At 44.9% G+C, this 72,089-nt stretch overlaps 2 protein-coding genes and 1 pseudogene across 3 annotated transcripts; 2 read left to right on the forward strand and 1 right to left on the reverse strand.

The window, feature by feature from the left end:
• Window positions 1-3,767: 3,767 nt before the first annotated feature.
• On the reverse strand, window positions 3,768-6,368 carry LOC9270770 (transcription factor BHLH089-like). 2 transcript variants are annotated; one of them, XM_015760146.3, is made up of 7 exons: window positions 5,568-6,368; window positions 5,280-5,489; window positions 5,118-5,183; window positions 4,954-5,022; window positions 4,783-4,854; window positions 4,455-4,685; window positions 3,768-4,338 (listed from the first exon to the last, which is right to left on the reverse strand). In XM_015760146.3, exons 1-7 carry the CDS (start codon window positions 6,159-6,161, stop codon window positions 4,270-4,272), a joined length of 1,311 nt encoding a protein of 436 aa, XP_015615632.1. In that variant the 5' UTR covers window positions 6,162-6,368; the 3' UTR covers window positions 3,768-4,269. The 2 variants fall into 2 exon arrangements, with proteins under 2 accessions (XP_015615632.1, XP_015615633.1); XM_015760147.3 differs by having other exon boundaries at window positions 4,455-4,682; window positions 5,568-6,346.
• Window positions 6,369-27,785: 21,417 nt separating this feature from the next.
• Window positions 27,786-37,137, forward strand: LOC112936900 (uncharacterized; annotated as a pseudogene).
• Window positions 37,138-40,660: 3,523 nt separating this feature from the next.
• On the forward strand, window positions 40,661-42,354 carry LOC4350427 (uncharacterized). The gene has a single exon (XM_015761292.2). The coding sequence runs from the start codon at window positions 40,786-40,788 to the stop codon at window positions 42,139-42,141; it is 1,356 nt and encodes a 451-aa protein (XP_015616778.1). The 5' UTR covers window positions 40,661-40,785; the 3' UTR covers window positions 42,142-42,354.
• Window positions 42,355-72,089: the final 29,735 nt, after the last annotated feature.

The raw sequence follows: 72,089 nt of genomic DNA on the forward strand, positions 1-72,089 counted from the left end.
AGACAAATGATGTTTAAGATAGAATGCACTGTTTTCTTTTGGTCTTGTTTACTTGGGCTGATTTTTATTCTGCAAAGATTCTATTTCTTTCTAATTATGTTACCATTGATCCTACCTATAACAAATAATAAAAAAAAACTCATGATTGATATAAAGAACATATGATGTTTGTATTTGATGCAAGGAAACGGCTATTGCAGTGAAGAATGGAAAACACGCAGCTTTTCTGAAGGGAGACGCTCATGGATCTGGGATTCGATGGGTGGAATCGATCGGCAATAACATGTGTTTACCTATGTCTTATGATTTTCGATTATTAAGTAATCTGTCCCATAATATAAGAGATTTTGCCTATATAACTATAAGGGCAAAAAAAAAAAAAACTTTTATGTTATGGGACGGAGGTAGTAAGATAGGAAAATGAAATCTAACGATTATTGTAAAACGTACCGCAAGATGAATATCTAATTTCTGAATCTTTATACGAACTAATGCAAAATTGGATATTGCAATATCCAAGCGGCAGAAACGCACCGCCTAGATCAGTCAATATTCGGAAAGCTTGCAACAGATAGAGCAAAGGAGAAAATTAAGATCACAATACATGCTGACAAGGGAGATGAGGAGGAAAACGACTTAATTGGACATCGAGCAGTACAATGCACCATGCTCCTGGATTTCGATGGCGACGTTTGGCTGGCGAATCTGGCGTCCCCTGGACCCAAATTGTAGTAAAATCCGTGCTGATAGCATATCTGCAGAATTCAGATAAGTCAGTAAAATAATATACCGAGGCACTGAAGACACCGACTGCATGCATGGCGCTGTCATTGAAAACAAAAGAAACAAAATTCATCGGCGTATTGTATATATTACGGAGGAGGAAGAAGACAAGCCTATGTATATGATTATGTGTACTGCGTAGAGTACTATGGCCGACCTAACAGCATCTGTACACTATGCTGACATGAACATGGCATTGAATGGATCATTTGGAATCAAGCAATGCATACGCTGAGTCGCGACACGCAGAGTTGCTGCAGCAATTCAGTTCAAACTTGCGAGAGAAAAAGTGTTGTTTTGTATGTAAAACTTTCTTGTAACATTTGCTTTTTTCTTCAATCATAATAATATTCGGATGACCCTCTTCGGTTGCTTGAATAGAAGTGTTGCTTTACCATTGTCAGGGAATACAACTTCTTTACATTTTGTCTGTCCGATTCAGAATCAACGAATAATCTGCTGTTAGAATTCTGGAAAAATTCCTGACAATGGCATGTCGAGTAATTAATACTCCTATGGAATTTATACAAAAGCTAGCTCATGAGGTGAGGGACCCCTCCCCTTTTAAGTTGGTGCCACTCCCCCTAAACTTTCAATGTGGGACTATTCCCAACAATCTCCCCCGTCACACATTAGTGCCCCTTAGCCCTAACCGGGCTACACACACGAGCACATACAGGCCTCACACCCGCGGTCCACTAACCGGCCCAACACATAGGCACATACGGGCCTCACACCCGCGGTCCACTGGGCTTCGGGCTTACACCACACGAGTGTGCACGGCACTTAGAGAGATTGTGGGCCCAGCTCTGATACCACTTGTTGGCCAAAAACCGGGAGACGTTGGCCCAACCGGGAGAAAGCCTTTCTACACCCCAAAAGCTAGCTCATGAGGTGAGGGACCCCTCCCCTTTTAAGTTGGTGCCACTCCTCTAAACTTTCAATGTGGGACTATTCCCAACAAACATGAATTCAGATATCAAAATTTGATGAATGGATGGTGATATTAGTCTCCGTGGGTCAAAGTCATTTCAGATGATTCCATATCTGGTCTGAGCCACCATCATAAGATCCAACTTACATCACGAAAAGCTCCAATTGTGCCTCTATTAGAGTTTGTTGCGCATGTCTCGGTCCCAGGAGTGCCCACTGCGTGAATGTGACAATGATGCCCCATAAAGGGATTGGGATCCATCTACTTGATTAAAATGGCATCACCATGAAAACTAGCTTTCATGTATCCTCCAAACCAATAAGTGAAAAATCCATTCAGCACCAAAGATGTACATTTTTATTTGCAAGGTACTTATCCATTTTTTTTAGTAACAAAGAAATACATAATAATTGAGAGTGGAGCTACAAAATTGAGAGGGTTCCTATGAACCCGGTCAAAAATATTGTTAGCTTAGTTCATATGTGCACCACTCAATTGAAACTTGGACACCCAGATCAATATAAATTTGGTCCAAAACTTAGTAAAGCAAGCGACTAGTACCTCTCCATTTTGTTCTACATCCTCCCCCGAATTTATCAAGCCCTTTCAAAGTGTTTTCATGGTTCGACTATTGTGAATCTTGGAGAGAAATGTGGTCCATCAATTTTTGATACATGCACATAGGGCATATACATGCACACACCGACTTCCTCAACACACAATCAACAACTGAAAAGCCAATGATATGTTTGTGGACCTCACAAAAATAAATATTAAAGCAAACTAGCGTGTGCATAAATGCACGAGAGTGTCACGAATGGGTTAACTCTATCACCGCACCGAATGTGCTTCCACAGGAGAAACCTTGTCAATTAAGAGGTCTAAATGTGTGTTTAGGCATGGCCTTTCATTGCAGTGTTTTTTCCTTGATCAAAATGGACCCTTGTAGGCGTCATGATAATTGGGTAGCACTTGTGTCTCCATCACTAGGGAGGGTGCAATCTTGTAAGTTGTCCTCCCAATGGAACAGTATTGACAATGACTAGATACCTGCCATGCCATCTAGCGGTAGAGTGGCCACTTTGAGACAAAGTAAAAAAGCCTCTGATATTGTTTTATTTTTGTATATATATACACCTGGCTGTGCAAAGTACCAGAATTAAGTTTATTTTCTGGTGGGAGGCCAGGAAGGACCATAGTAGATGCCAAAAGTTTATCACAGGTTTTGTATATGACTAAAGGAGAGGTAGAAGAAGAGGCAGTAGTACTCTGCAACAGATGCTTCTATGCTGGATGGAATCTTGTCCACTCTGTAACCCAATACCTACCTTCCCTTTTGTTTTTGGGGTTTCTCTTCTCTTCCTTGTCTGGTTAAAGAGGTGTCTACAGGACAGCAAACCTTATTTTTATATGGGGTTTAGTATTTTTTTTTTCAGTTCCTTTGGTTAACTGAACCTGACCAATGTTAGAGCATTAGAAAATAGTCCGTGGAATAAAAGGCCAATAATAAACGGTATCTTTTATAAAAAGGATAAAAACAATTGTAAATTACATTTCTATCAGCCTGATTGGTTGACTGAAAGAGGCAATACACATGTACATTAAATTATTGGACAAAAATGTGATTTTCTTTTGTTGTTCTATATTGTAAGGTTTTTTTTTAGGTAGACCAAACCTAAGAAAGAATTTTGCTGACAAGACAGGAGCCCAAGACATTTGCCAATATGAAACTCCCGCAAATCATGTCAGTTCGGCTCAAATCATGCGCCCAAAGGACCTTTCTGCCGTGCCAGCAGTTTTGGTGCTTTGCAGAATAAAGGGCACACACAACAATTCTATCCTAAAGATTAGTTGTCTAGGGCTCACTAGATGAGATTAAGAATGCAATCATACAAACAAGCAAGACACTAAAAGAGGTTAAGATTCTGCCTAGAGTTGTTGACTCCAGCTCACACGGCTTAAAAGACTCCGTGATGATGATAATGGCGATGATAACGCAGAGAACAAAACAATTCCACCTACCGGCACAAAGCCTACAGTAGCAACCAAATGCAAGAAACTTCTCTCATAATTATATTCAAATCCCAAGTTGAAGTCTAGAAACAATTACATTCCACTGCAACATTACATATTGCATCCTTTGTGAGATGGATGAAAATTCCTAAGAGCAAATGAAGAAAACTAAATCTTTTTCTTTTTTCGTCTTCGCCTTTGCCTTCGCCTCCGCCTCCGCCTCGGCCTCGCCGTGGTACAAATCTTTGAGCTGAGGCAATGGGCAAGTAGGGCATTTTATCCCTTCTCCTTCTTCCATTTTCTTCCCCCACATTGAAGGTGGGGGGGTTGTATGTACAATCATGGAGGGATGATCCAATGATTGGGTTGGAGGTAGCTCAAACCCAACCCCCTCGTGTTAAGTGTTCCAAGCACCCGACATGCCTCCCCGGGTGACCGTCTCCTGGCTTTGATTGGTGAAACTGATTTGTCCCCGAATCAATTCAGAGACCATGGCCATGATTGGGGGCTCTCATCTGTTTATCTATCTATCTAATCTATCATGTATTGCCCCTGAACCCCATCTGAACCACGCTCTGCAGGTCATCCTCCCACATGCAGCTCCCTGCCTGAAAAAAATTCAGCCACAACAATTCTTGCGTTTTACGATCAGTGGGTCGGAGAAAAATGACGGCGATTTCACTGTATGATCATTTCTGTGGCTTGAGTTGTAGTACAATTTTACCTGAGAATGAGCACTGTGAAACCCATCAAGTGAGGGAACTGGGATGACATGGTGGTTTGCAAATGTTGGCGCCGTTTCTAAGTGTTTGGTGCTTGTCACCACGCTCTGCATTGCTGTCCCTTGCGACGACGCGTAGCAGATCCCCGGGCTTGCGCCCTCCGGTGAGTAGGATAGCGGTGGCGGTGGCGGTGGCAGCGACAACGGCGCGGGCATGATGGGATCACTAGCCTGCTGAAAATTCAGAGACTTGTAAGTAAAATTTCAGAATTATATGGTGGTCTAAGGTCAACTAACTAAATGACAGAGCGAATTCAGGTTGGATTGTTACATCTTTTGGGATGAAGTTGTCGACGTCGAAATCCAGCTGCGGGTTGACGGTGGAAAGCTTCATTGATAGGAACTGTTGGGACAGTAAACAATCTTGCTCAAATTAACAAATTTGAAAGGAATTAATCAGAAATTATTGTAAATTAAGTCGGTGATGATCATGACAACGCACCTCCACTTGCCGTTGCAACGACTGGACGTAGTTTATGATCTCGTCAAGCATCACTGCCTTGCCTGTCACCTGAATTTCACAAACTCGAAAAATTAATAATTCCTCTGTGAAAAATGTTTTACCAGCGTGAAATTTAAATTTATTTTTTGGCTGAATTTTGCCACCTTGTTGCAGCCAGGAACGAGGTCTTGAAGCAGCTTCATGCGCTCGCTGATCTTTTCTCTCCTCACCTGGAGGTGAAAAACGGCGGCAATGGCGTCAGCAAACGCGAGAATTGAAGAGAAAAAGAAATTATGATTGGCGGCATCGATGCCGGCGGCTTTTACCCGCTCGGCGAGGCTGTGGCTGTCGGTGGCCTGGCCGCGGCGAGCGCGCACGTGGATGTAGTCCTTGGGTGGCTCGCCGGCGGCGTCGAGGACCTTTCCCTTGCCATTGCCGCCGTGTCCCGCGTCGCCGGCGACCGGCTTCGTGTCCTCGTCTCCGGCGGCGTCCGCGGACAGCTTGCATTTCTTCGCCTTCGTCCCCGGCTCCGGCGACTGTGGAAAATTCACCATTGTTTCAGGGCTGGTTCGGCGTCGCGATTGCAGAGGCGGAGCAGAGAGCAGACGAAGTACCTTGGCAATGGTCGTCGCTGCGTCCTTGCCTCTAGCCTTGGCGCACGGCGCCTTCCGCTTCCGACAAGGAGCGTCGCTGCTCGACCCGTCGCTCGCCGGTAGCTGGTGGACGCCACCGGCCGCCGCCGTCTCCGCGAGGAGGGACTGGCTGCTCGCCGCGCGTGAGAGCTTCCCGCCGCCGTGTCCGGCAGCCGCCAGGCACGACATCCGCGCGGCGCGCTCGGCGATCATGGCGTCCGCCGCGGCGAGCAGGGAAGGCACAGGCGGCGCCGGCGCGGGCTTGCACGGCGAGCCCACCGGCGTGCTGTAGCACGACGCGTACCGCGACGACGACGGCGGCGACGGCACCCCGCCGCCCCCGAGCCCGCCGCCGCACACGCCGCCGAGCCTGCTCGCCAGCTCGTCCATCAGCGCGGCCTTGTGCACCCCGCCCCCGACCCCCACCCCCACCGGCGATGGCACGAGCTCGCCGAGCGCCGGGTCGCTGTCCCACCCTCCCCCGTGCAGCGCGGCCGCGGCGTCGAACGGCAGCGGCCACGCCGCCATCGCGTGGAAGCTTCCGCCACCACCACCGAGGAACCCGTCGTGCGCCATTGCCGCGGGAACACGCCTCGAGCTCCGCGACGCGACGCGAGCGTTCGTGCGTTCGTGCGCGCGCGCGTGCCGGCGCGAGGACGGCAAAGGCGGGAAGTGCGCGTCGCGGCGCGGAACAAAGTGGGGCGCGCGCCTCTCTTCTCGGTGCGGGGATGTCTGTCTATAGAGAGAGAGGGAAGGGGGGAATAGGCAGACAGACAGGGTAGAAGAAATATAGGGGGGAGGGACAAGTGGAGAAAAAGAAAAATAAAGGCAGATGCTGTGTAATTTTGTGTGTATTCTATGGGTTTGTGACCCTTTCAAACTTTTTGAATTTTTTTTTTATGGAGGGAAGAGGAGGGATCTTTCTCAAATAGGAAATTAGAGGGAGGCTTTTTTCTGGTTATAGGGTATATTGTAGGGGTGGTGATGGTCTACTGAAAGGAAGGGATGGCAAATTCGAATGGGTTTGTAATGGGATCCGGCCGAAACGACCGAATCACCGAAAACAGCAAATAGAAAAAAAAGATTTATCCAATTTAGTCTAATTTTTGCAGAGTCCTATTTTTTTTATTTTAACATAATTCTAACATTTTGAACCGGCATAGGCCGAAAACCATGACATTTGATATGCTTCCGGTACATTTTCAAGCCGTGATAAAAACATTGTATCCGCATTTGCCATTTTCCTGAGAAAATTTGAATTATAAATTTATGTATACTTCATTTTCAAAAAATTATGGGCTTATTTGGCTCCATTATATAAGATTAAATTGATTATTAACATTTATTATTTAAATTAATGTTCGCTAAAAATATGTATCTTGGGAAAAGTCCGAATTACCCCCTAAACTATTGTGGTTCCCCCACCCCCTCTAAAATTCAAAACCAGACATTTTCACCAACTTTTTATACCGGACGAATTATCCTGTGATAGTCTTTGAAGCAGTTTTGGTCCTACATCGCGCACATGTTATAGTCCAGTCAGCATAAGAAAATATAAAAAAGAGTAGGGTCCACATGTGGTGACCGAGAGAAGAGGCAAAACTGATAAGTGGGCCCTCACTATATTTTATTTTTTTTATGATGACTGGAGTGTCACGTGTGTGCCACGCATGACGAAAACCTTTTCAGAGTCGGCAGGAGGGGTAATTCGTTTAGTATGAAAAGTTGATGAAGAAGAATTTATAGCTTTCGAATCGAGGGGGGTAATTTGTACTGCCATAAATAGTTTTTTTTGGGGGGCGGGGGGCGGAGAGGGGGACAATATGGACTTTTTGCTGTCTATCTCATTTGTTCTAAATTTTGGAATACGGTAGTCTTATTGTTTGCAACATAGATTGGAAAATATTGGCTTGCCAAAAATTAAATTTCTTAAAGCTGTCTGGACAAATGAGATCATTATAACCTAACCATTTTTGGTGTTATGCATTTTTCTCTAATCCCACGAAGAAAGTATACAGAATTATATGTTTGCTTATTGACATGAATTTATTCTAGTGATCTTTCGTGAAATTACGAATAAAAGTAAGGTAAACCAGATTTGACAAAACCAGGGATGACTAACCAGTCATCAGTGTAGCAAAAATTGAGCATTTCAATATGTAACTTTCCAATCTACTCCAGTCGTTTCTGCTTATACATCTGATAAACCTTTTCTTCAGTAATGCAACTACGAGTGGGGATACACCATTAATTAGAGGTGATTACGATCCTCTGTCGGTTTAAAGTGTTCCATTTTGAATTAAATGAATGCATGATTTGCTAGGAGACATGAGCAAATTGATCATGTTGAATATGAACATGCATAGTTTGTTAGGTGAATGTGATATTTGTCAAGCTGATAGTGCAATATATGCTGGATAGAAAGTGATTGATTTCAATTTGAAAGTGTGGTTTTCATCAACTGAAAGTGACTATAAACTTTGATCTGTGACATTTGTCCATACATATGTCGATGTGGTTTTTCCTGGTTTCAATCAATTCATAAATCACCAAACTGTCTTTTTCTTCATTTCAATAAAACCGGTTTCGTTGGTTTGAAAATGAATATTCCTAATCAGCAAGGGCGAAACGACCATCTGAAAATGTTTTTTTTTAAAAAAAAACAAAGACTACCATTTTGTTCAAGTAAACTGTTTCCCAAACTCAAATAAATTGAGGCAGTCAAATAGTTAATAAGGTTCTCAATTTCTCAAATCTTATTGTTTGATCCTTTGCCATGAACCCAAAGCAAACAATTGCAAAGGCCAGAGCATGCAGCTAAATTGTCCATTCCAAATGGTAGCTCCGAGCTCCCCATTAAGCTGAGCAAGCAAGCCCAACCGAAGGCAACAGCAAAAGAAATCCCCATTAGGTGACTCGGATCTGAACAACCATGCACGCTGCACACACAAACACACAACACCCCAACCTTCCCACACTGATGACTAACCAATCTGCTAATTGCGAAGTGCTAACCATCGATTGTTCCAGGTCTGCTGGTCCAATGGCCCAATGATGGAAGTTCTGGAAGATATTGCGGTGTTATCCATGGCAGATTTGCCCCATTTTGCGTTGCTTTAAAAAGATTGGCTTGATTAGATGGCGATATGTCAGTAGCGACTGGTGTGATCTTCTCTTCGGCCGAGCAAGATTTGCTTGGGCAAATAATATCTGTCAGCAGAGCGGCGCCGTCAGAAATTTATGTCTGTCAGTCGAAATTGTCCAATGATCAGGGTAGGATATGGCAACAATTTGTGTAACTCATTTTGTTAGACACAAATGAATAACATTCCCGCTGTCTCTGCTGAACCATTCATTTTTTTTCCCATTCGTAGGAACAGGCCAGTGCTAAGACAGTTTTATTCTTAAATTGTGACAATTCGGTCATTTTTAACATTTTCATGTTAAATTTGTCATTAAAAAATAAAAAATAGATAATCGAATTTTACGTCTCCTGCTTCTGCCATTGTTTTGTTATTAAAATAAAAAGACATAAATCAATGAAACAAATCCGCAACTCTCTCTTATCATTAACTAGCATTAAACTATGTATTAGTTTTTTTCATAATGGATTATGAAACACCTCTTTTTTTTTATTGTTGCATTGTGAGGCACATCTGGAGTTCATTCTACTTTACCTTTGGCATCCGTCAACCCAGCAGCATAGCTCTTATGTTTGGTAGTTGGTCAAATAGGTTTAATCCAAGAATCCAAAAGTTGATTTTTGTGGGTATAGCTGCAATTTGTTGGACGGTTTGGCTGAGTGGGAATAATGTGGTTTTTATTGCTTACAATTTTAACTCGTTTTTGCAAGTAATTTTCAGCGTAGCACATTGGGCAAGGCTCTTGTCACTGTTGTGAAGTTGATGGCAAGATGGTGAAGGCTTATTACAAGCTCCTCGAATCAAGAGTGCTGAAGTTTTATGCTGCATATGGCTGGAATTTTAAGAGAAGGATTCACGCTTAGTTCTGTTTCTTTCCTTTTGAGTGAGCATTTGTTTGATTTGATATTGAACTCCCCATATTCTGGGTGAGTCTATGTACTTCTTTCCATACCTTTTGGTTATCACTACTAGAAAAAGCATTTTTCCCAACGTAGGGGTATTATTTTCACAGTCGGACATGACCTTTGAAGCCAAACGACTGCCTACAAAAATATAAATCGGGGTGAAGTTAGCTGTTCGCAGACGGACCACTTAAGCGGCGCGGCGGACCACTTAAGCGACGCCTGCGAAAATCAATTTTCGCAGGCGCATGTTAGGTGGTCCGCTTGCAAAAATAGTACCTACCTCCTTATCCTCTCCTCCCCCATCCTTATCCTATCCTCACCTCTCCTCTCCACCACTCATTTCCCTCCCCACCTCTCTCTCTCTCTCTCTCTCACTTAGAAAAAATCTCCTCTCCACCCCCACCTCCGCCGCGGCTGGCTCCATCCTCGGCTCCCCACCCCCGCCGCTGGCGACGACGACGACCGCGACGCCGCCTCCACGCGCCGGCGACAACGACGACCGCGACGCCGGCTCCCCTCCTCTCCCAACGTCCGCGCGCCACCGGCCGGCTCCCTCCTCTCCAACGTCCATGTGCTGCCGGCTCCCTCTTCGGCGACGACGACGACCGCGACGCCGGCTCTACGTGCCGACGGCTCCCCTCGGCCACGACGACGACCTTCGCGCCGCCGGCTCCCCTCCTCTCCCCACGTCCGCCGCGGCCGACTCCCTCCTCGGCTCCCCACCTCCGCCGCCGGCGACGACGACGACTGCGATGCCGCCTCCGTGCGCCGGCGACGATGACAACCGCGACGCCAGCTCCCCTCCTCTCCCCACGTCCGCGCGCCGCCGGCCGGCTCCCTCCTCTCCAACGTCCGCGCGCCGCCGGCTTCCCACCTCCGCCGCCGGCCGGCTCCCTCCTCGGCGACGACGACGACCGCGCGCCGCCGGCTCCCCTCCTCCCCACGTCCGCGCGCCGGCAGCTCCCTCCTCTCCCACGTCCACGACGAGCGACGACGACGACGACGGCGCTGACGAACACGACGGGCGACAACGACCACGACGGCGCCGACGCAGCAGCTCGGCTCCTCCCTGGCCGGCGGCTTCCATGGTGAGGCCGGCAGCAGCGCCCGTGTTTTGTTTTTATTTTTTTTAGGCCCGCCTGCGAAAATGGTCTATTTTCACAGTCGATGGGTTAGCGGCGGTCCTCCTCCCTGCCTGCGAAAATGGTTTTGGGCCGCCTGCGAAAATCCTTTTTCTAGTAGTGTATGTGTACATAACTGTGGATGTAGTGGCCGGGTTTTTTGTGAATCACATAGTTTTTTAGCCAATAATTTGAATGGAACTATACCATCCACAGTGAAAAATGAGATCTTAGTCATCGATTGCAAGATTGTAGCACTATTACGTATAGTATCATGTTTCATCTGTGGTAGCATCGTAGATCAAAAGTGCAGGTAATAGAAAGCTATGAAGATATCATATGGAAGTTGTATTATAAAACTGAAGAACTCCATGATGAGGCATTTAAAAAAAATAGTTCAGGGTAGCTGTACCGTACATCTTCCTGTTTTGAAAAGAGTATAGTATAATGATTATACTCCTATGTAAGATGTACATAGATCACTGCTAACATACAAATCAGTGTGCCCTTTAACACATATCAAGAGATAATTAAATGTCCAAATGCCAACATTCAATAGCCAAATTAAAACCCGTTTACAGAACAAATACAGAGATTGCTACGGGCTTTGAAAGACATATAGTTTGGATCCGATAACGATCCACTGAGGCATGTGTCATTCTACAGTTTAACTCAGGTTGGAGGTTACTTTCAACGGATGAAAATTATTTTGGATAGAGGAAGACAAAGGCTGAGAGGCCACTAAAAAAAGAGAAAAGGGTGAGAGGAGAACGCGAGTCCTCTCTGGGGGAAGAGTTCATTACGGAGCTACTCCCTCTGACCCATAAAAATTATATTTCTAACTAATTTAGGACAAAACAGTAGGATTAGAAAATAACCACAATGACATTATTTAATGAACCCATTGCATACACACATTCCATATATACAAATGATTAAAAGGAAATTTGAGAGAATTAACCCATATAATTAGCATACTTAAATTACAAGCTGAGAGAACTTAAGGAAACTTATCTAGATGAATCAATTTGCTGGGCCCCACATGGCTAGAAATATAATTTTTATGGGACAAAGTCTTAGAGATAGAAATGTAATTTTTTTTGGGACGGAGGTAGTACGATCCTATGAACTCAGAGAAGTCAAGCGTTCATTAAGTTCATTTTATATGTTAATTTGTTCACCAAAAAAATGTTCAATTCACACGAATATATATCATTAAAGGAATCATCATTTTTCAATAGGACTTAAAAATGGTCAGGATAAGTGGGATACCTGATCCCGAAAGGTTTTATCTATTCAATAATAACTTGTATAATAGCTAAAAAATATATCGAGGCAAAGAAAAAAAAAGACGAGAAAACGTTTCAAATCGATCAGTACTTCTGATGTTTGATTAATCGCTAGTTTCATTTTATCCGATTGTAGTTTGGGATATGGCCTCCAAATAAATTAATGTCGGCGATGTCAAATGCCATAAATCAATAAATATATTTGTGATTTGGCTATTGCTAAGTTCCAGGTGACTGAAACTTTTAGCAATTTCACGAAGTAAGCAAAACTCAACTGGGTTTTTCTGGTTTTTGGTGATGGAACTTGCTCACCCGGTTTTAAATCCTAAACATAACACATGTGCTCGCATTTATGGCTAATGAGACGTCCGTGGTGATTTGTCAATCTCAAATTAAATATATCAACCTAATTTTTTTTGAAGGTTCACATAGGGGGAAGGGTGTGAGTTTCTGCATTTGTAGGGCTGAATATTCACGTGTTGTGATTGCATTGTTAGCATTTGTACTATGTTTTAAAATGAATATTTAAATAATTTCAATCGCATTCAGCCTAACACCCAATTCAAGGAGGAGGGGAGGGACTCACTAGTGATGGCGACTTAAATTTCTAGAGATGTAGGCTGGAAGTGTGCGGGATCAGCGGTGGGGGTGAGGTAGGCCATGGGGTTAGACGCCATAACTCGGAATATGAGCCCTAGTACAAAACTCAAATGAGACTTATACTTATTACCAGAAAATGCTTTATACTATTACCTATGTTCTAAAATAGAAATTTGTTACTGTATATCTGAATAAGAGTATGTCTAAATACATAACCAAAATTTGTTATATATTGAGACTGATGGAGTAGTAAATATCAATTTAAATAAAAGAGTAAATTGCATCGATGCCGGTGGCAGGAAAAATAGTTGCGTCTTAATTAATATAGTAATTCAGTTTTCTTTATTAACCGGAAAATATAATCATTTGCGCCAAGAACGCGCGTTAACAGTGTCGTTAACTCGTTATAAACTAACTCTTTGAGGTTTTGATGATTATCACCAAATATTTGTTGAAGTGGAAGAAAACAAATCGCTTATAGCCAAATCACTAGAGTAAAGTAGGAAAACTTTTAAAAAATATAACCGGAGATCATTTTTTTAAAGGACTCAGACAGTACGAAGTTCATATTGATAGAGTAGAAAAATATTACAAGATTACAATCCTGAGAGGTCATAGCCAAGAAAATGAAGAAAAAATAACCACGGCCCACACACTAACAACACCAACACACGTAATCGAGAGAAGGCCAGCAAGCACAATCGAGAGAAGGCCAACAAAAAATTACCTTGTTGCTAAGTTGGCATTTTAGATGAAACTTTTGCTGGCTAGAAAGCACAATTCTTGTACCTATATGCATAGTATTAAGTAGTTCTTTAATTAAAAAATATTACTGTTATAAATGTTTATTGGTGATAAACACCCCTCTCAATATCTGTAATAAAACGAAGTGTTTCACCATACAGTAATTTAAATTAATGCCAATATTTTTTGAGATTAATAAATGAAAAAATGGCACACAACACCATGTATAATAAAAGAGTTGAAACTTGAAAGAGCAGTGCAGATTAATCACACCACTATCCATCCATTATTAGTTGATATATAATATGCCCATTAACCCAAGTCACACCAGCATGCTCCCAGTGGTTTTTAGAATACTACCTGGAGGGTATAAAGTAACTAGTTAACCACCACCCCATATGATTAACTAGCACTGGTATACGTACACTGTACGTACTCCTCTCCTCTGCTACTAAAGTAATATTTAGACTTCTCTGCTAATCCCAAAAGATGAATCAAAAGTAACCTCAAAGTTGTTTTGCAGAGATGATAGTATCAACTTCGAGCCTAGCCCAACCTTTAATAAAGTACTCGATAATTAACAGGGTACGTGTACGTGCATAGTCACCTAACACACCAGTGTTTTAATTAAGCATTTCGTGGTTCTCTCTCTCTCTCTATCTGTGTAGAGGTGATTATCTTAATCAATCATCGTGTCCTGTCACCTTTGGCTTTTGCAGTTGACAGCCACATGATCGTGGAGGTCGGCGCGGGTTAAGGACCAGTTCGTGGCGTGGACGTAATGCCGCTACCATAATTTGCGAGCCGTCTCAGAGAGAGAGAGAAGAGAAGAGAGAAGTTGTATGGTTAATTCGGTGTCCATGACCAGCCAACCGATGGCAGCTAAGAAACATGTCCTTAAATTAATTTGCTGGTGGAACTGAAATTATGTTACTATGGGCGTTTGATTTGCGCTTTGTAAGTTCATGCTTCCTCGTTTACACAATCATCGATTCGCTTATACTGATTATAAACAGTAGCGGGTTATGAGTCTGTGAATAAATCTTTCGTTTTTGTGTTCTTAGTAATTTAAAAGCACGTACTGAGAAATAAACTTCAATAAAAAAATCCTAAAATATATCGATTGTAAAATTAATTTTTAAAATTTAAATTTTAGCTACAACTTATAAGGTGAAGCATAAACGATGTGAATGTTAATCTTTTGCCGATGTCAAGCAACTTAAAGTTTAACTTTAAGTGTATTTATATTTTTGGTGAAAACATGTTGTTATTGTCAATCCCCGAATTAATTACAAGTAGCTAGCCATAATTAATATATCATGCTTGAGATATTAATTATCCATGTTCATTTTTGTTTTAAACCATTAATGGGTACTAACATTGTCGATGGCACATTTTGCCACCAAGTAGAAAGAAGAAAATGTGTTCACACTTAATTATTTGTATTTTAGTTTTAACTTATCTGGCACAAAGTACTGGTTGTGGGAAGGTGGGGTTCAACCTCCAAACCACCACCTAATCTACTACTCCTTCCACTAAATTTCTATTTAATCCTGGTCTTCACATTACTGTCCACTAGTGTGACTAGCCACATAATTTTAATCATAGGAACACTACATTGAATTGGTGATTTCCGAGATGAATTATATCAACCATAGGGTGGTGTTCCACTAGACTTTTATCCAGCAATCATTAGTGTGTCAAACAATTAAGCTTGCCTAGGTAAGGATCTGTGATTAGGGCAGTCCCAACCCTTCAACTAGGATAGTGTCTATGATATTAACTACATTGTCATGTAGGACTTTTAACTTATGTGGTACTATATTATTAATTAAGAGAGAGTGAAGAGAGGAAAAAACTGTGGGTCTCATGCAAGATATAGTTTCAACACGAAAACCTATGCACTAGACACTATCAAGTTTTACATTGGGAGGGAATGGTGTCTCCATAATAGATGAAGAATAAATATGATTGGTAGAGAAGAGAGATGATGTATTTATTAATGGCCCATTTTAAGAAACCATGGGTTGTAGAGTGTAGTTTCTATTGTGATGTCTTATTGACATGGCACCATAGACACTGCTTATGTATACTATGGGTTTGGACTGCCCTTAGTATCCTAGGTTATATTACTCTTGGGCCGGCCTAACATGTCAGCCTCACACGTAATATAATGCTTTTGTTCGATAGTTGAGATTGGCACATAAAGGTGGGGTTCAATTAGTGCTTAGTAACATGGCTGTTTAGGGTGGGTCGCATTTACAATTCATGTAAAAGTGAACTAATGGTAAAGGTTGAATCTCATTGTTAATAAGTGATTAAGGAATGTCTGGGATGAGATTCAACCTTTTCTTTATTATTAGGGCCTGGATTAGAGTATTTCAAGCCTGAAAGGGGGACAAAGATTAAAGAATATACTTTGGTGCTTGGGACAATCATTGCAACAAATTCCGGTCCACGCCGGTTAACCCGGGCATGGTCGAGTTTATTGCAGTTTTTTTATTGAAGTGCAAGTGGTACTTACATCTGCCATGAATATTCAAAATTTAGCATAAAATTTTATGAAACTTCTAAACTTTTACTATAAAAAACTTTAAATGCTTATGTCAAGAAATAGTAGTACACATAGAGATTTACCATCAAAAAGTTACTAACTCCGCTCTCACATATAAGTATTTTTTATTGTACCTTTATACATTCAAAAATATCTATATTTGAGAATGGAGGTATCGATCGAGTACTACTTATAATATAATAAACTTATTAGATTTAGAAAATGTTTTTGAATATCAAAGGCACCCTCACGGTAGCGGCTGGGCTGCTTCAAGATGGGTTACGCTGGTTCCAGCAATTCCACTTTAGGCCGTGCTCGCTTAATTAATCCCCATGAAAGAGGGACTGGAGGAGATTTATTCCACGGCTATTGTGATGTGAAATTATTCTCCCGTAATCCCCTCCAATTCTGTTCAATCCCCTCCAAACATAATAAGACCTTAATTGGTTCCTCGATACCAAGCCAATCCATAAATTCATTTCCATTGGTGATTAAATTTTAAATGTTTAACCGAATCTTATCTTAAATATTAAATATGGGAGTAGCTATATTTATGGTGCCATATTTTTCACCAAAAAATAGTCGCCATGTATTTACATTGCAAGTCTTTAAATTACATATATAATTTTAGTGTATTTACAATGTAAGTCTCAAAATTACATATATATAAGTCCTAAAATTACATTTAGAAGTCTCAAAATTACATACTAATTATATATGCAGGTAGTGCGTAAGTGGGGTTTAACTACTGTGTAAATTTGTACTACTAATACATACTAATTACATATTTATACTTTAATTACATTTGACGTATTTTTACCTAAAAATTTATCATCATATTTTTATAGCTGCTAATGTGTTGCATCATTGTTTGGTTTATATCCTGTAATTTGCCACAGCACGAATCTTAGAGGAGATCAAATAATCTAGAAATCGATTGTAAGCCAGCCAAAAATGTGGCGACAGTATTTTAGCGAAACCGTTTTGCAATGCTAACTTGCTATGATCCCATGACACAGGGATAGCCTATAACTAAATCGTTGCCACCTCACGATTTATAGTGTTAATTGTTACCACACCGACGGGAACGGTGTGGTTAAAAGCCCAGGTTTACAATCAAGTAATGGTAGAGTTTATTCTAGTATTCAGTTAATAAAATTAAGAGTGAAGTACATGGGCGGTTCCTAAACTTGTGCCGGTGTGTCATCTAGGTCCTTGAACTCCTAAAATGTATTTTTAGGTCCCTGAACTTGCATGTGTGTTATATAGGTCCAAACAGGTTCTAACCCACTCGATGCGCTGACGTGGCAATGCCACGGTGACGCCTACGTGTCAGTAGAATCCACATGTCAAGCATATATAAAAAATAAAATTAAAAACCATATTTTCTCCTCTTAGGTAGACAGAAAAAAAGATAAAAATTTTAAGGAAGAGAGGAGAAAATATATTTTTCTAATTATATTTTCTTCTATGTGGCTGACACGTGGGTCCAACTAACACGTATGAACTATCGCGGCATGCCACACGAGCGCATGGAAGGGGTTGGAGCTCGTTTGGACCTGTTTGGACCTATATGACACCCCAAAACAAGTTCAAGGATCCGAAAATGCATTTTGAGAGTTTAGGTACCTAGATGACACACCCGCACAAGTTTAGGGACCGCTCGTGCACTTCACTCATAAATTAAATTATAGTACCTCCTCTATACATATGTTCCTCAGCATAGGTACCTCTCTTGAAAAAGGGAGGGTAATTGCTTTATAAATAAAATGCCACATGCAAACGGGGAAAAACGTGATTCTTCTTGTACGATATATTTGTCAATGCCTCGTAGTCAACTCAATTTCATGTTTTTTAAGCTTTTCATAGAAGGACTTGTCAATGCGTTGAATGCACGTATCAGAGCAGGAATACCCATGACCCGAAATTAATAAACAAAGCGCGACATGCAAATATCAAAACCCCATTTTTCTACACGTATCTACACAACCTAGTCGATTGGCAAATTTCTTCCCTCCAATTAACAAAACTAGGAAGGAAGCCTGGATAGATACGTAGGCAATTTATTTATCTATCTATCTATTATTATTATATATTAAAAGTCCATTAAACTTCCTACAAACGTTCTCATGCCGCCACATTGGACTCCTACAAACGCTCCTAATTAAGCCGCCACGTGGTAATCTAATAAACCGGTGGACCCACTATTTCAGATTTTTAGTTATTAGATTTACACTTATTTGGTGGACCCAATAATACATGGAATTAGTTCTATTTTTTGGTAAAAAAAAATCCACATCCCGCTTGGTCCGTGCGTACGGGAGATCAGAGATACACGCCCTCCCTCCCCTCTATCCCTTTAATTCTCACCTATTTCCATGCTATATGATCTCTCTTATTTCCATGCTATATTAGTTTCTATTTTCATGCTATATGATCTCTCACTAAATCACTAAATCACCGTCCTATACACATACGTACAAACGTACATACGTACTCCCTAGCTCCCTCCTGTTCCACACCCGGTGTCCGCCCTTTCTATATTGATTATGTAAAAAACGGAAAACCTAAAAAAAATTATAACATATAAATCAAGCTGCTAATTTAAATTAGAGATAATCCAATAAATACCATTGACAAGTGTCCAAATCTAAGAAATACTATCGATAAGCGTGAATTCCAAGAAATACCATCGTACAAATGATTTTGTCTAAAAATAACATCGCCGTTAGGGTTCTGTCCATCCCGCGCCGTTAAATACACTGTTCATAACCCAACGAGACAATAAACTCTAAAAACTATAAGATCCCTTTTTAAAGGTTCGGGCTTCTAAAAAGTAAAAAAAAACCAATAATAATTATGTTTGAATTTAAAATCTCAATGACAATAAAGAAGAGCGGCAGCAGGCGAGCCGTGGAGGAGTATAGTGACAAAGTCCCGGGCGTTTTGGCGGAACTTCTAGAAAGTAAAAATGGAGAAGATGCAGTGGACGGCCGTAGAGGAGTATAATGGTAGTGTTTGACGAGGCTTCTAGAAATTATAAAAATGAAATCCAACAGGACAATAAACTTTAAAAACTATAAGATCCAACTTTTAAAGGTTGCAAGGAGAATGAATAGAAACAGTGGTAGATCGAGCAAGCAAACAAAGAAGGATATGACAGAAGTAAGGGGTAGCAACTAGTGTGACTTTTAAAAACAATAAAATTAAAAACATGAGGATGATAAGGTTTGGTTTTACAATGTCTTGAGACAACAAGATAACCATTTAATAAATTTTAAGTAAAACATATTAAAATATATATAATTTTATATGGATGCTAACCGCGCAATTGCGAGGGCCACCCAACTAGTTATTTGTAAAAAGTATATTAAAAGAAGCCAGTTCTCATCATATACACAATAAGAAGAATATGTTATAATTATGCAAGAAGAAAATATTAATTTATAACGTGAAATAGAACATAGACTTTAATATACTGAATGTTAATGTCTATCACATGCAAACAAAAATCACTTTGTCACTATTATATGTAAACTCGTCTACAACCATCATTCGCAAACATAATATAGGTTTTGTTTTTTTCTTTCTTTTATTATACATCTAATTCACTTATGCCATGGTAACGTACGAAGGAATAATTTATATTGTCATATTATTTACGCTAACTATTAATACTATTTACATGAGAGCGGCATAATGCAGTTTCTTGTGCCATTTAATTTCGATCTTGGACTGAACTGTTAGTGCTGACATACTTGATAAACTGATAACTCACTTTGCTGACAAGGAATTGGTGCATCTTTTGCACTGACTTTCGTGAATCCTCATATGCTTACTTTGCTTTGAACTACTCTTGACCCGGAAACAAGTATTTGAAGAAGTTGCTTGATCGGCATTTCACCTGGATTACGATTTCTCCCTGTTCTTCTGTAGGCTGAACTGTTGACACGGCAGCCCGGGTGTACACGTTAGATTTAAATCTGTTAACTTGGCAATAGGCTTCTTTGAGCTATAACTGTTCTTTCCCTGCTTATCTGAACATCCAATTGAAACGGTTACGGGGCATGACAAAAATCATCTTCGAGACTTACCCTTAAAACAAGTGGTTGAGCATTTGCCTGACCGTGATCAATTAAACTGCTATCCTTGAAAATAACCAAACTTCGGTTATTTTCCTGGAACCCTGACTTGGAGAACTCATCGCTTCATCAATCAGTTCAAATAAGGTGATGCCGGTGCACTTTCATTCCAAGAGGGCTTGGAACATAACACTGATCAGTTGTTGACAGGAAGTTCCACAAAAGTGACTCTCATTCAGTTTCCGAACATACAGACTCTTGATTGACCTTTCCATCTGCATGACTGTTCTGTTCTGCCCTGACTTCGGTGTCAACTGGTTGAACGGGCTGCTTAGTTGATATCTTGAAATAAGCACTGATCACTTAATAGATCAAGCTCAAAAGATTATTTCCTCGATATAACATTTCACTTCTTTGCTTATCCTTTATTGACTCCTCTGGGTTGATAGACTATAAGCTCTAAAGTTGCTTTCCAACAAATACTGCAATCTGTATGACTGTTGGAAACTGACTTTGGCGCTATCAAGAGTTTCTGCTCTTTCTCTTTGATCATAATAACTCCACTTTCAAACCTTGAGTTGGGATGATTTATCGAGAAGGATTCTCTGTCGTACACTCTGCTGGCTAAACCTTTCCGGACCTGACCCTTGTATCTTTCTGACCCATGTATGGAATGATTTCTTAGTCAACTTCCGAGAGGCATTGAAATGATTTCTGGAAGCTATAACTGTTGCCTTAAATTAAGTAAAACCATTCTTGATCCATGTTCACACCACTAGGGTGTTGTTTCCGGTCACTATTTTCCACATAACTTTCAAGGTTATAGAGTTCTAATAATCCATATATGATATCACTCTCAAATATTCCATCCATCTTTTCATCGTCTTGGGGTACCCCTAACACTGCACCTTTATTGGGAGAACTTTAATTGGTTTTCAATTTAATTTAATTGATTTAATGAACTTTGTTTTATTTAAAATTACTTCTTGAGCTCCAAAAATTCAAGAGAAATTTCAGAGAATATTTAGGGCACAAAGGATATTGCAAAAATATTTTCGGCCATGATTTTAAAAGGAAATTTTAATTCCCTCATTAATTTACTTGATAAAATTAACTTTTACATAATTTCTAGATATGCGCTATTTAATAATTTTTGATCCCGAACGAAAATTAGGGTGTGACAAAGAGAGACCAAGAAAGATGGGAACGGTGGGGAGTGAAGGGATGAGCGGTGGGGAGAGTGAAGCGATAAGGATAAGGTGGAGAGAGATGGCAGTTTTTATATGTCGTGTTTTTAATAGGATTAATTGGATTAATGCCATTGCAAACATGTCATATATAAAAAAAATGCCAGTATTATTCGTGAAACATAGTGCGTGCCATTGAAATTTTTGAAAATTTGAACCATGCCACTCCGTCATGATTTCTGTCATAGAGATAGATGCCAAGTTGTTGCTATATCACCGATTCAATTTCATCCTTTCTCTCTCGTCTTGCATAGATTGGTTTGTTCGTCCGTTCGTCGTGCAGCATAGGGGATCAAGAAGAGAAGAAGGATCTTGTGCTGTTGGTAAATCCGACCAAGAAGGAAGGAAAAGGATGGGGGAGAAGGTTACTGAAGCGGAGAGAGGAGTGGATGATGAGGATGAGGATGATGGCTCGGTAGTGGCAGCATGCCTGGATGGATTCAGTACTGCAGCGAAGCTAGCGAGCATCCCTACAAGCGGTGGTGGCGATGGCTAGCGGAGGGATATGTGCCTACTGCCTACGGGAGAAGCTGGGCAGGCTCGTGTTCTCGTCCAAGTCTAGCACTCCAGCCTCTTCTTCCCTCTCGGCGTCCAAAACATCCGCCCTCTACCTAGTCGCCATGCTTCCACCGTGCAGCGGTGCCCCCCCGCTCTACTCCTCGGCGGTGGGCTAGAGCGGAGAAAGGTCTGTGACGTCACACCACGGTCCCTCTGCTGTGCCAGTGGCCAACCCTCCGCCATCTTCCGTGACGGCTGAGAGCCCGGGGATGAAGAGTTTCTGGTCCTTCCTCTACTTCTCTTCCTCGTCGCCGCCAAAGCTGCCGCAACCCTAAGGAGGAAGTTAGTGTCCATGGCATCTGCGGCATGGGCCTCAAGGGGTGGCTCTGCTTTGGGCCGCATGAATAGCAATAGCAGCATCCACGAGCGGTGACGTCTTTGATATCGGGGCGGAGGCTCGAGGTCACTGGCGAGACAGCTTGGCATCCATCTACAGAGTGACATGGTTCTAATTTTTTAAAAATTCTAGCGGCACGCAACAAATTTCAAGAATAGTAGTGGTATTTTTTTAGTATGTCATATTTGCAGTGACATGGATCCAATTAACCCTTTTTAATACCGTGAAGCGTTTTATTTATCACGCAATTGCGTAGCAGAACCGATGGTGACAAAATATTTTCAAAAGTAGTTGGCTAGGAAGATAGCTTGTGAAAATGGGGATATTTTTACAGGCAATTGTTTTAAGACGACAACTAGTGATCATTAAACAAGGGCGTTCAGTTATATTTTCACAAGTGTTTCGAATTTTATCCACTAGAGGAAAAAAAAGAAAGAAGGTGCCAAGAAAAACACATTTTTTATTAGTGCCTCACTTATAATATAATTTGTGACACAAAGTCCAAATGCAATAGAATGAAACAAAAGTAGATGAAAAGAAGACGCGACGACACCAATCAAATGGAATAAATAAATGGAACAATATAAATGAGTGATGAAACTTCCCTACTATACATTCATGCTTTTGGTATCGTATATTCTTGATTCTTCTAACCGGCATGTTGCAGAGAAACGCACGCAGCAACTGAACAACGGCTGCGTAGTGGATCGGCCCAAAGCCGCGCGGAGACAGCGAGACGCGATCTGCGGGCAGTCCCTGCCTCAGGGACGACCGAGCAGATGGGAAGGACTACGGGTGGTGCGGCCCATCGCGCCGCTCGGAGACGCGCAGCAGCCAGGGTGGGCCGTGTGAGACAGAGGGAGGAACATAACCGGCCTTTGCTGAGGCCGAGGCCTGCGGAACAGAACAAAACAGCAGGAGGAATAAGTTCATTCTAGGTACTTGCATTTGTTGCCCAGTCTGATTTTCATTCTCGGTCCGGAAAACCGGTTACAACCCGTCCTCCAACTTACAAAACTAGTCCAAACGAGGTCGCTTGGCAGTATTGACCCTGGTTTGGTCGACGTGACGCCTATGTGACTCTTTTGACTAGGTCTTCGTCCTACTTGCATTGACGTGAGCAAAACAAAAACTAATAAAATAAAATAAAATATGCGGGACCCATCCGTCAGTCAAAACAAAAAATAAAAATAGTGGGACCCACTCCTCCACTCTTTGTATTTCCTCTAGCTTTCCACTAGATTGCAAAGTGACGGGCGGGGAGGGAGGAGACAGGGATACTGACCAGGGTGGAGAGGCCGGCGAACCACTGCTCCTCTCCCGCCGGTGCGCCACCGCTCCTCTCCCTCCCTCCCGTCGACTGGCGCGCACTGCCTCATCTCCCGTTGGTCCCCACGCGCCGTCGCTCCTCTCCTGTCGGCCGCCTTGACGAGCTCGCCTCCTCCCTCGCGGTGCTCCCGTCGGCCGCCCCCTTCGCCAGCACGGGGGCACGGCCGCTCCTCTCCCTCCCGCCCTCCGGCCGCCGTGAACCGCTGATCCTCTCCTGCCGGCCGCCGCCACTACTACAAAATCGGTTTTTGCATACGGGCGGGAGCGATTTTCGCATGCGGTAGCGCCAACCGCATGTGCCAAATCGTCTGCAAAGATGGCGATCTTTGCATGCGGCTAGGCCGAACGCATGCGAAAATCCGCATGCGGGCACTTAAGTCAACCGCATACAAAAAGAAAAAATCGCGAAAAAAATAAAAGTCCAAAAAAAAAACCCTACCAGCCGGCGCCCGAGCTCGTCGACGCCGCTCGCCACCGCACCGGATTCGCCTCGCCTGACCTAGCCGCTGCCGCCCGCCGCCATTGTCGTCGCCGCGTGTCACGCCCTGAAGTTTCCCCCTCTCCTTGCTTTAAAAATTGGCTAAATAAATCGTCCGAAGAAATTATCTTAATTAACCTAGAGCTAATTCTCTAATTAATAAATGCAATTAATAATCGGAAATGCATGGTGGAATTTTTCTTGAGTTCCCCATGCTCCAATGCATTAACAAGATTTTTAGTGGAATTTTCAGAGCCTTGGAAATAATTTTAACCAATTAAAAATGAGCAAGCGCAATATTTTAATCCCAGGAAAAATCCTTTTTCCTTTTTTTTTCCTTTTTCCCTTTTCTTTTCCTCTTTTTCTTTCTTGGGCCGTCGGCCCGATCCAGCTCGCCCAGCCGTGTTCGGCCTCCTTCCTTGGGCCGGCCCGTTTCCCCTTCCCCCTCTCTTCGGGACGCTGACAGGTGGGGCCCACCTGTCAGGTCGTCCCCTTCCTCCAGCTGCCGCCCCACGCCGGCAACCGCCGCTGCCGCCCCACCTCCTCCACTCCTCCCGCGCCCACGCCACGCCGTTCCCGCGTCCTCCCCACGACGCCGCCCACGCCCTGTCACTCCTGCCCCGCACGCGCATTCGAGAGGGCGGGATTCGATTTCGAATCCCACCCCACTCTCTCTCTCTCCACCCCACGTCGCCGGCGGTTTCGGCCACCTCCCCGGCCACGTCCGCCCCCTCCCGCACCTATAAATCGCTCCCCCGAGTCCCCTCTCTCGTTTCCCCCATTTACCGTCCTCTCCCACATCCCCTACCGCCCTCGCGCCGTCACACCCGAGCTCCGCCGCCGCCGCCCATCTCCGGTCGCGCGCCGCCGCCACTATAGCCACTGCCGCGCCGCGCAGTCGCCGCCGTCGCGCTCACCGAGCCCGCCCGCACCTCGGCCGCCGCTTCGTTGCCGCGAATCACCGCCGGAGCTCCGATTCCTTCGTGAGCTCGCCATTGTTTCCATCTCCGGCCGGCCATTTTGGGTCGTCGCGGTCGTCCTCTCCATCCCTAACTCCTCTCCTCCCCTTCTTTGGGTGTTGCCGCCGCCCTCCGCGCGTGAGCCGTCGTCTTCGGCCGCCGCCGTCGCCTTCGGCCATGCGCCGCCGCCTTTCGGCCGTCGCCGCCGCTTCCCGCACCGTCGGTCACCGCCGTCGGTGGCCGTGCCTCGCCGCCGCCTCGCCTTGGTCGGCCGGTCGGCCTTGAGGCCGAGCCGAGCCCGGCCGGCGCCTCCCTTGCCTCCCCTTTGAGCCACCGCCTGGTGGGGCCCACCTGCCAGGCGCCACCTCCCTCCCTTTGGAGCCGCTGACCCGTGGGGCCCACGTGCCGGCGCCCCCCCTTTGGCTGACGTCAGCCCTGGGCTTTATTGCGCAATAAAGTGATTAAGGCTTTTTCTTTATTAGTAAAAACACAGTTTATCTTCTAAAATTCATAAGTAATTCATCCGAGCTCCGTTTAAGTCCATTCAAGTCTCAGTAAATCAAGAAAAATGCAAAGAATCCATTAAAAATAGTTTTGTTTCCTGTTTCAGTAGTCTTATAGCATGTTTTGCTTGTGTGCTTTGTTTGTCGCGTAGATTTCGGCCGTTTCGTCGATCCGCGGTTTCTCGAAGACGTTACTGAGGTCTCATCAGTGCGAGAGCAAGGCAAGTCATGCAATACGTTTGATCATATTGTACCCAATTTACAAATATCCCGCATTTCTATTAAATGTTGCATTCTTTTACAATATCATGTGGGATGGGTCCTACTACTCAGCCATATATTGTTTACCTTATGCCATTGACAACTTGGGTATTAAAATGACTAGATGTTGGTTTAGGAAATGCTTAGCCATGCTTAGTTCTACTAGTACACAAAAAGGGAATCACATTAAAGCATAGACTTTGATTATTGGCAATAGCTTTGGATTGGTGCCACCGCAAGGGTGTTGGTTAATTAAAATACACTGAATGGTGGGCTGTGGGTGCATGGTTTTGCTGGTCGCACCCATGGCAATTAAGGACCGGTTCACGGGAAACCCTGGGAGACTTACCGTGCTTACCACAAGCGGGAGTGGGTAACTGCTTGATCTGAAGTATAGCTCGACCCTTTCCTAGGCACCGGTGGCGAGGGTGGGCGTGATGGAGTTGGGTCGGCCGGGGTGTCCGGTTGTCCAGCTGCCGGATTCACTGCGGCGCAAGAGGGGACCGCCTACTGCCTTTTGAGGGGTGGGGGTGAAACCTTAGCGTGGTGTGGATGGTTAGGGGAGGGTTATGTGGAGGGTCTTGTCACGATTTCCCCCTTTGCAGTATCATGGTGATACTTCGGGGCATGGCGACATGTGTGGAATCGTGTCTTGTGGGTACAGTTGTACACCTCTGGCCAGAGTAAAACTATTCGAATAGCCGTGCCCGCGGTTATGGGCGATCAACCAGATTCACCGTGATTAGTCTCACCCCTAGTTTAGCTTAATGAACGGGTGTAGTTCAGGTGGTTGGTTGGGCCTGTTGCAACGTGGTGTAGCGTTGAACAGTGTTTGGTTAATATTGATAATTGCTACAACTGTTTTACTGCTTTCAACTACTGCTTTTAAATGCTATCTTTATGCAAAAGAACCCCTAGCCTCCTTTGGTTATATCCTGCATCATACCTCCTCTTCCGGTATGACTTGCTGAGTACAGTGGGTAGTACTCAGTCTTGCTCTCTTTTTCCCCACACCAGAGCTGAAGATCTTCCTAGTTGGAGCTGTTTTGTCAAAGTTGGTTTCGTCGCTGCCGTCAAGGATTGCCTGTGAAGTGGAGTCGCCCGCTGCTGAAGTCAAGCTTCCCGGTTTAGCTCGCTTTTATCTTTTCCGCTGCATTTGTAATCTTTTCTATTTTTGTAAGACGTGGATCTGTATGTCAACAATTGTCGTTTGTGTACCCTGGCTGGTCCTGGACAGGGATTTAATGCACATTCAGCTTAGAAATTCTGGTTCGAGAATTTCTGGGCGTGACAAGTTAGCATCAGAGCCGACCTTGACCGTAGGGCAAGCCAACTAGAAAACCTAGGAGCCCTCTGAACCCTTTTTCATATGCATATGCCTTTTTCACTTGGATTTTGTTTCGGGAAAATTTGGGGTTTGCCTCTTTGGTTGGTGGGAAAAAAAATCTTGGTCGTTCATTCGGATCGGATCTTTAAAATTAGCTCAGTCTAGGGTTTTAGTAAAATTTTATTTGGAGTTTATTCGACAGTCAGTCGGGAATCTATTGGGGGTTATGCATTAGGTCGTGTCTATGTTCGATGGGGCAATGTTATGCGCATCATTTTCCATGCAACTAGTCTATGCATTAATTTATTGTTTAGTCAGTTGCATTAGTGTCTTTTGTCTCGGTTCGTGGAAAAGGTTGTTCCATGCATAAAAATCACCATGCTAGGTTATTTATTTGAGTCATTTGTTGCTTTGTTTAATTTGGATTTGAGCATGAATTGGTTCCTATCCCTTGTCTACTTTAGATGTCAGTCCTATCCCTCGATTGCAAGCGCCGCCCCGAGCTTCAGAGTCGCCGCCCTTAGCTTTATCGTCTTCTTAGTCTGTTTGCTTGCTAGTTTTCGTGTTTAGGTTTGTTGCTTGAGGGTTAGTCGGTGGTCGATATCATGTGTCAGTGGTATGACTGCCTCAATTAGGAGTTGCGTGCCTCTTTTTCAGTGTTTTAATCAAGATTAAGATAATTGCACTTAAATTCATAAGCAAGATTAGTTTCTGAGCCTCCTGTTTTTCTTTCTTTTCTCATATTTCTACCTATCCCCCTCAGATGGTGAAGACAAGGAATGGTTCCCGTGACTCCAACAACGCCAGTGGCAGCGAAGAGCTGATCGATGGAGCACGTGCCAACAGTGCATCTGGCAACAGTCCGTCCCCACCGCCCGAGAACCCAACAATTGCTCAGGTGTTGGACAATCAGACTCAGATGATGACAATGATGATGCAACAGATGCAGCAACAGTACCATCAGGTGTTGCAGCAGCAAGCACAGCAGCAGTAGCAGAACCTGCAGTTTGGTCCTCCACCTCCTCAGTCCAAACTATTAGAATTTCTTCGTGTCAAGCCGCCCACCTTCTCAAGCACCACCAACCCAATCGAGGCCAACGACTGGCTTCGTGCTATTGAGAAGAAGCTGAATCTTTTGCAATGCAACGAGCAAGAGAAGGTTGCTTTTGCTACACACCAGCTGCAAGGTCCCGCTTCTGTTTGGTGGGACAACTACATGGTGACCCGTCCGGCTGGGGCAGAGGTTACTTGGACAGAGTTTTGTCATAGTTTCAATAAAGCACAGGTTCCCGAGGGAATTGTGGCACAAAAGAAGAGAGAGTTCCATTCCCTGCAACAAGGAACCAGAACAGTTATAGAGTATTTGCAAGAGTTCAACCGCCTCGCGCGCTACGCCCCTGAGGACGTGCGTACCGATGCCGAGAGGCAGGAGAAGTTTATGTCTGGTCTTGATGATGAATTGACCAACCAGTTGATCTCTAGAGACTATGAGGACTTTGAGAAGCTTGTGGACAAGGCTATCCGTCAAGAGGAGCAGTGTAACAAAATGAACCGTAAGAGGAAGGCAGCTCAGTTCAGAACTCCCCAGGGGAAAAATCAGAAGCTTCGCCCCACGATGCGACATCAGGGTGGACCTTCCACCATGATTATCAGGCAACATCGTCCCTACCACCCGGGTAATTTCAACAAGAACAACAACAGTGGCAGTCACAGCAGCCTCAACCCGACTCCAAGTCCATTAATGATTCCAGCTCAGTCAGATCAGCCAGCTCAGCCAGCTCTGCCAGAACAGCCCAAGAGGTTGGGAGAAAAGCCCGAACTCTGCTTCAATTGTAACAAACCCGGACACACGGTTGGAAAGTGCCCGAAGCCAAGACATGCTGGACCCATGTTTGTGCAGGCCCGTGTCAATCATGCGTCTGCAGAGGAGGCGCAGTCAGCACCAGAGGTTATATTGGGCACATTTCCTGTCAACTCGACACCGGCAAAAATATTGTTTGATTCTGGTGCAACTCATTCCTTCATTTCTAAGCGTTTTGCTGGTGCACATGGGTTATCTTTAGTGAAGCTTAAGATACCTATGCGAGTTCATACTCCTGGAGGAGGCATGACCACAACTCACTATTGCCCGTCAATGACAGTTGAAATCCAAGGGTTGATTTTTCCAGCCAACCTCATTCTTCTCGAATCCAAGGACCTAGATGTCATACTTGGAATGGATTGGTTGACAAGGCACAGAGGAGTGATTGATTGCGCTAGCCGCACCATCAAGTTGACCAATGTGAAAGGAGAAGTGGTAACCTTCCAGTCTCCAGTGCCGCAGAAGCCAGTGATCAGTTTAAACCAGGCTGCGGGTGAAGAACAAGAGGTAGTAGTGGAGAAAACCACTAAGAAGTTGGAGGATATTCCCATAGTCAGAGAGTATCCAGAGGTTTTTCCGGATGATCTGACAACAATGCCACCAAAAAGGGATATCGAGTTCCGGATTGACTTGGTACCTGGAACTGCACCGATCCACAAGAGGCCTTACAGAATGGGAGCCAACGAGTTGGCGGAAGTCAAGAAGCAAGTTGATGAACAGTTACAGAAGGGATACATCCGCCCGAGCACGTCGCCTTGGGGTGCTCCAGTTATTTTTGTGGAAAAGAAAGATAAAACCAAAAGGATGTGCGTCGACTACCGCGCACTCAATGAGGTCACTATTAAGAACAAGTATCCGTTGCCAAGGATTGATGATCTGTTTGATCAGTTGAAAGGAGCTACAGTGTTCTCTAAGATCGACCTGCGATCAGGCTATCACCAGTTGAGGATCCGCGAAGAGGATATTCCAAAGACAGCATTCATCACTCGGTACGGGTTGTTCGAATGCACAGTTATGTCTTTCGGACTCACTAATGCACCTGCCTTCTTCATGAATTTGATGAACAAGGTGTTTATGGAATTTCTGGACAAGTTTGTCGTGGTTTTCATCGATGACATACTTATCTACTCTAAGTCCGAGGAAGAACATGAGCAGCATCTCCGGCTGGTACTTGAAAAGTTAAAAGAGCACCAGCTATATGCCAAGTTCAGCAAGTGCGACTTCTGGCTTAAGGAAGTTCAGTTTCTCGGTCACATCGTGAATGCTCAAGGAGTAGCGGTGGATCCAGCAAATGTGGAGTCGGTTACCAAGTGGACCCCACCAAGGACAGTCACTCTGGTTCGGAGTTTCTTAGGACTTGCGGGCTATTACCGTCGGTTCATTGAGAACTTCTCTAAAATTGCCAAGCCAATGACACAACTATTGAAGAAGGAAGAAAAGTTTATCTGGTCTGCTGAATGCAATAGGAGTTTTGAAGAACTCAAACGACGGTTGGTGTCTGCACCAGTTTTAATTCTGCCTGATCAGACGAAAGATTTCCAGGTTTATTGTGATGCATCTCGCCAGGGGCTAGGATGTGTGTTGATGCAAGATGGCAAAGTGGTTTCTTATGCTTCACGGCAGTTGCGTCCTCATGAAGGCAACTACCCGACCCACGATATGGAATTGGCCGCAGTTGTTCATGCTTTAAAGATCTGGCGGCACTATCTCATCGGTAACCGTTGTGAGGTATATACAGATCACAAAAGTCTAAAGTACATCTTCACCCAACCTGATCTGAATCTCTGACAACGAAGATGGTTGGAGCTAATCAAAGATTATGATATGGTAATACACTATCATCCCGGCAAGGCTAATGTGGTTGCAGACGCCTTGAGCAGGAAGAGTCACTGCAACGTCGCATGGGTAGAGGAACTATGCTGTGAGGTTCAACGTGATTTGGAACATTTGAACCTTGGTATAGTTGAGCACGGATTCGTGGCTGCTCTAGAGGCACCGCCCACACTGGTGGAGCAGGTTTGCATAGCTCAAGCAAGTGATCCTGAAATAGCAGAGCTCAAAAAGAACATGAGGGTTGGAAAAGCCTGAGGTTTTGTTGAGGACGAACAAGGAACAATCTGGATGGGAGAAAGAATGTGTGTACCCGAAAACAAGGAATTAAAAGACCTGATACTAACCGAGGCTCATCAAACTCAGTATTCCATTCATCCCAGCAGTACCAAAATGTACCAAGACCTCAAAGAAAAGTTCTGGTGGGTCAGCATGAGAAAGGAAATAGCTGAATTCGTAGCACTCTGTGACGTCTGTCAGCGAGTAAAGGCAGAACACCAAAGGCCAGCAGGTTTGCTACAGCCACTTCAGATTCCAGAATGGAAGTGGGAAGAAATCGGAATGGATTTCATCACCGGTTTGCCCAGGACATCATCGGGGCATGATTCTATTTGGGTAGTCGTTGACCGACTCACCAAAGTGGCTCACTTCATTCCGGTGCACACTACCTACTCAGGGAAGAAATTAGCAGAACTCTATCTAGCAAGAATCATGTGTTTACATGGTGTACCTAAGAAGATCGTGTCTGATCGAGGAAGCCAATTCACTTCAAAGTTCTGGCAGAAATTGCAAGAAGAATTGGGAACCCGTCTAAACTTCAGCACAGCCTACCATCCGCAGACTGATGGTCCGACCGAGCGAGTCAACCAAATATTGGAGGATATGTTAAGAGCTTGTGCGCTTGACTTTGGTGGAGCATGGGACAAAAGCTTGCCGTATGCTGAGTTCTCCTACAACAACAGTTACCAGGCTAGTCTGCAAATGGCACCGTTTGAAGCACTGTATGGACGAAGGTGTCGTACTCCGCTCTTCTGGGATCAGACAGGGGAACGCCAGTTGTTTGGTACAGAAGCTTTAAATGAGGCAGAAGAAAAAGTTAGAGCTGTCAGGGAAAGATTGAGAATCGCGCAATCTCGGCAGAAAAGCTATGCAGACAACCGCCGAAGGGAGCTCGTTTTCCAAGCAGGGGATTATGTGTATCTCCGTGTCACTCCGCTCAGGGGAGTACACTGCTTCCAAACCAAAGGAAAGTTGGCACCACGCTTTGTGGGACCATATCGGATTTTGGAACGCAGGGGTGAAGTTGCTTACCAGCTTGAGCTTCCCTCCAACATGCTTGGCATCCATAATGTGTTCCACGTCTCCCAGTTGAAGAAATGTTTGAGAGTTCCTGAGGAACAGGCAAGTCCGGATCAAATCGAAATCCAGGAAGACTTGACGTATGCGGAGAAGCCAACTCGTATCCTCGAAACCAGCGAGAGAAGGACCAGAAACAAAGTAATAAGATTCTGCAAGGTTCAGTGGAGCCACCACTCAGAGGAAGAAGCCACTTGGGAAAGAGAAGATGAGTTGAAGGCCACCCACCCGCACCTCTTCGCCAGCTCTTCCGAATCTCGAGGTCGAGATTCCGTTTAAGGGGGGTAGGTTTGTCACGCCCTGAAGTTTCCCCCTCTCCTTGCTTTAAAAATTGGCTAAATAAATCGTCCGAAGAAATTATCTTAATTATCCTAGAGCTAATTCCCTAATTAATAAATGCAATTAATAATCGGAAATAGCATGGTGGAATTTTTCTTGAGTTCCCCATGCTCCAATGCATTAACAAGATTTTTAGTGGAATTTTCAGAGCCTTGGAAATAATTTTAACCAATTAAAAATGAGCAAGCGCAATATTTTAATCCCAGGAAAAATCCTTTTTCCTTTTTTTTTCCTTTTTCCCTTTTCTTTTCCTCTTTTTCTTTCTTGGGCCGTCGGCCCGATCCAGCTCGCCTAGCCGCGTTCGGCCTCCTTCCTTGGGCCGGCCCGTTTCCCCTTCCCCCTCTCTTCGGGACGCTGACAGGTGGCCACCTGTCAGGTCGTCCCCTTCCTCCAGCTGCCGCCCCACGCCGGCAACCGCCGCTGCCGCCCCACCTCCTCCGCTCCTCCCGCGCCCACGCCGCGCCGTTCCCGCGTCCTCCCCACGACGCCGCCCACGCCCTGTCGCTCCTGCCCCGCGCACGCGCTCGAGAGGGCGGCACTCTGTCTCTCTCTCCACCCCACGTCGCCGGCGGTTTCGGCCACCTCCCCGGCCACGTCCGCCCCCTTCCGCACCTATAAATCGCTGCCCCGAGTCCCCTCTTTCGTTTCCCCCATTTGCCGTCCTCTCCCACATCCCCTACCGCACCCGCGCTGTCACACCCGAGCTCCGCCACCGCCGCCCATCTCCGGTCGCGCGCCGCTGCCACTATAGCCACCGCCGCGCCGCGCAGTCGCCGCCGTCGCGCTCACTGAGCCAGCCCGCACCTCGGCCGCCGCTTCGTTGCCGCGAATCACCGCCGGAGCTCCGATTCCCTCGTGAGCTCACCATTGTTTCCATCTCCGGCCGGCCATTTTGGGTCGTCGCGGTCGTCCTCTCCATCCCTAACTCCTCTCCTCCCCTTCTTTGGGTGTTGCCGCCGCCCTCCGCGCGTGAGCCGTCGTCTTCGGCCGCCGCCGTCGCCTTCGGCCATGCGCCGCCACCTTTCGGCCGTCGCCGCCGCTTCCCGCACCGCCGGTCACCGCCGTCGGTGGCCGTGCCTCGCCGCCGCCTCGCCTTGGTCGGCCGGTCGGCCTTGAGGCCGAGCCGAGCCCGGCCGGCGCCTCCCTCGCCTCCCCTTTGAGCCACCGCCTGGTGGGGCCCACCTGCCAGGCGCCACCTCCCTCCCTTTGGAGCCGCTGACCCGTGGGGCCCACGTGCCGGCGCCCCCTTTCGCTGACGTCAGCCCTGGGCTTTATTGCGCAATAAAGTGATTAAGGCTTTTTCTTTATTAGTAAAAACACAGTTTATCTTCTAAAATTCATAAGTAATTCATCCGAGCTCCGTTTAAGTCCATTCAAGTCTCAGTAAATCAAGAAAAATGCAAAGAATCCATTAAAAATAGTTTTGTTTCCTGTTTCAGTAGTCTTATAGCATGTTTTGCTTGTGTGCTTTGTTTGTCGCGTAGATTTCGGCCGTTTCGTCGATCCGCGGTTTCTCGAAGACGTTGCTGAGGTCTCATCAGTGCGAGAGCAAGGCAAGTCATGCAATACGTTTGATCATATTGTACCCAATTTACAAATATCCCGCATTTCTATTAAATGTTGCATTCTTTTACAATATCATGTGGGATGGGTCCTACTACTCAGCCATATATTGTTTACCTTATGCCATTGACAACTTGGGTATTAAAATGACTAGATGTTGATTTAGGAAATGCTTAGCCATGCTTAGTTCTACTAGTACACAAAAAGGGAATCACATTAAAGCATAGACTTTGATTATTGGCAATAGCTTTGGATTGGTGCCACCGCAAGGGTGTTGGTTAATTAAAATACACTGAATGGTGGGCTGTGGGTGCATGGTTTTGCTGGTCGCACCCATGGCAATTAAGGACCGGTTCACGGGAAACCCTGGGAGACTTACCGTGCTTACCCCAAGCGGGAGTGGGTAACTGCTTGATCTGAAGTATAGCTCGACCCTTTCCTAGGCACCGGTGGCGAGGGTGGGCGTGATGGAGTTGGGTCGGCCGGGGTGTCCGGTTGTCCAGCTGCCGGATTCACTGCGGCGCAAGAGGGGACCGCCCACTGCCTTTTGAGGGGTGGGGGTGAAACCTTAGCGTGGTGTGGATGGTTAGGGGAGGGTTATGTGGAGGGTCTTGTCACGATTTCCCCCTTTGCAGTATCATGGTGATACTTCGGGGCATGGCGACATGTGTGGAATCGTGTCTTGTGGGTACAGTTGTACACCTCTGGCCAGAGTAAAACTATTCGAATAGCCGTGCCCGCGGTTATGGGCGATCAACCAGATTCACCGTGATTAGTCTCACCCCTAGTTTAGCTTAATGAACGGGTGTAGTTCAGGTGGTTGGTTGGGCCTGTTGCAACGTGGTGTAGCGTTGGACAGTGTTTGGTTAATATTGATAATTACTACAACTGTTTTACTGCTTTCAACTACTGCTTTTAAATGCTAGCTTTATGCAAAAGAACCCCTAGCCTCCTTTGGTTATATCCTGCATCATACCTCCTCTTCCGGTATGACTTGCTGAGTACAGTGGGTAGTACTCAGTCTTGCTCTCTTTTCTCCCACACCAGAGCTGAAGATCTTCCTAGTTGGAGCTGTTTTGTCAAAGTTGGTTTCGTCGCTGCCGTCAAGGATTGCCTGTGGAGTGGAGTCGCCCGCTGCTGAAGTCAAGCTTCCCGGTTTAGCTCGCTTTTATCTTTTCCGCAGCATTTGTAATCTTTTCTATTTTTGTAAGACGTGGATCTGTATGTCAACAATTGTCGTTTGTGTACCCTGGCTGGTCCTGGATAGGGATTTAATGCACATTCAGCTTAGAAATTCTAGTTCGAGAATTTCTGGGCGTGACACCGCGGGGTGGTCGTCGTCGTCGCGCCCGACCTCGCCGCCACCGCGCTGGATCCACCGCGCCTGACCTCGCTGCTGCCGCTTGCCGCCGTCGTCGTCGCCGCGGGGAGGTCGTCGTCGCCGCTGTCGACGGGTGGTACCGCGACTACGGTATTTGGATGGTATAGGGATCGTCGATACCAAGGTATATGCGAGATTGAGGTAAAAGAGATGGAGACATGGATTTTTATACAGGTTCAGGCACCTTATCTAACAGGTAATAGCCCTACATCCTATTGGCCGGAACCGGTGTTGCTCTTTATTTATCTGGATCACACAAGTAGAATATTTGGGAAAACCTATCTAGTTGTCGTCAACTTGGTGGCAGGGATAACCAACACGTAGTCAACGACAGGGTAGTCTTCCTCCTCGAGCATGAACTCGTCGAGATCAGAGATAGCGCTAGATCCCTCTAGCCGGCCTCCGTAGGCACCGGATGCGGTATGTCTAGGCTAATCTCTGATGTCGAGATCTGGCGGTGTGTGTTGGCTTATGTATATGTTGTGTCTTGTTGGTCTTGTGGCTTGCTTTTTCTCCTCCTGGGGGGCTTGTATTTATACCCATAGGTGTCCCCTTGTCCAAGAAGAACTAGGGAGACCAATATGGATACAATCCAGGTAGTCCTTGTCATTTTCATATAGAACTCTATTTGTCCTTCCTTATCCGAATCTCCTTCTATATACGAGGTATGATTCCGTATAAGATATGGTATGTGGTGGGCCTTGTCGTGCTTAGTCAACTACTATTAGGTATGTGGTATCCATAACACTAACAGCCCCGCCCGTGTGTTGGTATTTCTTAACGACATTACTAGAAATATAATTCCCAGCAATGGCCCAGAAATACTCCTGGTATATTATGGTTACAGAGTTCATCCACAAGCGCATGGATATACCATTGTAGCATTTCACCCGAGAATATTCCAAGGGTATCGTATTTATTTTATCCCGTGGGAAGATAATGTAGAGAGAACTTGACTAATAATTTATATATTACTTGTGATAATCATATTCTAAGCAGGGGTTAAGATAATCCAAGGGTAGAGTGACACACAAGCATTAACTACTCATTCTCATAATAAATCATCTAAACACACAATGCCGCGTCGCCGCCCACGCGTCGTTATCGTCGTTGCCCACTCGTTGTCGTCACCGCCCACTCGTCGTTGCCGTCGGGGTCAGGCTCATTGTCGTCAGGGTCGGCGCCTCCTCGTCGTCGTCAGGGTCGGTGATGAGAACATCAACACCAACGATATATCCACGCCTCCACAAGTACAACTTCAACGTCCTATTACTCGCGCTCGTGCACGTCAACTCAACTATCAGGTGCATTCATTCTTAAATTCATATGATTCTTATTTATTCCCCGGAGACACGTGCACTCTTGTTTTATTCAGGAACAATGGAGAGAATCAAATGGGTGAGGATTCGCGCGGGGTGGATTCGGACTGCAGCACAGTCCCAACTTTTGACGGTCGCCATGACTTCATGCGAACTCTGATTTGGGCGTGCAAGTACTATCAAGTCTACCTTCAAATGGATCTAGCCTCTTGTCCATATCAGTTCTGGAGCAGCCGCAATCTTCATTTTTCTACCGAGTTCTTTTCTGTCCACGGTGTTGCGTCACCTCTTCGGGCCCAATGGGCCGTGTATCAAGTTGGGTCCATTAGGGATGCGTCCTAGGGTTAGAGAACGACCCCAGCATCCCTGTGGTTGTCCCCTTCCTCTTCTTATAGCTTTCTCCGCCACCAAGAATAATCGGGTTTTGTTTAGATCAAAGTACAGCGTCGCTACTTTGCCGAGTTGATCCCGTGGTCGATTAGATTGCCGGATTGCTTGTTACTGAACCCCACTTGTTACTTCTATTGATTCAATCAAACATCTTTGATTCGCAAATTTAGTTGCTTGTTCATCTTGTTCTTGCTGGTTCTCGATTGCTTACACCGCCTCTGGAGTTGGTGTAACGATTGCTAAGGCGCAACATCCCTGGATAGTTGTAGTCGGATCGCCAACGTCACTCCATCCAATCTACTTATCCCTCTCATCGAAATATCGGGACACCCTCAAGCACATCAGTCGGCGCCGCCGCGAAGGGGGCAGCCCGAGCGACGGGGACGACGCGGCAGCCGCTAGCCACCAGCACGCGCACGCCGCCCACTCGTGCTCGGTACCGAGAGAGGAAGAGAAAGAGAGGGAGAGGAGAGAAAGAGTGAGAGAGAGGAAGAGAAAGAGTGAGGAGAAGGGAAAAATATCAGGGGGGGAGAGAGAGAGGAGGATGAAAGATGAAATATTTTGAAGTGGTGAGGAGGGAAAATTTTCATTTGAAATTTCTAATCGATTTTTATGGCACTAAATCAACTCGTATGAAAAAGCTGTCAAAAACAAAGTTGTAGAACTCATTTAGGTGTCCTGTTTTTCTTTTGGTCATTTCTCTATCTGAGTTTTATTGAACTATAGAAAATTTTAATTTCACAGTCAATTTCACAAACTACAGGTATTTTGACCAAATTATCACAAAACTACAGATTTAAGGAGTTGTATCACAAAACTACACATTTAGCACCAAATTTATCACAAAACTACAGATTTTAGATTAAATATCGTAAAAATGCATATTTAATATTGAATTTATCACAAAACTAAAACTTTTGGAGTTTAAATCCCTAGCACCATTGTTATGATGGAGCTATAAACATCTTTACTTTTTATTAAATTGATTCTAAACCTGTAGTTTTGTGATAATTTAGTTACTAAATATGTAGTTTTGTGACACTTCATCTTAAATGTGTAGTTTTGTGATAAATTTGGTGTTAAATGTGTAGTTTTGTGATACACCGAGTTAAATATGTAGTTTTGTGATAATTTGGTCATAGTATCTGTAGTTCTGTGAAATTTACTTTTAATTTTAAAATATAAGAAATTCAAATAAATTTTCGGGTAGTAAATGATACAAATGAAAAAATTGTCAACAACAAAGTTGTAAAATGCATCAAGATCTACAACTTTTGTTTCGGTCATTTTTCTATATGACTTTTTTTCGACAGTTTGAATTTGAATTTCAAATTATGACAATTTCAAACAACATTTTCAAATACTAAATGATTTCAACTTAAAAAGTTATCAATAACAAAGTGTCATAACTTATCAAGATCTATAACTTTTATTTTGGTTATTTTTTCATCCGACAAAATGATTTGTAAGATTGTTCACAAAATGCACATATCTCTCTTATAAAGTTTTATAAACTATATAAGAGATATGCAAATTTTGTGAAAATGTTACTATCACTTTGTCTGATGAAGAAATGACCAAAAAATAAGTTATAGATCTTGATAAGTTATACAACTTTGTTGTTGATGACTTTTTCAGCTGAAATCATTACTGCTTCAAAATTTTGAAATTCAAAATTTTAATTGATAAAACAAAGTCACAAGAAAAAAGGCCAAAATAATGGCAGTATGAACATAATAACATGACAGAGCATGATTTTAGAAACTTTTAGGAAAAATAATCATCTAATTTAAAGTTCATATGAGTGAGATAAACTAGTTTTAAATTTTTCAAATTTTATTTTTGCATACGGCTCCTTAAGTGGTCCGTATGGAAAAATCGATTTTTCCATGCGGTCGCTTAAGTGAGCCGCAAGCGAAAATGATCTCATTTTTGCATACTGTCCTCTTAAGAGGCCTGTACGGGAAAATCGATTTTTCCATACAGGCCACTTAAGGGGCTGCATGCAAAAATGACCATCGATTTTTATAAACGCCACTAGTTATGGTCCGTTTGCAAAAAATCATGGGGTCTCGTAAGATAAATCACTTTTGTAGTAGTGCGCGCGCCGCTCCCTCCTGCCGGTCCTCGTGCACCGCCGCCGCTCTCCCGCCGGCCGCAGACCCCCGCGCACCTCCGCTCCTCTCTCGCTGGCTGCCCTTACGAGCTCGCTTCCTACCTTTGCAGCGCTCCTGTTGGTTGACCTTTCCGGCGGCACGGCATGCGCCGCTGTTCCTCTCCCTCCGACCCTCCGGGCCAGCGTGCGCCGCTGATCCTCTCCCGCCGGCCTCCGGGCCGCTCTCTCCCACCAGTCCCCACGCGGTGTCACTCCTCTCCTGCCCTTCCTCCGAACACCGACCCCGTGCACCGCCGCTCCTTTCCCTCCCTCCCGCCGGCTGGATAGCGCCGCCGCTCCTCCCACGTCAGCCGGCCCGACGATCTCGCCTCCTCCCTCGTGGCGTTCCCGTCTGCCCTCTCCGCTAGCGCGGCGCTCCCGACAGTGGCTGGATAACATATAGTTGTAGAAGCAAAAGAGGAAGAAAGAATGAAAAAGTAGGGAGGATGACATGTGGGGCCACATGGGCCCATCATTTTTATTACTTTTTTGTGTATAGCTGACGTGGGTCCCGTGGGTTTTATTATTTTTTCGGATCAAGTTACCATGTAAGCGCCACGTGGAACGAAGACCTAGTGGAGTGCCATGTAGGCAACACGTGAAACAATACTACGATAGGACCTTATTTGCGTGGTTTTATAAGTTTGGGGATGCGTTGTATCCAGTTTTGTGATGTAGGGATGAATTTCGAACTCGGTGACAAATTGAGGGACCTAATATGAACTTATTCCACAGCATGAGAACTGCATGAGGAGGAAGAAAAGAAAAACAACCAAAAGGAGTCAAAGTCTCAAACAAAAGGAAAAGAGTGTGTAATAAAAAGAGAAAATATTTTTTTAGAGACATAGCACAAACACATTATTGTCAGAAAACTTTCCGAAAGAAGGGTATTTAGAAAATTTTAAACATAGATTAATGAAACACATGATAAACAAAAAAAACCAAAAAGCAAACTACGGTGCAGACAAAAAAGTTTAAATAGTTAATTATTGAAATTAAACCATTTTTATTTAGGAATATCCATAAAGCTAGAATTATTTAATTAATTAAACATCTAACCATTTTTTTATCGTGGAGTAACCATCTATCAGACATTTTATTTCCTTAAATAATTTCTTGCGGTACAATCTTAAACCAAATTTCAGTCTCAGAAATTTTAAACACTACATATCTACCACATACAATCTCTAAAAGATTTTAAATATTAAGGAAAAATATGTCCCACCATAAAATCTACTCTCTCTCTCTCAGCAGTCGATTCGTAACAGAGGCAAACTTTCTAAGTTCTCGTTGGGAGGAAGGGAGCCCGACCGTATCCGAGTGGTTCTCTCCTCTCTCTCTCGATCTCTCTCTACGCACACAGACACGCCGCAAAAAACGCATGCAACACGCACGCCGCTATATATATAATTAACCATCACTGCGTCGCTGCGGCCGCCCACAGCCACCGAGCGGATTAGTGGAACAAACCCTAGCCTGAGTAGATTCTTCCTCTAGCTTTCGCGAGCCGTATCGTATCCATTGGATGGAGCCCTAGAGCAACAAGAAGAAGCCAAGAATATTTGCGCCATGGAGGGTGGTAATTCCAGCAAGGGCGCCATGGAGGGTGGTCACCGCTGCCGCCGCCCAAACGTCGACGACGATGACCAGATCGAGGAGGGAGAGATCTGCTACGACTGCCACGTCTCGGGCTCCGAGACCGACGACGACGAGCACCACAGACGCGCCGTGCTCCCTCCCCGCGACAATGGCGATGGCTGCGCGGAGCACAAACGGTGCCGCCTCGACAATGCTGCTACGGCGCCCGCACCCTCTGCCGGGCCGGTGCTGACCACCAGCAACGGAAGCGCCATCGTCGCCATCGCCTCCGCTGCCGCCGCCGCAGCAGCTGCGGCGTCGACAATGGCGCGGGAGGTGTTCGCGTGCCGCATCTGCCGGAAGGAGTTCGACACCCGGAAGGCCGTGGACGGGCACATGAGAGTTCACCGTCAGCAATCCATTGCCACCCCCAAGTATAATGCCGCAGACAACTCTCGTGTCACTGTGGTCGCTGAGCCCAGAACCGATCTTGATCTTTCCGGTCCACACGGGAGCAGCAGCGCGCCGCCGTCGCCACCAGCGCCGGCCAATCCTCCCAATCATAATCAGGCCGTCGGTCACCAACCAGCGGCTGCCGCGCCGAACGCCGGCGTCGTCGTCGTCGTCGAAGGGGCGCCGCAAAAAAGTCTACCATACATGTGCAAGATGCAGGGCTGCGGCAGGGCGTTCCCCACGCACCAGGGGCTAGGTGGCCACGCTGCCGGCCACCAGAACAGGAGCAAGGCAGCGGCGGCGGCGGCCTCCGAGCAGGGCAGCAGCGGAGCGGGGGCCGACGGGTGCCACGGCGGCGCCGACAGCAGCAAGCATCGGTGCAGAGAATGCGGCATGGAGTGGAAGACAGGTTTCGCGCTCGGCGGCCACATGAGGAAGCACCAAACTAAGGAGACGGTGACCGTGAACGAGAAGGAGCCGAATGTCGCTGGCAAGCACATCTCTCTTGGACCACCACCTTTGCCGGACCTTACTCCGGCCGCCGCTGAGGTAACTTCGTCGGAACCACTTGATCAGCCACCACTACTGTCAATGGTGGTGGGTGCAGAAGTTGCAGCACCGGCGCTGCTTGCGCTGGCCAACGAGGCAGCGGCATTGCCGCCACAGGATGATCAGGCAGAGGAAGAGGCGGCTGCAGAAGCCGCTGCACCGGCCGAGGCAGCGGCATTGCGACCGGTTGAGGCAGGGGCAGAGGCGGCCGATGTTGGAGCAGCACCAGAGGAGCCGCTGCTGGCGCCTATTGCCGGCATGGGAACCGTGCGTATTTTCGGTTTTTTGGTTGAGAAGCCGGCACCTGGAGACGGCAGTGGAGGAGAGGGTTCAGCGCCTGCATAGATCGTCCTAGTTATGATATTTGATTTTGTGATTTTCTTTAGCTATCTTCAGAGCCATTAGGATACTTGATTTAGAGGCTTTCTTTATTATGTTCACCGCATAGTAGTTAAGATAATTTTTGCTTTTCGATAGCAGAAGTGTTTTCTTCGTTGTACTAGCTAGTTGGCCGGGTTTTCGAGGTTAAAGACTATAAGAAACTTACAGTTATATATGGTGTGCAATGTGGTCTCAGGTGTTCGGTTGACGACTGGCAACTGGCAAGGCTGTTTTGTTTGGGGTAATCCTGATCCTGAAGGAAAACATGAAAAGACCATGGGAAGTGAGGGGTACTACTATGTCCCGGACATCTGACACGAGGCATATCATCAGACAAACTGTGGATCATCCACTGCATTTGGGCTTTTCATTTGCTCTCTCTTTGTTACTTACGAATATATACCTCTCACATTTTCTTTTAGCTGAAGCTCTATGTATGCATCATCTATCCCTCTCACATTTACATCTTTTAGCTCAAGCTCTATTTATACATGTGGATGCGTGCATGTCCTCCATTTACAAAATTTAAATAATTTTTCGGATGAACTGTTTATCCAATCAATAATTTGATTACACCACCATATTCATTTCAAGTAAATCTTTATTAAAAAGATACGTCCTCTGTTCATATTATAAGACTTTCTAGCATTGCCCATATTCATATATATGTTAATGAATCTAGATATATATGTGTGCTTAAATTCATTAACAACTATATGAATGTGGGCAATGCTAGAAAGTCTTATAACTTGAAACGGAGGTAGTATTATATAAGTGTATTCTCATACAAATAATGTATATATAAAGTTTTAAACGATTTGTCCTATAAATGGGTATTGTTTCATCACTTTTTGAAATTTGTTTCATCATTTGGACAAAAGTTTTAACTTTAAATTTCAACCAATTTGTCCTAAAAAAATCAAGCATTTGTTTCATCCCTTGGATAAATATTTCAATTCACTCAATAAAATGTTTCAAAACAATATAACATTAAAACAAATACTACCTACAACACTGGCAACCACTACATAAAACATTCAGTCCCAATGAATAAACATAAAAAATAACTATATAAATGTACAATACATTTGCAAATAATTGATTTTACTGAAACATTTACAAGTGAACTAGTAAAACATCATGAAATAGTTATCGAGTCATGTAAATATTAAATGTTTCAGCTTACCACCCGTGAAACTTCTATATATATATTGTGAAACACAGTAAAAAACTGAGAAAATTTTCCCCTTCACGCAGGAAACTTCAAATTTTAAATTTGAGACATACGCATTTCTTTCATCGAAATATAATCATGTCAGATCCTGTTATTAGATTTAAATTAAAATAAATAAAGTGGTATAATTTAATTGTAAATTGGATAAATAGTTTAGCAACAAAAAATCATTTCAAGCTATTGGGGCCATGCCCTTTTTCTTTCATTTCCTTTTCATACATCGGATGTCCGACAATGGGCTGCAATTGAACGCACGATGGGAAGCATTTCGAGGGAACAGTCTGGTTGCTGGGATCTGAGCCTTGATGGTCTGCTGCTTGCAGTTGGGCCTACACAATTTGTTTCAATATAATAATTAATAATAACAAAATTAAATAACTACTCAATGCAAACCAACTAATAGTAGAATAGTCCCTCTATTTTTTTTTAATGTATCGCATCATGGACTTTTTCATTCAACTCTGACTAACATTTCAACCATACTTAGTTAAGTAAAATGGAAGAATACCGAGATATTTGTCATAAAACATGCATTAAGTGTCTTGTATGTTTGTACATGATAATTTTTCCGATAACTACGAATAGTTAAGCAAACCTCGTCGTATCAAACTAGAGAAACCTAGGAGCTACCACTTACAAATCTAAACACTGATGTAATGTGATCTTGATGAAGTTGTAATCCTATATATCTATAAAGTTCATCCCCACTAAGTATAGTTAATGCTAATTCTCTCTTCTCTCATGAAGCTACAACACCTCAATTGTTTTTAACCTTTGGATGATTCATCAAGGGTGTAAATTGTATCTCTTCACATCACCTCAATTGTTTGTAAGCTCTTGGATGATTCATAAAGGATATAAATTACATCTCTTCCCTCCAAAGGACACACCAAGCAACCCAATCATTTATAACCTACGGATAATTGATAAAGGTAAAAAAAATATAAACACATGAAAAAAATCGTATAGTAGGTAAGAAAGAAAATTTTAGAAGTAATATCTAGTATATTATCACATAATTCTCCCGCAGCAACGCGCGGAGTACCCATCTAGTACTAATTAACATGGAATGCCTAATGTATGATGGGAATTCTTGCACAAATAAAATACATTCACAACTATTAGTATGTTAAAACAAATAAGTTATTAATTAACTCCTTGTGCCCAAGAAAATATTTGTATGTAGTTGCTTGAACAAAGGCACAGTCTCAAGCTTAGCAATAAAAACCTAAATGATTTTCAACATACCTAGAGGAGTTACAACTCAAACGGGTTGGTTAGCCCTATCGACAAATAAATTTCCTGACACCAGTTGTAACTAGTAGAATTTTCTTACGACTTCTTACTGCAAAACCATCAATTATAAAACGTGAAAACCTATTAAAACATGTTATGGCCTCTTGATCCCTGAAATAATACCTCCTCGTTACGTGAATTGAGTGGATAATTCACAAGAATTTTGCTAGCTTATCTCCTTAATACGCTTCAAACCAACCAAAATTTGATCTCGTGATATAAACATACGTTAAAGAATAAAATTCTCAACATTGATGTAATGAGAAGTGCATGCTTCATCTTTTGAGCCAATTATTTCCTTGTCATTCCATTGAGATTTTCTTTCTGGGACAAATATATTTTGTATAATAGAAATTGGCTAAAATTTAAATAATGGATTTGCAAGAAATAAGGAACATGTGGCATACCAAAGTTTTATAAATAAAAGTAATGAAATAATGGAGCAAATAAGTTAAACATCATTTCTTGGTGTACATAATGTATTTCTAATATTGTCACAGTCCTAAATTTCTAAGCTCGGCAAGACCCGCCATATGGCAAAAATCATGTGATGAGGAACTAGGGTCTCATTCTTCCTATAGGTGTTAAATCGATTATGGAGACTCAACGTTGATGATCCAAAGGCTTTGATCAAGACGATTGAACCCCTCGCATTCACTACACCACTCCTCCCTTGGTTATCAATCGAGCCGAAACATGATTGACCTGCCCGATAAGGCTATATCCTACAAGAGAATCGAGAACACAAGCAAGTGAGTAGAAGATGCAATCTGAAAATATTGCAAATATAAGATGAATCTGACAAGTTGGGGTTCCACAGATCGAACTAGCAGCGTTATTACACTTTTCTGAAAGTATTTTTTTAGGCGGCGTGTGCTCCTAGGAAAATATTTAACGGAGACATCTTAGCAGCCGGGCGGCCCGCCTGCGAAAAAAGCCAAAACGTATCTTCACAGGCAGACCCCCGCCTGCGAAGATCCGCACCCTATATAAGGGCAGCCACCCCCGTGCCAAATTTTCTAAGTCCAGGCAGGAACCCTAGAAAATTTGGCACCGTTAGGCTGCCGAAATTTTCCACCGCCGACCACCTGCAATAGCTCGGCCGCCGTCCTCCGCCACCTCCTCCTCTCCTGGCCGTGCCACTCCTCCGCCGACTGGCCACGACGCTGCTTTTCTCGCGTCCTCCGCCACCTCCTCCTCTTCTTCGGGCCAGCACCGTCTCCTACCAGCCGGCCGCTGCCACCTCCTCTTCCCGGCCCGGCGCTGCCTAGCTCCTACCGTCCGACCGCCGCCACTACCTCCTCCGTGGCTGGCGCCGCCTCCTCCAGGCCGACCGCTGCCACCTCCTCCTCCCTGGATGACGCCGCCTCCTCCCGGCCGATCGCCGCCACCTCCTACTCCCGCGCCAGCCCTGCTTCTTCTTGGGCTGGCGCCGCTACCTCCTCCTCCTGGCAGACCGCCGGCACCCTCATCCTCCCGGGCCGGCAAAGCCTCCTCTCGGGCCGGCGCCACCTCCTCCTGGCCGACCGCCGCCACATTCTCCCTGGCCGCTGCTGAAGACTCTATTCGACTGACATTCGGCCGATCGTCGTCCCCGACTTTACGTCCACGACCGAACGTCGCCTCGGCCGCAGCTCGTCCTCGTCATCGTCAACCGAATGAACTCATGCATGTGTGTGAGGGGTTTGAATGGTATATATATGTGTGATGGCTTTGGATGACATGTGGGGCCGGTTTGGGTTTTTTTTGGGATGATATGTGGCTATGTGCTATGTGGTGATATATGTGTTTTATGTGTTATATGAAATGTTGAATGTGGGTGATATGTGTTGAAATTTTTTTGATAGGGCATGTGGGTGTTATATGTTCAACTTCTTTTCAGATGACATGTGGGTGAGATATGTTCAATTTTTTTATATGACATTTGGGAGATATGTTCATTTTTTTTACGTGACATGTGGGTGATATAAGTTCAATTTTTTTTATATGATATGTGGAATTTTTTTACATGACATGTGGGTGATATCAGTTCAAATTTTTTCATATGATATGTGGGTGATACAAGTTCAATTTTTTTATATGATATGTGGGTGATATAAGTTCAAATTTTTGGTAGATGATATGTGGGTGATATAAGTTCAATTTTTTTGTAGATGATATGTAGGTGATATAAGTTCAAATTTTTTGTAGATGACATTTGGGTGATATATGTTCAATTTTTTAATGACATTTGGGAGATATGTTCAATTCTTTTTTAATATGACAGGTGGGTAATATATGTTAGATATTAATTATCGTTCTCATTCTTATGTTTATAGTACTAAACGATGGCTAATAGTCCTAAAGGAGATGAAGATAAGGATGTAGGGGCCATCGTGGAGTACTCACAGCTGATAGTCGAGCCTTCACAACCTACCGTGGAGCCGTCATAGCCTATCGTGGAGCCGTCACAAGCAATTGTGGTTGCTTCGCAACCTACCGTGCCGCCAGCCGATGGGTCCGACAGTGATGAAGCTGACGAGGGAGATTCATATTTGTCCAAGCCCGAAATGGCGGACGAAAGATGATGGTGAAGAAGACGACGAAGACTACGTCCTTCGCAAGAAAGTGGTAGGTTTCTATAATGTCATTTGAGTTGCAACTGTACGAGTGATAAATAGTAGTTCGTACTAACTCAACCATTTTTTAATTAATATCGTAGGAAATGGGGCCACAAAGATCTAGATGGCATCCGAAAAAAGCCGCCCAACTCGATGAAGTCCCAACTACGACCTCCAACTCCAAGAAGAAAGCAAAGTCCAAAGAGCTTACCAAAAAGAGAAAGGGCAAGAGGAGCGTGAATAGAATAGACGATGGGTTGTACGTTGTCACCCACATAAGTCCAAATGGTGAGCCGCTCGCGCCCTCCACTGCACGCGCAAAGTTCAGCTTTCAGTGTAGCGCAATAGTAAGCGATAAGATCGCAGTCATGATCAAGGACTGGGATATATAGTGTGTCAGCAGGGGACAAGAAAACTCTTTGGGATGAGATGAAGAAAAGGTTCTAGTTCCCTGAGGGATCAGAAGCAATGACAAGGAATTGCGCATTGCAAACAATGGACAAGGCGTGGCGCGGATAGAAAAACACTCTGAACACACAATTCGTGCAGAAGGGGAAGGCACCATTTAAGAAATATGGGAAAATAACGCTGAACCAATGGGACAAATTTGTAAAGTTCAAGACCTCGCCGGAAGAAATGGCCAAGAGTAAAAGGTTGTCTGACTTGGCCAAGCGAAAAAAATGGCACCATCGACTGGGCTCCGGTGGGTACGCACGTAAGATTGCACTGTGGAATAAAGAGGATGAGGAAATGAAGAAGGCGGGGGTTCCGGTGCCAATGGAAGAATGGAACATACAATCCAAGCATTGGGTAAAAGAAAGGACCCCGAAGATCACATCGGAAGGGAAAGTGTTATTTGAAGACCCCGAGCTGCAGGGAGTTGCCGACAAGATAGAAGATTTATCTAGCAAGGAAAAGAAAGGAGAATTTATCCCACAGAGGGAGAAAGATGTGCTTAGCCAGGCGTTGGGAAATCGGGAGCACGGGGGTCGGGTTCGAGGAGTGTCCTCTAAGCTGAGTTGGAAAGAAGGGTTCAAACAGGACGCCTCCTCGTATAAGAGACGTGACGCCTATAAGGAAAGCTTGAGGGACGAAGGGGGTAAGAAATTTGAAAAACAAATGATGGGGTTTTGCATAAGACATTTTCTACTGCCTAAGACAGAAGAAGAGACCCAACAACCGGAACCAAATTATCCCTTTGATGACTTGGAGGAGACTACACCCTGTAGGTTGCATGTACCGAGTGGACGAGCTGGTAGGAGACTTGAGGCTACGACCGAAATTGCTATCCCTGGTAGAACGTACCATGACAGATTTATTGATTCTGGATATGCGAAAGTGCAATCGCAAGGGGTGAATAAAGGGTTTAAGTCGTACGACCTAGATATCCCAACTCCTGATGGTATAACCGTACTTGGGGATGCGGTCGGCCTTATCATATTCTATGGCACAAAAAGGATATAATCTTTGGCACTGGCACCGATGCTCCACCGAAACCAACAAGACCTCCTATGAAGAAACCGTTTAATGATAAGGTGGAAGAACATTAGCCACCTAAGGCCACTGAAGGCCCAGAAAAATAAAAGGAGGTGCAAATTGCACCGAAAAATGAACCAGTGGTGCAAGAACCGGATGTGCCACAAGAAGATGTGCAATTTCTGTCATCAGTTGGAGTAGACATCGAAGTCGTATCGGGTTTGGAATGGGACGATGCAGAACCAGACGTCTATGAGGACCCAAATCTTGCAAAAGATGTCATGGACCAAACCCCGGTTGATAACAAGGAAACCGACCGAGAAGTCTGAAGTGCCTAGAGTGCTCAAAAGCCTCAACTCCAAGTCTAAGGATGATCAAAAGGAGAAGTGGAGGGTAACCGACTTCAGTGGGAGTAAAAAACGTGCCAAGGAAAGAAAAGGCCGGATTATGCAATTGATGAGGGTCCATGGGAGATGACATGGTTACATAAATGGTACATCGACACCAGCATTGAAGGCCTAACTAATTTAACAATTCGATCACCACCTGATGCTGTCGCCAGCAAAGGTTTCTTCTGGCTAAATTTCGCTGATCTGCATGCCATCAATCGTCGGGAAAAGATGGATGTAAACTTTCTCGGTGCATGGTGCCTATGAGTATGAGTGCACATTTATCATACAAAAAATTGATATAATACATAAACATGTTATTATTATTAACAAGCTGCTTTTATAGGATACAATATATGGATGCTGCGAAGGCAAAGCAATCTATCGGATATCTGGATCCAACAAGGATCTGTCAAAAACAGCATACCATGACGCTATCACCAAATTCCAAGCAGCTCAAGGACAAGACGCCTAAAGAGATAGCGGAATATAAGAATGGCTTGTACAAGCAGAAGCTGATTACTGTCGCATAGTACATTGGACGAGACTTCTTACACTTTCAAAATAAAAGAGTCATCCTAGCCACGTACAACTTTAAGTAAGTCCAGTAGATTTTTTTTTGTAAATATCTATGTTATTTCATCCGTGACTAACTGCACCGTTGTTATCATGTAGCGATCATTACATATGTTTCATTATCTAACCGAAGTACGGCACCGTGACATCTTGGACCCCCTTGATTATCATCACAAGACGAACAAACAATTTCTAACAATCTTACAATAGTAAGTGATACTGATACTCTTGCATGTCTACTATTAATGTATTATAATGAAATCTCCTCCTTAATACGAAATAGTAAAAAATCCATACAGTGCGTACAACTGCTACAAGAAGAAGGGTGTTGATCAAATTCAAACAAAGCAGAAGCTGCTAGTACATACATATTGCCGGTAATACTCCACACACTTAATGTATTCCAATTGTTTTACTAATTACAAAATTTAACTCTTTTCTCCTATGATTTGTCATTAAGTGTCACAAGCAACCTAGAGGCACTATCCTATACGGGTGTTACGCATGCGAATTCCTCACGGTTAATGGGAGGTACAAGGTTAACGTAGAGGATGTAAGTCTCTCGAGTCAACGTATAAGTGCATTGAAGAACTGCACAGCTAGATGATACTGAAAGTGCATTAATCCCCCTAGTGGGTTTTGGTGATTAATGACAAATGTGGTTAAGGGACTAATGAGTTCATTGAGTAACTTTCAGGTGCATTAGTCCAAAGGTGTGGAAGATGGATGCTTGGAGACCCCCCAAAAGTACAAAATCAAAGCGGACTGGAACTCGAGAAGTGCATAGGATAGTTTATCTTTTGAAATCGAGTTTTTAGGAAAAACCGTACTATTAAGAGGGGTTCCAGGTGATGCTCTGAGATATGTCAAGTGCTCTTAGTGTGAACCAAGTGTCAAGTTTCCCTAGGAGTCATTTCTGCTTATACTCCATCTGTCCAAAAGTGCAGGTCCGGAACTTCCTGTCTTCTAGGTCCGGAAGTTCCGGTCTGATGAAAGAATTTTTCCAAAGTGTTATCCGGAAGTTCCTGGCTTCCAGGTCCGGAACTTCCTGTCTAGTTTCCAGTTCAAAATTGTGAGTAACGGCTAGATGACGTCACCTAGTCATTATACATATACAGCTCGTTTCCAGCTCGTTCTTTGGCCATTCCACTTTCACTTTTCGAACCTAGAGCTGTTGCTAGCCTCTCCCAAGTGTTTCTTGCCTTCTCCACTCAATCTAGAGCCTAATTCTTGTGAGATAGAGAGATTGAGAGGGAGAGAAGAAGATTTGGAGTGGTGTGAAGACTAGGAACTTGTGTGAGCACTTGAATATCTCGTGGGCTGTCATCTCGGTGCTTATTATCTCCTAGACGGTTAGGTATCACCCGCGAGAATCCGTTGCATATTGTGGATGTCCCGGGTAAGTTTGTGAAGGATTTCCTTTCCTCCGAAAGGGAACGAGGTAAGTTAGTGAAGTTCTTGTGCTGAGATTCTAGAGGTCTTCCAAGTAGAGCAACCCACACTTGTGGTGGATTTCTATTAGTAGGTTGAGTTGGATCTTGGTGGTCACTCAATTCTAGAAATTTGCCTAGGGGTGTTTGGGGTTGAAGGCTGCGGATTTCCTCTGGGATTTTTGCACAAGTGAGGCAAGGGGTTAATTGAGACCCAGCTCTTTGGAGCTCCTCAACGGAGAGTAGGATTGCAAGATCCGAACTTCGGGAAAAAATCGCTCTTGTCTCTTTCTGTGATGTTTCTGTGGATGATTCTGTGATATATCCTCTGCTTAGAATACCTGTGCACCATCTTGTGAAGTTTGGCTTAGTCTCTTGTTTCGAAATTTGAATTTCATCTCTGTTCTGTTACCCGGAAGTTCCTGTCTTAGAACACCGGAAGTTCCGGGCCTGGGAGGCCGGAAGTTCCGGAGTTCCTTACCAGGAAGTTTCGAGTCTATTTCAATTTTACCGCTGCGATTTGTTTTTAAGTTTTCAGGGACAACCTATTCACCCCCCCTCTAGGCTTCATCAGCGCGTTCAGATACTAATATATTATCTTTCATGCATGCAGTTGCCTAGAATAGAACATCGAACAAGCTTTGACGATACATGCATTACAAATGTGCAGCGGGACCTCTGCCACTTCATCCACCGCGAGTGATGTCATATCAAAGTTTTGTTAAAACGACAACCGCATACGTCGAAAGACGTGGTTACTCAACAGTGGTTGAAACAGAAGTAAAGTGTATTAATTTGAGAATTTTTACTTGGGATCCCCCCATTACATGGCCCTATAAGGACTATTTATAGCCCCTATTATAGGTTCTTACTACTAGGGTTTTGGTTATACAGGGGAATTTACATGGTTACCCTTATGAAAGGGACATTTACATGGGTATATAGTGTAATAGAGGTTTATGGACTCCTGATGGGCCGTTAGGCGATCGCCGGCCCAATGGCCTCTAGGCTTGATGGGCCGGAAAAGGCTTCTCTGGCCCTCGCGGGGGCGCGCTTGCTTTGGCGAAGTCGTCTCCCTTCGGCATGTACTCTTCGCCCTGCATCCTTTGCCCAAGAGGCCTCCGGCTTAGCAGAGTACCCGCACGATCCTTCGCCTCTCGCGCCGTCCTTGTTCCATAGTCTTCGCCATGGGGGGGGCTTCTCCCCGACTAATTTTGACGTCTCGGGCTTGGCTCCCCACTCCTCACATAGCCTTCGGCAGATTTTGGTCGAAGGGCCTCATGCCATACCGCCAACAAGCCTCTCACGGGCAAGGGTGAGATTGGAGCTTCGGCCGAGACCATTCAAACCATGTGGTATGTGGTATGATATGTGGCGCCCCCCTTCGACCGATGCTCCTGCCGAAACCTACATTGTTCCTGCAAATAAAGTTCGTTGTCTGTGATATATATTTTTTATCGGGCCGAAAGGAACAGTGATGGGTCTTCCCTTTGTGGGCTTTTTACTGTGCAGCTCGGTCGATGGGAATTTACCGTTTTGCCTACCCTCGCGACACGTGGCGCTTTATTACTGGTGGGTAGGCGAAACGTCGCCTTGTTGGGCTATATATGCTTCCCCGTTACCTTTTCACTGCCAGACTTGCCACTTTCACCGCTCGCGCTCTCTTCCTCCGTTCTTACTCTCACGGCACCCCTTGGCCCCTTAGACTTCTCGCTCACTCCCCTTGTTCGCCACTGCACACACCTTTCGCCACTTCATACATCCTTCGTCATGGCTCCCCGCAAGCCTAACCCCTCTTCGGCGAAAGGGCCCGACCCCGGCCGGATTGACAACGACACCACCGCCTGTTTAGGGATTTCTCTCATAGACGATGGCGAGCAGGCAAAGTTGGTCAGCTCTGGGGCTTTAGTCGAGGGACAGGCTTTCGCCTCGGGGAAAGCCGTTGTACCGAAACCCATCGACAACCGGACAGTGGTGTTCGCCGTATTTTTTGAGGCGGGGCTCTGGTTTCCGTGCAACACGTTGTTGCCGGAGATTCTTCGCCTTTTCCAGGTTGAGCTCCCGCAGTTGAGCCCGTCGGCGCTGGTCCGGACGCTATCTTCGACTGGGCGTGCCGGACTTCCGGGTTTGAGCCAAGTGCCGAACTCTTCGGCGCCATATTCTTCGCCACCGTGAATTCGAAGACGGTGATTACCGAAGCTGGAACGATGAAGACAGTGTTCGGGAGCGTAAACTTTAATGTTCACCCCGAGTGGTCCGATCTCTGGCCGGTGAACGCCGCTATGTCGAAGTGGGATCGCCATTGGATGTTGAGGTGGTTTTACCACACCATCCCCTTCGAGGCTAGTTCTGACTCCGCAAAAGCCCTTCGGAGCTGGCGTAGGGCGATTGCGCCAAACCGAAAGCCCAAGATCGCCGTGGACGGCGCTATGGAGGCGCGGTTCACTCTACTGCGTAAGGTCTGCTCCCGCCTTAGCTGCCGCGACTTGGTGGAGGAATTCTGCATGCTTCGCATCTTTCCCCTCTCCCAGTCGTAGCAAATCGCAGTTGAGCAAGGCGAAGAGGTTGATGGGTTGCCGAAGTTGGTTCTCCCTGAAGGGACGAACGGTAAGACTGCCCTTTCGCAATGCACTTCTGTGCTTTGTTATTTTGCTTTGTTCGACGCTTAATGTGGCTACTCCCTTTATTTTTATAGTGTTGACCCTTGACCAGGCTGACGCCGAAGCCTGTAGGATGATCGGCGACGTGTCGGTCGTCGAGTATAGCCAGCTGCTAACGCGACAAGCGGCTGGCCGAGCGAACCGGGTTTACGACGGCGAACTGCCTCCTCGGGCGAACCCCCACAAGGCCAACGACGATGCAGGACCTTCGTGAAAGCGAACGCGCGGACAAGTAAAGCTTGCGCCCAGGAAACGAAGGGTTCCTGTTTCGTCCGATTCCGACGCCGACGACGAGGACGACGTCGAAGAGGAAGGGGAGGAAGAGGAGGAGGTTGAGGTCGAAAAGGCCGTGGATGAGGCGGTCGAAAACCGCGTCGACACCCCTGGCTATACTCCTACTCCAAGCCCGGGTCACAATGAGACCGGGGTGGAGTCGAACAGCTCCCCCCTTCGCTGAAAAGAGTTGGATGGGGCGAAGGCGCTAATTGCGTTTTCGGCAGGCATGGCGGCGAAGGGAGGTTCGGTCAAAAGGATTTCCAAGAAAAAAGGACTTGTCGATGTCGCTCGCGTCTTCAGCGACGACGAGTCTTCTGACGAGACTCCGACTTCGCCTGCTGGCCGCAGCCTAGACTTTTCGACCGCCCCCGTTCTTTCACTTGGCGCCGATGGAGCAGGCGGTAGCGCCGCCGCCGGGGCTTCAGCCTCCGCGGAACGGATCGTGACAGCTGCGGCGAGGGTCTTCGGCAGCCCTATGCGTCAGCGGGTTATTTCGCCGCTAGTCAAGGCGAAGGGGAAGGGGGCGGCCATCGAGACATCTGTTTCGGAGTATTCTCTTGCGGCGCCCCGTTTCGCCCCTGGCGATTTTGAGACCCGAGCAGACCTTATTCCCTTTGTGGAGGGAGTAAGTAATCTTGTCTTACCTGCCAGCACCCCGAGCTTGTTCACCGAACTGAATGAGTTCGATGAGGTGTGTTCTGCTATTAAAAGCTTGGCAGTTCGAGTATGCTTTTTCTCTATTCTTGGTTTTCCTCTGCTTTTTTACATGTCCCATAATTAACATTTGCTCTCTTCGCCGTTCCTTTCTTTTTTTTGCATCCAGATTCTTGCAGCTCACTGTTCGACAGAGCGAACCGTGCGGGCTCGTCTTGATGGATTTAAGAACCGTCTTCGGGTCAAGGATGACGAAATAGGCCGTAAGAACTTGGAGATGGAGGCCCTCGCCAACACCCTGAAAGAGGCGAAAGCCGAAAACAAGCGGCTCCAATCCGAGTTGGAGAAAGGAAGTGAGGCTACGGCCGAGGTCGATCGCCTCAAGGCCGAACTGGAGAAAGGGAGAGAAGCCATAGCTGAGGTTGATCGCCTCCAGACCGAATTAAAGAAAGAAAAGGCCCATTCCGCCGTGCTGACGGATTATTATAACCTTACTGAGCCGAAGATGGAGGCTCTTCGCCTGGAGGTCAGCAAGGCCGAAGCGAGCGCTATGGAGGAGTCGCGGCGGTTTTCGCGGGAGATGGCGAAAACTACCGAATCCGCAAGAACGGCGTGCCAAACGCTTCGCCTCGCCCTTACTGACATGGGTGCAAAAGTGCGAGGGGTCCCTGCCGAAGATGCCTCGGCCTTCAACTTCTTCGAGTGGACCCAACAGGTTAGTGGTTCGGTTTCGGACTGCGCCACTACGTACGGCGATTGCTGTGCGCGTGTATCAGCGGCCTTTACTATGGGTCTCCTGCAACAGTTCAGCTACGAGCACGTCGCCGAGTTCCCTAACTATGCGAAGGGGGATTGGGAGATTGGCGCACAGGACATTTCGCCCGCACTTCGTGCATGGCGGAAGCAGTTCTGGCAGAAGGACGGTCGTTCTACCGCCAAGGCGCGCCTTTTGGAGCAACTAGCGAAGGCAGAGGCGGCAGACCTTTGCGAAGAAGAGGACGCGGTGGCTGAAGGGGGTGGAGGCGATGCCCAGGATCACCTAGAGGTGTGATGCCCTCCGCCCTTTCCTTAGATTTTTGTAGTTTTTCTTTTTCGTTTTGTGTTCGCCAGATGTGGCGAACGAAGTGTATTTGGCGGGCTGCCGCCAATCCTCCTTATTGTAGCTGAAAAAGGGGCCCTTGGTCATTTTAAATATATATGACTCACTCTTAGCCACTTTTTGATGGTCAAAATCTTTGGCGTATTTATGATTACGCCCATTTCTCATTATGCATTACTTTTTTCTTTCTTTGCCTATTCTTACTATGCAATTCGTCTTTTGCCCTTTTTGCACTGTCTACCAGGGTGTTCGCCAAAAGTTGTGCATTCGGCCCCCTTCTGGGAGTTGGCGAAACCAAAACGAGAAATTTGTGGCATTAAAGGATTTGCCAAAGGTGCGATGCCCATTTCGGCCTGTTTATCGTGAAATGGTGATAAACGGACGCAGCTATAAGGTTTTTAAGGTTGCCGGGTGGCTTCGGGCGCACCCTGGGCGAACCTTGGAAGACTACGATTTTGTTCATTCAAGACGTTTGGAAGACATGGCTCGCTTTTGGCGAAACCATCAGAAGACTGATCGGCAGGAGGCGATCTCCCAGCGTCGTTACAGTCTAGTCTCTATTTCGCTCCCTTCTCCTCTTAGGGTTGTGTATGATATTAGTAGTGATGACGAACCTAGTTCGCCCGATCGCTCCTTAGAGAGAGAGAGAGCGCTGGGGCGAAGATGTAATTTATCTGTAAGCCAGGCTGTAACGCCATTGCTCCTTTCTCTTCATTTGCACCATTGTGATGATACATTTTTATTTAAAATCAATAAAGGTGCGTTTTATTTCCTTTTCGCTATTTTTGCATTGTCACTTCACGTGCTTTTCGTTGGGTCCGAACATGTCGGCCCCTTTTCATATCTTAGCGAAATAGGTTTTGACTATTCAGCTTTCGGCTTCCGTTTTCGATCCGTTTTGTTCTATGTTGCAGGAAGCACTCGTGCTTTCCTTTCGATCGAGTGTGACGGTGTTCGGCTAATTGTTTTCCGAAACAAGCTGTTGCGGTTTCAATCGTTCGGCGAGCGATGCTTCGGCTGATTCGTTTCGCCCCGTGGCCTTTTTCGCTGATCAGGCGTTTGTCTTGGGGTTTTTCCGCAAATTGTCAATCGCACAAACAAATAAAAATGAGGCAGAGGACACAAAGATTTTATACTGGTTCGGGCCTCCGTTGTGGATAATAGCCCTACATCCAGTTTTTTTTGTCTTTTTTCATTTTCCTCTTTTTTTTTTCTTTTTTTTTCATGCCGAAAGGCTTACATAGTGCCGAAGGGCTTACATAACGATATATACATTTTTACAAGTTGGCGATTTGGGTGCCACCCGTTCTAAACATAGAAACGCTTGAGAGAGGCAGCGTTCCAGGAATGGTCGAACTCTTCGCCTTCCAGTGTCGCCAGTCGAAAGGATCCCGTCCTGGATTTGTGCTTGATGAGGTACGGTCCTTCCCATTTCGATTCAAGTTTGCCAACGGCTATCGGGTTCGCCTTTTTCCTTAGGACAAGATGACCAGGCAATAGCTCCGTTGGTCGAACTTTTTTGTTGTAAGTTGCCGAAGTGCCTGTGGCATACTTTTGCATGTGTTCGAGTGCTTCGACTCTTACCCCTTCCAAGAGTTCGAGCGACACCTCGCGCCCCCCCTTCGTCCCCGGAGAACGTCACCCTTGGTGAGTTAGCCCCTAGCTCTGTTGGGGTCATTGCTTCGTCACCATAAAGTAGCATGAACGGGCTGAACTTGGTTGGTCTTGTGGGGGTCGTTCGCAGGGCCCAGAGAACAGACAGCATTTCCTCTGGCCATTTGCCCTTCGATGCCCCCTCAAGCCTTTTCTTTAGTGCTTCTAGGATTTTGCCGTTTGTGCGTTCGGCCGCCCCGTTTGGTATGTTCCAGCTTCATTCGGTCATGCATAGAGATGCCTTGGTGAATTCACCCCTGCTGCTTACGACGACTGTTGAGTTTGTTAAACATGACCAAGGGCCAAACTGGCGTACTTGCCATTTTAACCGGGAAGGCTGGTTCCTTCTTTTGGATTTGCTGCTGGATTTCGTTGATCATCACCATATAAATCTAGCGGTTGCCTCTTTTGGTTAGCTCACTTTCTGGCTAGATAGAGAGTGTTTGTGCGAGCAAAATTTAGGGATCTTGACTCTGTGCCCCGAAAGATAGTGTTGCAGGATCCTTTGGGTAATGGCGGTGGAGGTGAATCTTGGACTATTTCGGTTTTTGTCCTGGATGGAGATTTTGTTGATATTCCACCTGAAGAGGATTTACCTACTGCTGGGCCGCAGCCAGGGCCTAATGATGATGATGCTAATGACCCAGATGATGGAAATATTTGGCAGTTAGGACACCCTGGTAATCAGGGGGGTGGTGATTGGGATAACTTTGTGCAGCAACAGTAGGCTGCAGAAGCAAAAATAGAGGATGCTTGGGGTAAGGATCACCCAATGGGCCAGATTGAGGAAAACCCTAGGCAACTGATTGTGTTGCCTAATCAAGTGTTAGAAGAACATAATCTGATGGATAAGGATCAACAGGTGCAGCTTTTCCTGGCTAGGCTCAAAGGAGATAGCTGACAGGGAAGGGCCAAAGCATCCATCCTTTTATCCTATGGAAGGTCTATTGGAAAAGATTGATCATTTGTGCAAAGCTAGAAATCATGCATACAACTTTGAATTCTGGCCCTTCAGCTCTGCCCTATGGAAGCCCTTTCATGAACTTGATCATGCCCCTCCTGTAGTTAAAAGAGCACATTCCAGCTGGGCCCTATTGCCTTCCTCTCCTGATGATGGACTTACTCATCAAGAGATTTTAGATGCCATGACTTTGCAAGCCCAGTCATCAAGTCCAGAAGTCACCCCTGCAGTGATTCTGATTCCTAAGGCTCATGTGAAGAAAAGGGATGAGAAGACTACTTTATACAACCCTACCAGAAGGCACAATTCCAGGATTCTTAATGCCAGCCAAGAGCTTAAGATTGATCATCGAATGGGAATTGGCAAACCAAGGGGGATATCTGCTAAAAAGTTGAACGAGTTGGTAGGTATATCGAAAATTCTTATTCCTGGCAGCAAGATTAATGAATCTGATTTCTCTGCTCTGGATGATGATATAAATTTAGATTCATCCCCTTCTGATTGTTCTTTGTCTTTATTGTAAAAGTTGGGGGTGGACCTATGTGGCCTACATCCTGAGGACGTGGCTGAATCGAGTTTAGCGGGAGAGAAAAGAAAGACGCTTCCCCGGGCAGACATGGATGATTAAGAATGAATAGTGTTAATTTGTTCAGAACTATGTCTTTTGTCTTTCAGTGCTGTTGGACTTTGGACAGTGTGAGTGGACTTTACAATTGTTCTGGATTTATGTTATGTGGGCCTCTTCAGGCTAATTTATTTAGCTCTTCTTCTTTGTGCACTCCCATATGTTTTTTTTATCATGCGTAATGTTTTTAAATCTTGGAATGTGCTGTGCTGGAATATAAGAGGCATGAATGCTGACACGAAGTTGTTATCTTTGAGGCAAAAGATAGAGGAAAGTGGTTGTCATGTTTTCTATGTCCAAGAGACCAAGAAACAAAATTTCACTATTCCTGATATAAAGACTTTTGCTCCTAAACGTTTTGATGCTTTTGCATTCTCGCCTTCAAGAGGCGCTTCAGGTGGAATCCTAGTGGTATGGGTTTCAAATGTTTTTTTGGGAACTCCAGGGGAAATAAACAGTTTTTCTGTCACAGTTAACTTTGTTTCAAGGCAGTCTTCAGAAGCTTGGACCCTAACTTGTATTTATGGCCCATGTAGTGGCCCAGAACGTTCAGATTTTGTTGCTTGGCTAAAGAATTTTTCTTTTGGGTCAGTTGATAACATGATTCTCCTAGGAGACTTTAATTTCTACAGATTAGTTGAGGACAGAAACAAGCCGGGAGCTGATATGAATGATATATTCATTTTTAATGATATAATTAGTTCTCTCGGTCTGCTAGAAATCCCTTTAAAAGAAAGAAGATTTACTTGGAGTAATATGCAGAGCAGTCCCCTCTTGGAGCGGCTTGATTGGGTTTTTACAAGTCCATCTTGGACTTTGGCTTTTCCAAACACCACTGTTCATCCCCTGGCCCACAATATATCCCAAAGTCTCCAATTTTTAGATTTGAGAATTATTGGGTTGAAATGGAAGGCTTCTTCGAGCTTGTCAGCAGAGTTTGGTCAATGGACACTAGTTATGAAGATCCGGCAAGATGCATCAGTTTCAAGCTAAAATTTTTGAGAAAAAGTTTGCTGCAATTGAGTAAAAACTTGTCTCAGTTAACTGCTCTCTTGGTCAATTGTAATGCTGTGATTAATTTCCTAGACCTAATAGAAGAGCATAGGCCCTTGACCATGTTTGAATGGAATTTCAGAGAAATTGTCAAGTCGCAAACTTTTAAGCTCCTTGAGTTTAAAAAGCTTTATTGCGAAAAAAGGTGCACGAATAGGTGGATGCTGCTGGGTGAAGAGAACACTAATTTTTTCAAAGCCATTGCGACTTAAAGGTTCAGATCGAATTCTATCGCACAGGTGCTGGATCAGAATGGATAGGTAGTCACTTTACACAATCAGAAAGCTGATATGTTATTCCATAGTTTCAAAAACAGAATGGGGATTTTTCTTTTGCCTCAAATGGACTTTAATCTGATGGATCTTTTTCCCAATCCGGTGAACCTGGATTGCTTGGTGGATCAGTTCTATACTCAAGAGGTGGACAATCTAATTAAGGTAATTCAACCAGATAAGGCACCTAGCCCTGATGGGATTAATGGGTATTTTCTTAAGAAATGTTGGCCCATCATATCACAGGAATTTTACTGGTTAGCAGCACACTTCCATGCCTGTTATACTGATCTGCAGCCGATAAACAAATCCTTCATAACTTTAGTGCCAAAAAAGTCCTCTCCAGAAACAGTTAATGATTATAGGCCAATCTCTCTGATGGGTATTAGTTTAAAGGTATTAACCAAATTGATGGTAGATAGTTTGTAGAGTGTAATGCCTAAGCTGGTTCATGAGAATCAATACGGCTTCATTAAGGGTAAAACAATTTAAGACTGTTTAGCATGGTCTTTTGAGTATATCCATCAATGTCAATAGTCAAAGAGAGAAATAATTTTGTTAAAACTTGACTTTGAGAAGGCTTTTGATTCTATACAGCACTCTGCCTTGATATCCATTATGAAAAGTATGGGTTTTCATGATAAGTGGCTGCAGTGGGTACAAATGGTTTTTTCTTCGGCACATTCTTCAGTTCTTCTCAATGGGGTACCTGGAAATTCTTTTAAATGCATGAGAGGGGTTAGGCAAGGAGATCCACTTTCACCCTTTCTCTTTGTTCTTGGTGCTGAATTACTATAGAGAATAGTTAACTAAGCTTGCTCCCTTGGTTTGTTGTCCAAGCCAATTAATGAACTTGATGAAAGGGGTTTCCCAGTAATCTAGTATGCAGATGACACTTTAATTCTTCTCAAAACATCATAGAGAGAGGTGTTTTGTTTCAAGGCTTCGTTGAACTCTTTTGCACCTTCTACTGGCCTCAAAGTAAATTACCATATGTCTTGTCTCTACCCAATCAATCTGTCTCATGAGAATGCTGAGCTTTTTGCTAGTCTGCTTGGGTGCACCATAGGTACAATGCCTTTTACTTACCTGCGTTTGCCTATGGGGACAACTAGACCAAGGGTAGTGGACTTTGCACCATTGGTAGACAGGGTTGAGAGAAGATTGACAGCTAGCTCACAATTTTTGCCACAGGGAGGGAGACTCACTTTGATCAACTCTGTGCTTTCCTCAATCCCAACATATTACATCTGTTCTTTGCAGTTGCCTGTTTCAGTGGTTAAAGCTATTGATACTGCAAGGAAAAACTGCCTCTGGAGGGGAAACAACCCAAACTCAACTTGAAGATCTCTTGCTTCTTAGGATTAGATGTGTAGACCAAAGGAAAAAGGTGGCCTAGGAGTCATTAACTTAAGAATTCAAAACACATCACTTCTGCTTAAATACCTGGTCAAATTTTACGAAGGGCAGGATCTGCCATGGGTTCAACTGATCTGGAATTCTTATTATGACTCCAAGGTGCCCCATTTAGTTTGGAATAAAGGCTCTTTTTGGTGGAAAGATATAGTGGCTCTATCTGATATCTTCAGGGGAATTTCAAAATGCTTCATCAGGACAGGATCCTCAGCTCTTTTCTAGGATGATTTTTGGAATGACAAGATTAGGTGCACTGCATTCCCAGCTTTGTGTATGGTTGCTTTGGATAGATCCCTCTCTGTTAATCAAATGTGCTCTATTCCTCTTGAGGATTGTTTCTTGCTGCCTCTGAACACCCAAGCCTATGGAGAATTCATCATTCTAGAGGAAGAATTGTCCTCTCTCTCTTTGCATAATGACAAGGGTGATGATTGGTCTTTCATCTGGAACTCTGACAAGTACACAACTAAGAGGTTTTATAAGCTCACTTTCTCGAATGAGCAAGTGCCAAGACCTTTTTGTTTGGATCTGGAAAACAAGATATGTAATGAGGATAAAAGTTTTTGCTTGGCTTTTGTTTAGAGATAGACTTAACACAAGGGATATGCTTGATCGACGTCACTATGCAAAGGAGAATGATGATCTCACTTGTGAGTTATGCCTGAATAATATCAGAGAGACAAGAGAGCATCTTTTTTTCTTCTGCCCCTTCAGTCAGCAGTGCTGGCAGCATTTGGGAATTGTGTGGAACTCTAGTCTTAATTTCTTTCAGGTGGTGGTTTCGGCCCGCATTCAGTTCAACCGGAAGGGTTTTTTTTGGAAATTTTATTTATTGCTGCTTGGCACATTTGGAAGCAAAGGAATGGGAAAATCTTTCGAAATGAGCTTCCCTCATTCAGTTCTTGGAGGCCTTTATTCAAGGCCGATTTTCTTCTGCATATGTGTAGAAAAAAGGATCCCCTAAAACACACAGTTTTTGATTGGTTACGAACAGTGTAATCATTTTGTTTCCTTCTCGGTCTCTCGTAATTTGTAAATAACCTATTTATTCCTTTTATAAAATCACACTGCAAGGCAAAGTCCTGGCAGTATTTCTAGTAAAAAAACAAATCACCCACATATTTTGGAAAACCTCTATTAAGTAAATTCGTTTCATTTTTTGTTACACAAAAAATGTTTCACCTAGTGTATTCACAATGTTTCATTACGTATAGATCTAATTTGCAGTGAATTGAAACATTCTTTTGCAAGAAATCACCCACATCTTATGGAAACCCTCTATTAAGGGAATTCGTTCCATTTTTTTTCACCAAAAATGCTTCACCTAGTGTACTTATAATGTTTCACTATGTATGGATTAAATGTTGTAGTGAACTAAAACTTTTTTTCACTATTTGCTAAAATATTTTTTTTATATAAGGTGAAACTGCGCCCGATTTAAACGATCGAAACATTTTCGATCTACTTAGTGAAACAATTCCGATATACTTGGTGGAACAACGTGCAACATTTAAAAATAATTCAATAATAAGCTAATATTTTTTCATCGGAATATATACGCGTGTGATTTTGTTTTAAAGATTTAATTGCAACGAATTTAATGGTGCAATCGGATTATGATTTAGATAAATAATTTAAGAAAAAAAATAGTTTAAAGTAGTTTTACATGCATGACGTGGGTATGACATCAGCATGACTGTGGGCGCCCGATTTTCCCACCCCCGGATCGGGCGCCCGATGTGTATTTGCTTTCAAATCTTCATCTAAATCTTTCGGGGCCGGGAATGATGGTGAGGAAGTCTTAGACGATTGCTTTCAGTAGCAACGCAAAAGACTCATAAAAGATATAGATAGGATTGGTTCGACTGCAGAGGATCCGTTTCCGTTAACAGTCTACTGAATATAACCACACGTTCGATTAACGACTAGCAAGCCCCATTAGTCGCTCAGTCGCACGGTACTCCACAAATATTCTATCGACAAATTGAATTGGCGAGAGTTCTGAATTTGTGGCCAACGGACGATGACAAGTCTAATCGGTCAATGGTGATAGTTCAGGGCGAGAAAGATGTGTTGGCGCATGTATATATGTCGACAATGATAGTTAAGGGATTGAGATGGTGTTTCAACACAGAAAATAACAGAAACGCCGTAATGTAGTAAAATATCCATGACGTTGGATCGGAGAGCATACTTCTCGACAGCAACACTTCGTGTGCACATACTGCACACACGTCAGCCAAAAATAAAAGGAATAAGTTCATTTTAGGTCTCTTAATTTGTCATCGAATTTGCAACCAGTGCAAATAAAATCCCAAGGCGGTTTTGGACGGTGGTTTCGGCTGACATGGCATCTACGTGGCACTTAAGTTATGAAAAACCGTGGGACCCACGTGTCATTGAGTGCCCGATGGAAAATAAAAAAGCAGTGGGTCCCACCTTCATTGTTTTTCTTCCACTTCTGTCCTTTATTTGCTCCTTCTCTTTCACAGCATCGGATGGACAGCCACAACTCGCCACCCTTCTCCACGCCGACCAGCCACGGGGTGGGGGAGAGGAGGGGACCTTGGTCTGACGGGAGCCGCCGATGCTGGGACCTCGAGAGCTGACGCTAGGGACCGCTGGGAATAACAGCGGACCATGGCTATGCACTCATGCCTCCGGTGAGATGACGCATGCACTCGTCGTCGTCGCAGTCATCGATGTTGTGGCGGTGGCAATGCTGGTCCTTGTCGTCGTCGTCATTGCGTTGCTGCTCGTCGGCGAGGAGAGAGAATAGGAAAAGAGGGATGTGAGTAAAAAGAAAAAAAAAGAGATTAGTACTGACATATGGGTCCCATGAGTGCCACATAGGATAAAACCGCTATCCAAACAGTCGAGGGATTCGATTTGCTCCGGTTTTTGAAGATGGAGGAGGCCTTACATCTGGTATTGCAGTTGAGGGATACTAATCAATCAGAGGCAAGACTTGAGGGAGGCAAAATAGAATTATTCCAAAAAGAATATACCTCCGTTTCACAATGCAAGTCATTCTAACATTTTCCACATTTATATTGATGTTAATAAATCTAGATAGATATTAATTAACATTAATATGAATGTGGAAATGCTAAATTGACTTACATTGTGAAACGAAGGAAGTAGATATGATTGGTTCGACTGCAGAGGATCCGTTTCCGTTAACAGTCTACTGAATATATCCACATGTTCGATTAACGACAAGCAAGGCCCATTAGTCGATCAGTCGCACACCACAAATATTCTAGGGCTGCTTGGTTGGCGGTTGGAATGCCACGCCATGGCGTGGCTCGCCACAGGAGTGTTGGCATTCAATGGCTGGGATCCAAACACACCCTCTATCGACAAATTGAAATGGCGAGGCGAGAGTTATGAATTTGTGGCCAACGGACGATGACCAGGGTGTGTCTAATCTGTCAATGGCGGTAGTTCAGGGCGAGAAAAATGTGTTGGGGCAAGTATATATGTCGACAACGATAATTAAGGGATTGAGATGGTGTTTCAACACAGAAAATAACAGAGACGTCATAATGTAGTAAAATATCCATGACGTTGGATCGGGGAGCGTACATCTCGACAGCAACACTTCGTGTGCACACACTGTTCATACAATAATCATAAGGGTGGTGCCATCCGTTAGAAATATTTGATCAAAGATTTTGAGTGATAATGTCTAATGTTAAGTGCTACCTCTGATTCATACTATAAATCACTTTAATCTTTTTCAAGTCAAACTTCTTTATTTTGATCATGTTTATAGAAAAATATAGTAATAGTTTTAACATAAAACAAAACTATCAAAATATATTCAGTTTTAATAAAACAACACTACTACATAAAGGTATAAATGTGCTGATTGAAAAACCCTTGGGTGCCGGTTTTCCCAACCAGCATCTCAGAGGCGGCACTGATGACCCTAGGTCACAACTGGCACCTTTGAGAGGCACAAAAGCAAAAAAACCGGCTCGATGCACGAGCCAGCTCCCCATCCCACATACAACAATTCATCAATATCAACATCTCACCATCATAGAAATTCAACATCGATTCATCCCCACACAAATCACAGAACCATCACATCGATTCATCCGCACACAAATCACAGAAATAATTCAACATTGATTCATCCCCACACAAATCACAGAAGCATCACATAAATTCAACATCAATTCATCTCCACCCAAATCACGGAAAGAAATTGAAGACTCACCGTTGGGTAACCATGGAGGGCAGTCATTGGATATGGCTGAGGGGAGGCGCCGCCCACCGCCGCTCCATGGGCGTCACCGCCTGCCGCCTCCCCTCCTGCTGCAATACGTCGCTGTTGCCTCCCCTCCTGCTGCAATACGTCGTTGTTGCCTCCCTCCCGCCTCCACGCCGTCCGCCACCACCGTGCCTCCCCTCCTGCCGGATCTGGCGGAGGAGAGGGCGCCCGCCGTCCCTCCCATCCCTGCCGGGCCGTTGCCGCCGTCGCCGCCCTTCCTCCCGCCTGATCTGGCGGAGGGAGAACGCCTCCGGGCGGCCGCCGCTCTTCCCGCCGCGCGCCACTGACGCCGTCGACGCTGCTCCTCCAGCCGCCACGAGCGAGATAGAGAGGGGAGAGAACAAGAGAGATCGAGAGGAGACAAGAGAGTTCGAACGAGCGAGCGGACCTTATCTCCTCGATGCGTCGTGGTGGGGCCCTCCGGCTTGGCTCAATTCATAAGTGCCATTTTTTTAAAAAAATACGGTAATTATAGGTGCCATTTTTTATTAAAGGTTTAGGTTTTTTTTTAAAAAACCGACACAATGTACCTGGTTTTTATTTATAACCGACACCTATAATTACTTCAAGGTGTCGGTTTTTTACGATTTCAACCCGCGGAGGTGGGAAAAAGCCTATAGGTGCTGGTTTTAGCACTTCTGGCACCTATAGTGCCGACACTTATTTGATATTTTGCAGTAGTGTGAATTTGGTGTTATAAGTGTTACCATATTCTTCTATAAGTTTGTTCAAACTTTTAAAAAGTTTGACTAAAATAAAATTAAAAAAACTAGTGATTAAATGGAGGGAGTATCAACTAGTGATTAAAGTAATCTGTGATTCGTAATGACCAACCATCAATGATAAAGCACTCCGTAGATAAAAAAAATATTGAAAAGAAACCAACACGCCTGCCAGGTGCAACACGTTCGTTCGGGGTTTTCATTTTTTGCTCGTGCGAGTTTGCTATGATGATGCAGCATCGTATTTGGCCATTTTTTCTCTATAATACACCCTGTGTTTTCAAACACATAACATTATTAACTTTTGAATATATATAACAATTAATTATTAGTCTTATTAAAGTATTCGGTTGGTAAATGGTTTTATGTTACAGTGGATATTGAAAACGAGAATGGCGGGCACCTCAGTCATGTTGATGGAGGTGTAGAAAATGATCATAGTCTACAATAATTTTTGATTTTTTTTAAAAAAATTAAGTTTGTAATTAGTAATATTTAATTAATTATATACTAATTAGTTCTTTTAGAAACACAGTATAAACGCAGACGCTCACAACACGTGTGTATTCAAATCTATGAACACACAAACACTCTACCCAATTAACATCTCCGGAAGATTGGGCTAACATATCTCCTGATTGGCAAAGTAACTACGGGCATGTCGCCTACCGAGCGCCATGTTAAATTTATGATTTGAATCTAGTTGAGCTGGTTCCATCACAAGAAATTAAAACTAACTAGTTGAGCTACGCTCGTTTCACGTGCACCGTAAATATTCTAAACTCACCGTGAAACGAACGAAGCCTCGCCTCCCAGACAACCACACTCCTAAACCAGTCATGCGTATGTATAATCTCTAACAGTTCGCGATAGTGTCCCCCGTTAGGAATATTTTGTCAAAGATTTAAGAGATACTGTCCTACCAACTACGTTGTCATTTAAAGTAAGCTGTAATAAGATTTGCAATGACCAATCGTCAACAGTAATGCACACCATAGATACAAAACAAATATATTGAAAAGAAACAAACACATGTTGCAGGTGTTACACGTTTTTTGGGTCCTTTATTTTAACCCGTGTGACTAGGATGCATGTATTATCGTATTTATTTCTTTCACTATAGTACACACTCTGTATTAAATACAAACGCCCTATTAACTATATACTGTATCTTATTAAAAAAAATCAGTGCAGATAGAAAAATATAAATCGTACTGATACAAGTCACAACAAGCTGAGAAACGATATTTACGTTGTTTTTCAAAGAACACTAATGATCCATCGTAATATTTAGGGTCATTTGAATTGCAGGATTGAGAAAATATAAGAATAGGAAAAACACAGGATTTTGATATGAATATAAATGTAAAACAGATAATTACAAAATACAGGAATGGCCGTTTGATTAGACCGTAGGAAAAACACAGGAATTAGAGAAGAGATAAAGACTCAAAGAAAAGTTTTCATGAGGTAGAACCTCATGTTATAACTCCTCCAAAACTTGCATTGTATTAGGCATTCCATATGTATTTCATAGGATTTCCATAGGATTCATTTCTTTGATTCAAAGTGTAAAAATTTCTATAGAAATGAAATCCTGTAAAATTCTTACGAATTTCTTTTGAATCAAGGGGGGCCTTAAATGCAAACAACTCCAAACATTTTAAAACAGAGGTAATAATCTCTGGTTTTAGAATAAATATTGTTAAGCTGTATTCTATATAAAAAATTGAAGATTACCTTTTGGCATCTCTAACTCCTGTCTATCAAGGCCAGTTAGATATACCTAGTGAAGGTTTTAATGTTTATTTTTCTCTAAATGTAATTGGATCCATGTCTTGTCCCAGTCCCCACTGCAACGGCGGGAGGCAGGGGTGACCGATCTGATTCGAGGATGTACTTGCCGGCGGTGGGGGAGAGGGGGAAGGCTGGAACTTGGGAGAGAAGGGCAAAATGGTTCATACGAAAATGCCGTATGTAAAAAACGAGTACACGGGTGCCTGATGTGTACATGGTTGCATGGTTCAAATTTTAGAAAATGCTAATGGCAGCCGATTTATGATTAGTAGTGGTATTTTTTTAATACTGTATATTTGTAATGGCATGATCTAATTAGAGAAAATCTATCGTGTACCATTGTCTATGGCCTAGATCCATAATCTGCCACTGACTGTTTTCAGTTCCATAATATGTCATTGCCTTTTGTTTAACTTCTACGATTTACCATCGCTGTTCAGTTAGCCTCTATTAGTAACATACAATTTTGTTCTAATGATGAAAATATCCTTGAGACGAAAACTTTCAGAATTTGGCCGAAAATTCACAAACACCATACTGTAACATGTTACAGAGGTTGCCCAGCTCATATTCTTCTGTGATAATACATGATTATCTAAGCATACATATATATGATTGTTTTAGCAACACTTTTTTAACGGCATGTTGCCCTTACAAAAATAAATCTAATCACATGCTTATTTTATATTATGTGTTGACTAATATATTCAGAAATTCAACGAGCTAGTGAGCTACTAGCAGTACATATCTCTGTGTATGTGTGTAGGTTCAAAGCAGGTTAGGCACATGATTCCCATGCATAGAATTATGAGTGCGAGCACCTGCCACAAAATTAAAATATAAAAAAGCATAAAAGCCAAAAACAAATATGCACACACACATAGAGCTCTAAAAGATATCCATCACAGATAAGACAAAAAAAAAGCAAAAAAAAACTTCATAACAAGTGTGAGAATGTATGGATCTGACCGCCTTAGGAAAATCCACTAAAAGTTTCGAGTTTAAAACCCCACCCTATAATTTGTTTGTTTTGGGAGAGAAAAATCTCGGCTAATTAAACTGAACAGGGTTCGAGAAGGAAGAAGACTATATATAAAAAAATTTTTACAGGAGGACAACTTAACCCGTTCGTGTTTTAGTTCCGCCTGTGATAATTCATACATCAGGAGGACGGTTTAAGGCTCCACTAGTGAAGAAGTGTTTGTGCAGGCGGACCGTGGACGGGCATATCGCAACCTCCACTCAGACAAAGTAAGAAATAGTTTTTGGCGGCGAAAGTTCGCCTCATCTGCATAGCGATGTGGGTCTTGTTTGTGGAAATCGAGGTGAGTTATCATATAGGAAAAAGTACGAATTACCCCCCTGAACTTTTGCGGTCATCCGAATTACCCCCCCCCGAACCACAAAACCGGATATTTTTCACCCCCAACTATGCATACCGGACGAAATACCCCCCCTCAATCCAATCCGTGGTGGGTTTGGCCTTCGTGGCGTACACGTGGCAGTCCAGTCAGCATTCTATTTTTAAAAAAATTGTGGGACCCGCATGTCATACTCCTCCTCCACTCTTCCCCTCTCTCTCTCTCTAGACAGCAGCAGGCGGGGGACGCTGACGCGGGGGCGGCGGCCTCGGCACGGAGCTATGGCGACGCTGTGCTGGTCACCCATGACCCGGCGCTCCAGCCCCGCGCCAAGATGGAGCTCGGCTGCCTCGTGAGCGCCAACATCGCCGCCAACGACGACGACCACGCCTGTGCACTGCAGCGGGAGGACGACGAGGGCAGCGGCGGACGGTGACGCGGGGCGGCGGCTGAGGGCGGCGGCATCGGCGCGGAGGTGTGCGTTGGCGAGGCGGACGAGGCCCGCGCAGCCGCGGGTGGCGTGCCCGCGCGCCGCGTGCGCGCGGTTGCAGCGCCGGAGCCGCTTGGCGCGCGCGCGGAGCTCGTCGGCGTCGGCATCGGCCTCCCTCTCCGGCAGTTGCAGCGCCGGAGCCGCCCGGCGCGCGCGCGGAGCTCGTCGGCGTCGGCGTCGGCCTCCCTCTCTGGCGGGGCAGTGCGGCCCAGAGGTAGGGGGGGACACGGAGCGTTGGCGAGGCGGACGAGGCCCGCGTGGCCGCGGGCGGCGTGCGTGCGCGCCGCGGGCACGCGGTTGCAGCGCCGGAGCCGCCTGGCACGCGCGCGGAGCTTGTCGGCATCGGCGTCGGCCTCCCTCTGCGGCGGTTCCTGCGCCGGAGCCGCCCGGCACGTGTGCGGAGCTCGTCGGTATCGGCGTCGGCCTCCCTCTCCGGCTGGGCAGGATGGCGTAGAGGCAGGGAGGACATGGAGCGTTGGCGGCGGCGGTGCCACGGGGCTCGAGAGGCCGACGGCGTGGGGCTCGAGAAGCGGCTGCCGCGGGCTCGAGAGGCGGCGGCGGTGAGCTTGAGAGGAGGCACACGGGGGGCGGAGGCGGCCAGATCGGATCTTGGGACTGTAGCCCTCCCCCGAGCAGATCCGGGGTCAGCCGCCCTCCTTCCACGCGGATCCGGCACCGGCACTCTCCCCCGCGGTGACAACGAGCTCCCCTCGGCGACGACGAGCTCGAGGGCGGCAGATCCGGCACGGGTGCAGCGACGACGACCTCCTCGCGGCGACGACGACCTTGGCGACATTGACGGCGACGGGTGGTGACGGCGAGCTCGAGCGTGGCGGAGGTACGGCGACGACAACCTCGGCGACGACGACGGCGGCGAGCTTGGGTGCGGCCACGACGACCTATCCGAGACGACGACGACGTCGGCGAGCTCGGGCGCGATGGATCCGGCGTGGTGGCGAGCGGCAGCGGCGAGCTCGGGCGCCTAGGGCTAGGGGTTTTTTTTTGGGGATTTTTATTTTTTTTTCGCGATTTTTCATTTTCGCATGCAGCCGGCTTAAGCATCAGCATGCGAAAATCCGATTTTTGCATGCGGTTGCACTGGCCGCATGCAAAGATCGTGATCTTTGCAGACCTTCTCGCGCATGTGTACCGGCCAACCGCATGCGAAAATGCAATCCACCTGTTTGCAAAAACGGTTTTTGTAGTCGTGCGCCATATACACGAGATACACAACACCCCCTTTGTTTTATAGTCGGTAGGCCGAACGTTGAGACTTGAATGGAACTCGAAGAAAATAGCACCACGAAAACCTTTTAGTGAAGATATCAGTGAACTGTGATGGCGTCGGAACATGAAGACCATGAACCGCACCAGCAGCAACCCAATCACAAACAAAGTGAAGATCAATCTCAACATGTTTCATCCGCTGGTGTTGTACTAGGTTTGTGGAGAGATAGACGACGGTGACATTGTCACAGTAGAGCACGGTGACCCGGCATATTTTGGCCACAGCATTTGCCATGACACTCTACTCAGCCTTGGAACTGGAGCGGGAGACATAGTTCTGACGTTTGGAGGACAAAGAGACAA

This window comes from Oryza sativa, chromosome 11 (assembly GCF_034140825.1).
Source record: "Oryza sativa Japonica Group chromosome 11, ASM3414082v1".
Lineage (NCBI taxonomy): Eukaryota > Viridiplantae > Streptophyta > Magnoliopsida > Poales > Poaceae > Oryza > Oryza sativa.

Bases quoted from the DNA above. Each gene is read 5' to 3' on its own strand.
- LOC9270770 (XM_015760146.3), bottom strand. From the start codon at position 6,161: ATGGCGCACGACGGGTTCCTCGGTGGTGGTGGCGGAAGCTTCCACGCG. The intron at 4,855-4,953 runs GTGCGTTGTCAT...CTGTCCCAACAG, and splicing joins CGTTGCAACGGCAAGTGGAG to TTCCTATCAATGAAGCTTTC. The intron at 4,686-4,782 runs GTAACAATCCAA...CTGAATTTTCAG, and splicing joins ACAACTTCATCCCAAAAGAT to CAGGCTAGTGATCCCATCAT.
- LOC4350427 (XM_015761292.2), top strand. From the start codon at position 40,786: ATGGAGGGTGGTAATTCCAGCAAGGGCGCCATGGAGGGTGGTCACCGC.